The following is a 72089-nucleotide window of genomic DNA, read 5'->3' on the forward strand; positions in this document are numbered from 1 at the left end:
GATTTATTCGTTATATAACAACCGAAGCTAACAACCGACCTGGTGCGCTTGTGAGGTAGACATAAAGATTTCCAAAGTCCATGTCCGGCCATTGCGGTAGTAAGTCGGACACGTTTCCAGTGAGGGTTGGACTCCGCCAAGGCTGCCCTTTGTCACCCATTCTGTTCATAACTTTTATGGACAGAATTTCTAGGCGCAGTCAAGGCGTTGAGGGGATCTGGTTTGGTGGCTGCAGGATTAGGTCTCTGCTTTTTGCAGATGATGTGGTCCTGGTGGCTTCATCTGGCCAGGATCTTCAGCTCTCACTGGATCGGTTCGCAGCTGAGTGTGAAGCGACTGGGATGAGAATCAGCACCTCCAAGTCCGAGTCCATGGTTCTCGCCCGGAAAAGGGTGGAGTGCCATCTCCGGGTTGGGGAGGAGATCTTGCCCCAAGTGGAGGAGTTCAAGTACCTCGGAGTCTTGTTCACGAGTGAGGGAAGAGTGGATCGTGAGATCGACAGGCGGATCGGTGCGGCGTCTTCAGTAATGCGGACGCTGTATCGATCCGTTGTGGTGAAGAAGGAGCTGAGCCGGAAGGCAAAGCTCTCAATTTACCGGTTGATCTACGTTCCCATCCTCACCTATGGTCATGAGCTTTGGGTTATGACCGAAAGGACAAGATCACGGGTACAAGCGACCGAAATGAGTTTCCTCCGCCGGGTGGCGAGGCTCTCCCTTAGAGATAGGGTGAGAAGCTCTGCCATCCGGGAGGAGCTCAAAGTAAAGCCGCTGCTCCTCCACATCGAGAGGAGCCAGATGAGGTGGTTCGGGCATCTGGTCAGGATGCCACCCGAACGCCTCCCTAAGGAGGTGTTTAGGGCACGTCCGACCGGTAGGAGGCCGCGGGGAAGACCCAGGACACGTTGGGAAGACTATGTCTCCCGGCTGGCCTGGGAACGCCTCGGGGTCCCCCGGGAGGAGCTGGACGAAGTGGCTGGGGAGAGGGAAGTCTGGGCTTCCCTGCTTAGGCTGCTGCCCCCGCGACCCGACCTTGGATAAGCGGAAGAAGATGGATGGATGGATGGATGGAACTGAATTTGAATGAGCTCTCCACAGATATAATAAATATACAGATACTGGTAGCCACCGTGTCATCCTTATTATCATTTATCAACATACCTTGGGTGATTTAACCATTTCTATGTGATTTATTCGTTATATAACAACCGAAGCTAACAACCGACCTGGTGCGCTTGTGAGGTAGACATAAAGATTTCCAAATTCCATGTCCGGGGCCATTGTGTAGGATTATCAGTCCACGCATCTGCTGGAAGGCGGTAAGGGCAGTCGTTTAATCCAACTACAGAACATTTTAACTCGTATCTTAACCTAGCCTCACTGGAAAGACTATTTAGTAGTGATGGGTCCGGCAACACCGATGCATCGGCGCATGCGTCGAGCTCATAGAGCGAAACCCTGTGTCGGTGCGCGTACCGCTTTTGGAAAGTCACGTGACCGATCATGAGCTGTTTTGGTCACGTGACCGATACGCCAACTGTGTCGCCTCCTCTGTGCCCTGTGAGCGGCTCTTTTCTACAGCCGGTGAAATAATAACTAAGAAGAGAAATCGTCTAAAATGTAATACGTCGGAAAAACTTTTATTTATTTATTTTTTTTATAAAAATGTGTAAAAAAATAAAATTAAAAAAATTCCCAGTCCACAATCATCCACAACACGTTCTCTTAGATTTCCATGTTATGATACATGTTCACATTATTTATTGACTGTATCTAAAAAAGATACAAATATATTTTTATTTAAATGAAGATATGAAATAATCCTAAATGAAATACGATGACTTGGTTTATATTATTGTATATACTAGGGCAGGGGTCACCAACGCGGTGCCCGCGGTCACCAGGTAGCCCGTAAGGACCAGATGAGTCGCCCGCTCGCCTGTTCTAAAAATAGCTCAAATAGCAGCACTTACCAGTGAGCTGCCTCTATTTTTTAAATTGTATTTATTTACTAGCAAGCTGGTCTCGCTTTGCTCGACATTTTTAATTCTAAAAGAGACAAAACTCAAATAGAATTTGAAAATCCAAGAAAATATTTTAAAGACTTGGTCTTCACTTGGAATAAGCGGTAGAAAATGGATGGATGGATGGGTCTTCACTTGTTTAAATAAATTCATTTATTTTTTACTTTGCTTCTTATTACTTTTAGAAATACAATTTTAGAGAAAAAATACAACCTTAAAAATGATTTTAGGATTTTTAAACAAATACCTTTTTACCTTTTAAATTTCTTCCTCTTCTTTCCTGACAATTTAAATCAATGTTCAAGTAATTTTTAAATTTTTTATTGTAAAGAATAAATATTTTAGCTTCTGTTTTTTCGACGAAGAATATTTGTGAAATATTTCTTCAAACTTACTTATGATTAAAATAAATAAAAAAATGTTCTGGCAAATCTAGAAAATCTGTAGAATCAAATTTAAATCTTATTTCTTTTGAATTTCTTTTGAAATTTTTGTTCTGGAAAATCTAGAAGAAATACTGATTTGTCTTTGTTAGAAATATAGCTTGGTCCAATTTGTTATATATTGTAACAAAGTGCAGATTGGATTTTAACCAATTTAAAACATGTCATCAAAATTCTAAAATGTATCTTAATCAGGAAAAATGACTAATGATGTTCCATAAATTCTTTTTTTAATTTTTTCAAAAACATTCAAATTAGCTAGTTTTTCTCTTCTTTTTGTCGGGTGAATTTTGAATTTTAAAAAGTCGAAATTGAAGATAAACTATGTTTCAAAATGTTATTTTTAATTTTTTTCGTGTTTTCTCCTCTTTTAAACCGTTCAATGAAGTGTTTTTTTCATCATTTATTCTCTACAAAAAACCTTCCGTAAAAGGAAAAAAAATGTACGACGGAATGACAGACAAATACCCATTTTTTTATATATATATATATATATATATATATATATTTATTTAGCTATTCTTGTTTAAATCACACTTACGTGTAACTTACAAATGACAATATATTTATTTTTTTAATAGTGTATCGAACTGGTAGCCTTTCGCATTAATCAGTACCCAAGAAGTAGTTTTTGGTTTCAAAAAGGTTGGTGGCCCCTGTACTAGGGCATCAAATCAGTGTCAGTTGAGTCGGTCCATAGGTTGCCTGTAGGGATTTTTAATGTCCAGCAGATGTCAGTATTTAGTGACACAGTATCGACACAGTATCAATACAGTTTTGCAATGTGTCGAAACGCTTCATGACGCCTCATCAACCCATCACTACTATTTACATAATCATACGCCATTTAGAACCTCGTTAAATGCCTTTTCTGTCAATGCTGTGTTCGCTGTGAGCTGGTTTGTTTTCAACGAATTCAATATGGCGACCGGTTGCTAGGGGATTGGCAGGCGGAAGTGACGTAGGTCCGCCCTCGCCTATAGTTTACCCTCTTGTGACATTTTAATGATTATATTACTATAATAACAGCCGAGTGTATGTCGACAAATTATCTGGTATTAAAGGAAAGTAAATATGTTGTTTTATAGTGCGAAAATATCACACAACCGATCCAAATATGTTCGGAGGAACGAGTCACCAACCGGAAGTTGGACTTCGTTCCACCGGAAACGGTTGGAAACTGGGCTCCTCGCCAGAAAGATGCTAAAGTGTCCCCAGCCAGAACTGTGAGCAGGAAGGTGTTAGTTGGCCTACAAGGACACGTCGCCCAGTGGACGCCATGGAAGAAGACATCCTCACCACGCTGAAGATATTAATCATCGGAGAGAGCGGAGTGGGGAAGTCCAGGTAAGGAGTGGATGCTAACGCTAGCTAGCAAGTCATGTTGTGTCGTTCAAACATTTAGCCTAATAAAGTCCATTTTGTACTTGAAGGTAATGTTATGTTATACTTAGATGTGATATGACATGACTTTAAATTATTGTAATTCAGTGCGGAAATGACGCCGTTTATCATGCTAGCTAGCTAAGTGGCTAACTAGCTTAGAGAATCGATGATATCATCGAAGAACAATCGAATAATTCAACCTCTCGCGCGTGTGTTGGAACATTATTTCAATGTCGGATGAGTCGTACGTCGGATAATAGTAACAAAATATGTTTGTTGTTTTGATGGAGCCAAACAGCGACGTGTTTCTCCCGAGTAAACATTGGCGCAGAAGACTCTCGATTAGGGACACCTGTACGGCAGAAGACTTTTGATTAGGGACACGTGTACGGCAGAAGACACTTGATTAGGGACACCTGTACGGCAGAAGACTCTCGATTAGGGACACCTGTACGGCAGAAGACTCTTGATTAGGGACACCTGTACGGCAGAAGACACTCGAATAGGGACACCTGTACGGCAGAAGACTCTCGATTAGGGACACCTGTACGGCAGAAGACGCCCGATTAGGGACGCCTGTACGGCAGAAGACTCTCGATTAGGGACGCCTGTACGGCAGAAGACTCTCGATTAGGGACACCTGTACGGCAGAAGACTCGATTAGGGACACCTGTACGGCAGAAGACGCTCGAATAAGGACACCTGTATGGCAGAAGACGCTCGATTAGGGACACGTGTACGGCAGAAGACTCTTGATTAGGGACACCTGTACGGCAGAAGACACTCGAATAGGGACACCTGTATGGCAGAAGACTCTCGATTAGGGACACGTGTACGGCAGAAGACTCTTGATTAGGGACACCTGTACGGCAGAAGACACTCGAATAGGGACACCTGTACGGCAGAAGACTCTTGAATAGGGACACCTGTACGGAAGAAGACTCTTTAATAGGGACACCTGTACGGCAGAAGACTCTTGATTAGGGACACCTGTACGGCAGAAGACTCTTTATTAGGGACACGTGTACGGCAGAAGACTATTGATTAGGTACACCTGTACGGCAGAAGACTATTGATTAGGGACACCTGTACGGCAGAAGACTGTTAATTAGGGACATGTGTACGGCAGAAGACTCTTGATTAGGGACACCTGTATGGCAGAAGACACTTGATTAGGGACACACAAACTCAAGAAATAATTCCCTGGACACAGGATGGCTTTAAGGCATACTTGCCAACCCTCCCGGATTTTCCGGGAGACTCCCGAAATTCAGCGCCTCTCCCGAAAACCTCCCGGGACAAATTATCTCCCGAAAAATCTCCCGAAATTCAGGCGGACACGGGTCCATGCGGACCTGAGTCCGCTTTCCCACAATATAAACGGTGTGCCTGCCCAATGACGTTATAACTGTAGAATGATTGAGGGGGAGTTCTTGGTTTCTTATGTGGGTTTATTGTTAGGCAGTTTCATTAACGTCCTCTCAGCGCGGTAACAACACACAACAACAGCAGTCACGTTTTGGTCTACCGTAAAGCAGTTCGTCTGTCGTAAACAGCAATGTTGTGACACCCTTAAACAGGACAATACTGCCATCTAGTGCATTTGATGAAAGCACTTTTGTGCGTGCCACACAGCAATGCATCATCAGAGAGTGTGTTCAGCATGGTTAGAAAAATAGTGACAGAGAATAGAACAAGGATGGACAATTCAACCCTTAACTCAACAATGAGTAGATGAGTGTTATGTGTGTGTATATGTGGAAATAAATGAACACTGAAATTCAAGTATTTCTTTTTTATATATGTGTATGTATATATATATATATATATATATATATATATATATATATATATATATATATATATATATACAGGTAAAAGCCAGTAAATTAGAATATTTTGAAAAACTTGATTTATTTCAGTAATTGCATTCAAAAGGTGTAACTTGTACATTATATTTATTCATTGCACACAGACTGATGCATTCAAATGTTTATTTCATTTAATTTTGATGATTTGAAGTGGCAACAAATGAAAATCCAAAATTCCGTGTGTCACAAAATTAGAATATTACTTAAGGCTAATACAAAAAAGGGATTTTTAGAAATGTTGGCCAACTGAAAAGTATGAAAATGAAAAATATGAGCATGTACAATACTCAATACTTGGTTGGAGCTCCTTTTGCCTCAATTACTGCGTTAATGCGGCGTGGCATGGAGTCGATGAGTTTCTGGCACTGCTCAGGTGTTATGAGAGCCCAGGTTGCTCTGATAGTGGCCTTCAACTCTTCTGCGTTTTTGGGTCTGGCATTCTGCATCTTCCTTTTCACAATACCCCACAGATTTTCTATGGGGCTAAGGTCAGGGGAGTTGGCGGGCCAATTTAGAACAGAAATACCATGGTCCGTAAACCAGGCACGGGTAGATTTTGCGCTGTGTGCAGGCGCCAAGTCCTGTTGGAACTTGAAATCTCCATCTCCATAGAGCAGGTCAGCAGCAGGAAGCATGAAGTGCTCTAAAACTTGCTGGTAGACGGCTGCGTTGACCCTGGATCTCAGGAAACAGAGTGGACCGACACCAGCAGATGACATGGCACCCCAAACCATCACCCAACCATGCAAATTTTGCATTTCCTTTGGAAATCGAGGTCCCAGAGTCTGGAGGAAGACAGGAGAGGCACAGGATCCACGTTGCCTGAAGTCTAGTGTAAAGTTTCCACCATCAGTGATGGTTTGGGGTGCCATGTCATCTGCTGGTGTCGGTCCACTCTGTTTCCTGAGATCCAGGGTCAACGCAGCCGTCTACCAGCAAGTTTTAGAGCACTTCATGCTTCCTGCTGCTGACCTGCTCTATGGAGATGGAGATTTCAAGTTCCAACAGGACTTGGCGCCTGCACACAGCGCAAAATCTACCCGTGCCTGGTTTACGGACCATGGTATTTCTGTTCTAAATTGGCCCGCCAACTCCCCTGACCTTAGCCCCATAGAAAATCTGTGGGGTATTGTGAAAAGGAAGATGCAGAATGCCAGACCCAAAAACGCAGAAGAGTTGAAGGCCACTATCAGAGCAACCTGGGCTCTCATAACACCTGAGCAGTGCCAGAAACTCATCGACTCCATGCCACGCCGCATTAACGCAGTAATTGAGGCAAAAGGAGCTCCAACCAAGTATTGAGTATTGTACATGCTCATATTTTTCATTTTCATACTTTTCAGTTGGCCAACATTTCTAAAAATCCCTTTTTTGTATTAGCCTTAAGTAATATTCTAATTTTGTGACACACGGAATTTTGGATTTTCATTTGTTGCCACTTCAAATCATCAAAATTAAATGAAATAAACATTTGAATGCATCAGTCTGTGTGCAATGAATAAATATAATGTACAAGTTACACCTTTTGAATGCAATTACTGAAATAAATCAAGTTTTTCAAAATATTCAAATTTACTGGCTTTTACGTGTATATATACAATAAAATAAATATATATTTATAGCTAGAATTCACTGAAAGTCAAGTATTTCTTATATATATATATATATATATATATATATATATATATATATATATATATATATATATATATATATGAAATACTTGACTTGGTGAATTCTAGCTGTAAATATACTCCTCCCCTCTTAGCCACGCCCCAAACCACGCCCCACCTCCCGAAATCGGAGGTCTCAAGGTTGGCAAGTATGCTTTAAGGGCAAAAAGTAAAGGATTTAAATTGACGCCAAAAATAAGAAATTATTTCAATATTGATTAATATTGTTACACCCGCATCCTGCATTGGTATGACAAGGTAGCTTCTTGGTATCGTATCGATAGACACATTTGCAGTATCATCCAAAACTAATGTTAAGTATCCAAACCACAGAAGAGTAAGTGCTTATTACATTTCAACAGAAGTGTAGATAGTAACATCGTACAACAGAAAGTAACCAGCTATTAACAGTACATTAGCAAGTTGATGAATAATAGCTTTGAGAAAAGAATTCAACCACCACAAATGAGGGTAGTGAACGAGCAGATTCAAGTATAATGTTCAAATCCTGTCGATATTCATTTTAGTCTGTGAGTCAGTGCCAACGAAGAGCTTATTCAGGTGGTGACTGCATGCAAGATTCTTGATATCCAGTCTGAGCCATCAAGCAACATATTGCAGACTGTGTGCCTTCATGAGTCATAGCAAGGTACCGGATGATGACCAAGCAGCAGCTTCCAGGAATGGAATAGTGTAGCATAATAATAATAATATGTGGCATGAGTGCATATTGACTGGGTTTCACCTTAGAAAAACAAGGCTTTTCAACACCATCCAGTCTACTTCCATACATTTATGAGGGAGGGTCCTCTAAGTGTTTGAATATTTTATTGTATTTAACCAGGAACAAATCATATTGAGATTAGCAACCTCTTTTTCAAGGGAGTCCTGGCCAAGAGGCAGCATAAAATGACATTCACATTACACATTAAACTGACCATCAGGTAAAACAGTTACAGATAACTGCGGCTTCTTCAAATGCTCACAGTTTAGATTTAAAAAGCATTAAAGGATGAAAATTCAGTCTGTTAATAACATATTGTTGGATCTCAGTGCATGAGAGTTGGTACATCAATGTACACATGTAATCATGCAATAGTCCCAGAAGTAAAAATAGAATTGTACCAATGACATTGTCTCCTAGTGGACAGAGAAGACCATCCCACCCGAGAGTACAAGTCCCAGTGGTGTGTACAGTTTGATACACCTCAAAGAAGCATGGTAAATAACAGTGCACCATCTGAAGACAGCAATGAGCATACCTGCCAACTACTCCGGTTTTCCCGTAATTAGTACGGTTTTCATCAACCTATTCCGGGTTACGGTTGCAGTGATAAAAAAATACGGTTTTTCATTACCGTATTTTCCGCACCATAAGGCGCCCTGGGTTATAAGCCGCGCCTTCAATGAACGGCATATTTCAAAACTTTGTCCACCCATAAGCCGCCCCGTGTTGTAAGCCGCATCTAACTGCGCTAAAGGAATGTCAAAAAAACAGTCATGGAATCGTATATCAACATGGACGGAGCTGCTGAAAAAAGCCACACGGCCTCTTCGCGTAAACTTAAACTTACCTTAACCACTCGCTCATCTTTTCTTCATCCATCCCTTCGAGTTAGCTTTTATGATGACGCCGGCTGGAAAGGTCTCTTCTGGCAAGGTCTTCCTTTTGAATATCACCATGGGTGGAAGTTTCTGGCCATTAGCATGGCAAGCTAGAACCACAGTGAAGGATGACTTCTCATTCCCTGTGGTGCGAATATTCACCGTACGTGCTCCCGTTGTATCCACAGTGCGGTTCACAGGAATATCAGTTGCTGTGAAATAGTAATCCGTGTGCGGATGGAGAGATTGCGTCTTTTCATGAACCGGATCCCTGTCACTTGGTAGGAGCCATTTTGTGGTCTTTACAGATGTAAACACACAAAGGAAATGAAACGTACGGTATATCCGCGCGCTTTTTTTTCTTCTACGCGGGCGGGTGGTTGCTTACAGTAGAAGAAGAAGCGCTTCCTGTTCTATGGGGGCGGGTGCTTACCTTGGCGGTTGCTTGCGTAGAAGAAGAAGCGCTTCCTGTTCTACCGGGAAAAAAGATGGCGGCTGTTTACCGAAGTTGCGAGACCGAAACTTTATGAAAATGAATCTTAATATGTATCCACATATAAAGCGCACCGGGTTAGCTTTTGAGAAAATTTGTGGTTTTTAGGTGCGCCTTATAGTGCGGAAAATACGGTAATTAATTTATTTTTTTTTTTTTTTAAGTTTTATTCACGAAATCGCGTAACAACAATCACAATCGACACTGCTTCCCGTAACTTCCTATCGAGCCATTCCGAATGCCATGCGGGAGGCTATTTATAGCACCGCTGCCAAGCACGCTGTTTATACTTTCAATTAACAAATTGAAGTCTTGTGAAAAGTTGACAGGATAACTGGCATTAACTGTCAAAATAATTTCAAACTATTGAAGTTAGCTTACAGAATAAACATGTCAATCAACCCATATGATTTTTGCTGTAATATTTTTGTTTTGAAAAGTCACTGTGACTTTTTGCACCAAAAGAAAAGAAAACATCTCTTATGACGGAAGAAAAACCCCAATTTAAGTTTTAGTTTCTTCACCAGTTGATCAATAAAAGGTTTAGAGTCATCAATTAAAACATCAAGTTATTAATATTCATGCACCACTTCTATGACATTAAAACAAAAAATGAAGATTGTTATTCTGTATATAAACTTTAAAACCTTATACCTACATTATAACCTGCTCAGTGGCCTAGTGGTTAGAGTGTCCGCCCTGAGATGGGTAGGTCGTGAGTTCAAACCCCGGCCGAGTCATACCAAAGACTATAAAAATGGGAGCCATTAACTCCCTGCTTGGCACTCAGCATCAAGGCTTGGAATTGGGAGTTTAATCACCAAAAATGATTCCCGGGCGTGGCCACCGCTCACTGCTCCCCTCACCTCCCAAGGGGTGATCAAGGGTGATGGGTCAAATGCAGAGAATAATTTTGCCACACCTAGTGTGTGTGTGACAATCATGGGTACTTTAACATTATTCAGTGCCAAACAGCGCCCTCTGGTGTTCGTTTTTCCCCAAAAAGGATTTATGCATTGGCCACAATAAGTTTTATAACCTTGCTTTATTTTATCAACAATTAAACATACATTTTTATCGCTTGTGTTTTAGGCTGTGAAGGCATACATAGTGTTTTTGAACATCATTTAAATGAAAACAAGTCTGTGTATTTCTCTTCATTTATTCTCACATAGATTAGGGCTGCAATCAATTCAATCGATGTATTTGATTTAGGAAAATAGCTTTGATTTATATTCTGTTGCTTCAATTATTTATTTAATGTAACTATCCATCCACCCATCCATTTCTACCGCTTGTCCCTCTCGGCGACGTGGGGGAGTGTCACTAATGAACATTTATAAAATCCAGAACACATGATGCAATAGAGTGCAGATAGAGCGGTGCTGTGATCTGTGTGACGGCAGACAGTTACTCCATTACTGCTAAAATAATGGTTAGCTGTGACCCTAGCATAGATACAATATGTATTTTTCAACCTCAGTAAAGGTATTTTCCATGTACCGGTAGATCTTTTAGATTTGAATGTCATCACTCTAAGATAGTCTTAATCAATTTATATCATTAGTACTACTTTTGTCTTACGTTACTCCATTCTCCATCCATCCATCCATCTTCTTCCGCTTATCCGAGGTCGGGTCGCGGGGGCAGCAGCTTAAGCAGGGAAGCCTAGACTTCCCTCTCCCCAGCCACTTCGTCCAGCTCCTCCCGGGGGATCCCGAGGCGTTCCCAGGCCAGCCGGGAGAGATAGTCTTCCCAGCGTGTCCTGGGTGTTTTCCCGTGGCCTCCTACCGGTCGGACGTGCCCGAAACACCTTCCTAGGGAGGCGTTCGGGTGGCATCCTGACCAGATGCCCGAACCACCTCATCTGGCTCCTCTCCATGTGGAGGAGCAGCGGCTTTACTTTGAGCTCCCCCCGAATGACAGAGCTTCTCACCCTATCTCTAAGGGAGAGCCCCGCCACCCGGCGGAGGAAACTCATTTCGGCCGCTTGTACCCGTGATCTTGTCCTTTCGGTCATAACCCAAAGCTCATGACCATAGGTGAGGATGGGAACGTAGATCGACCGGTAAATTGAGAGCTTTGCCTTCCGGCTCAGCTCCTTCTTCACCACAACGGATCGATACAGCGTCCGCATTACTGAAGACGCCGCACCGATCCGCCTGTCGATCTCACGATCCACTCTTCCCTCACTCGTGAACAAGACTCCGAGGTACTTGAACTCCTCCACTTGGGGCAAGATCTCCTCCCCAACCCGGAGATGGCACTCCACCCTTTTCCGGGTGAGAACCATGGACTCGGACTTGGAGGTGCTGATTCTCATCCCAGTCGCTTCACACTCGGCTGCGAACCGATCCAGTGACAGCTGAAGATCCTGGCCAGATGAAGCCATCAGGACCACATCATCTGCAAATAGCAGAGACCTAATCCTGCAGCCACCAAACCAGATCCCCTCAACGCCTTGACTGCGCCTAGAAATTCTGTCCATAAAAGTTATGAACAGAATCGGTGACAAAGGGCAGCCTTGGCGGAGTCCAACCCTCACTGGAAACGTGTCCGACTTACTGCCGGCAATGCGGACCAAGCTCTGGCACTGAGCATACAGGGAGCGGACTGCCACAATCAGACAGTCCGATACCCCATACTCTCTGAGCACTCCCCACAGGACTTCCCGAGGGACACGGTCGAATGCCTTCTCCAAGTCCACAAAGCACATGTAGACTGGTTGGGCAAACTCCCATGCACCCTCAAGGACCCTGCCGAGAGTATAGAGCTGGTCCACAGTTCCACGACCAGGACGAAAACCACACTGTTCCTCCTGAATCCGAGGTTCGACTCTTGTCAACCAAGACAGCCCCACAACATCCAGAGCCTTAAGGAACTCCGGGCGGATCTCATCCACCCCCGGGGCCTTGCCACCGAGGAGCTTTTTAACTACCTCAGCAACCTCAGCCCCAGAAATAGGAGAGCCCACCACAGATTCCCCAGGCACTGCTTCCTCATAGGAAGACGTGCCATTCTCGCTATGGTAAAATCATTTTCTCCTTTTCAGCGTGGCCTTAACACTCCAGTATAGATATTTTTCATTGCATAAATAATCTATATTTATGTGGTGAAGTAAGACTAGCATTTTGTATATTTGTATTAAATGGCCACATTTATTTAAAAGTGCTGCAAAATCTTGATGATCCTTAAAAAGGTGCTTGAACCCTGCATTGTAATCAATGTGCAGGTTGTAAATGAATACTATATTTATGTTTTCTAATCTTTGTTCAGCCAATGCCAGCACTAAATGTTCCCATTGCGTAGATAGCAATCCCACTTCTGTTATTCATACCTTTTTTTGTTTTTCAATACATTGGCACTGTGTCCGCTGTTTGTACATACTAACCACCATGTCTTCATTCTGGCATTGCCACTAGTTGTCTTGCGGTGATGGCTGGAATTTAAACTTCAGTAAATGCCAACATATACCCAGACCCAGGTTTGTTTAGATTTCCCCAAAATAGTCATTATCTTGTTGGCCAAATGTAGCGTGCCAAGCCTGTGAGTGCATCATAGAGGCCAGGGGCAGCGTTTCCAAAGAGCAATTTTCTAGTATTACACTAAAGGCTTTTTGGATGGCATATATTGATGTTCTTTAACTGCCCTCTTGAGAAGCTTTTCAAATCATCAGTGATTTTTTTTTTTTTTACACTGTAATGGCTTCCTTTTACCTGGAGGAAGGAAAAAGAGTGAGGCAAAATGCATTTCTAGTTTGGCTGCCTCCAACAGTACTCACTACTTCACCATCTTTGTTGGAAAAAAGTTAGGTCAAAGTTCAAACAGGAAAATTCCCGAACAAAATGAAAATGGCAAAAGTTGCACCGATTTGTAAGACTGGAGACAAACACCAGTTTCAAAACTACAGTGGTGGTCAAAAGTGTACATACACTTGTAAAGAACATCAAAGGGAGTCCTTATGCAATGGGACATAAGGACCTATTGAATTTGTAAGGTTTTATTATTATTATACCGGCCGCCTCTTTGAGCACTAATTTGACCCATTTAACATGCTTCAAAACTCACCATATTTGACCCACACATCAGGACCTTCGAAAATTGTCTTTTAATGAAAAAACCGAACCCCAAAACTCAAAATTGCGCTCTAGCGCCAGCTAGGAAGAAAAAAAAAAACTAGACTGCCTGTAACTCCCACTAGGAAGGTCGGAAAGACATGAAACAAAATTCTCTATGTAGGTCTGACTTAGACCTAGATTTCATAATTGTACATCCTTGGGCAGAAATGAACAGAAAGTTGGCAATTCCCCCTTCAAGACAAAAACGTACTAAAAACAGTCACTTTTGCCTCTTTGAGCCGTAATTTGACCCCCTTAACATGCTTCAAAACTCACCGAACTGAACACACACATCAAGACTGGCAAAAATTGCGATTTAATAAAAAAACCTAACCCCAAATCTAGCGCAATTTTTGAATAAAACGCTGAAAAAACTGCTCCTCGTAAGAAAAAAATGACAAAACTGCCTGTAACTCCCACTGGGAAGGTCGGAGAGACATGAAACAAAAACCTCTATGTAGGTCTCACTTAGACCTACATTTCATAGATTGACAACCCCCCGCAAAAATCAACAGGAAGTTTGTATTCCCCCTTCAAAACAAATTTTTTGTAAAAACCGGTCACCTTCCTTCAAAAACTATCTCCTCTGAGCGCGTTTGTCGTTTCGGCTTCAAACTAACACAGGAGAGAGATTGAACCCTTGTGTATAAAAGTACCGAACAGCGTTTTTCTAACTGCTCCGGTTTTGATTTTATGACCCTTCAAAGAACCGCTGCGCTGATGCTGCTGCGCTGCTGTTTTTTTTAAGATGGCTGCTTAAAAGCAAGAAGCACCAGCGTGCCTACACAATGCAGACAAGGTAGGTACACTAGACAAAAGTATTGGGACACTTATGACTACCACCGGACTAAAGTATTGGGACACTTATGACTACCACTGGAAAAAAGTATTGGGACACCTACACTGGACAAATGTATTGGGACACTTAGGACTACAACTTGACAAAAGTATTGGGACACGTACTACTAAAACTGGACAAAAGTATTGGGACACTTAGGACTAGCACCTGCCAAATACGCGGGCCCGGCCAACGCTGCTTGCAGCTTTAATTGTATTTGACTTTATTAAATGTATTTATATTATCATTTAGTGCAGCCGGGCCGGAGCAGGAGGGGATAGAAAGAGAAAAAAAAAGAAGACAGAGGGGGAAATTGTGGGGACAAGAGGGGGATTAGACAGAGAGACAAAAACAACAACAGCAAACAACAACAACAACAACAATAGAGCAACATCAGCAAATACGACATGTACAAATATGATGGTAAAAGTAATAGCAAATAAGCAGTTAGCGAAAAATAAAAAATAATACAGAAATGACAATGAGCATTATTACACTACAGATGGATCAATACAAATACCAATAGAAATAGTGCTATTGATAATGAACAATACCAATTAAAGCTGCAAGCAGCGTTGGTCGGGCCCGCGTATTTGGCAGGTGCTAGTCCTAAGTGTCCCAATACTTATGTCCAGTTTTAGTAGTACGTGTCCCAATACTTTTGTCAAGTTGTAGTCCTAAGTGTCCCAATACATTTGTCCAGTGTAGGTGTCCCAATACTTATTTCCAGTGGTAGTCCTAAGTGTCCTAATACTTTTGTCCAGTTTTAGTCCTAAGTGTCCCAATACTTTTGTCAAGTTGTAGTCCTAAGTGTCCCAATACTTTTGTCCAGTGTAAGTGTCCCAATACTTTTGTACAGTGGTAGTCATAAGTGTCCCAATACTTTTGTCAAGTTGTAGTCCCAAGTGTCCCAATACTTTTGTCCAGTTTTCGTTGTAAGTGTCCCAATACTTTTGTTCAGTTTTCGTCGTAAGTGTCCCAATACTTTTGTCTACTTTTAGTCCGAATTGTCCCAATACTTTTGTCTAGTGTACCTACCTTGTCTGCATTGTGTGGGCACGCTGGTGCTTCCTGCTTTTAAGCAGCCTTCTTGAAAAAACAGCAGCATCAGCGCAGCGGCTCTTTGAACGGTCATAAAATCAAAACCGGAGCCGGTATTAAAACTCTTTCGATAACTTTTAATCAAAAGGGTTCAATCTCTCTCCTGTGTTAGTTTGAAGCCGAAACGACAAACGCGCTCAGAGGAGATAATGTTTGAAGAAAGGTGACCGGTTATTACAAAAATGTTGTGTTGAAGGGGGAATAGCAAACTTCCTGTAGATTTTTGCTGGGGGTTGTCAATTTATGAAATGTAGGTCTAAGTGAGACCTACATAGAGGTTTTTGTTTCATGTCTCTCCGACCTTCCCAGTGGGAGTTACAGGCAGTTTTGTCATTTTGTTCTTGCGAGGAGCAGTTTTTTCTGCGTTTTATTCAAAAATTGCGATAGAGCGCAATTTTGAGATTTGGGGTTAGGTTTTTTTATTAGATCGCAATTTTTGCCAGTCCTGATGTGTGCGTTCAGTTTGGTGAGTTTTGAAGCGTGTTAAGGGGGTCAAATTACAGCTCAAAGAGGCAAAAGTTACTGTTTTTAGTACTTTTTTGTCTTGAAGGGGGAATTGCCAACTTCCTGTTGATTTTAGCCCGAGAATGTACAATTATGAAATGTAGAACTAAGTCAGGCCTACATAGAGGTTTTTGTTTCATGTCTCTCCGACCTTCCTAGTGGGAGTTACAGGCAGTCTAGTTTGTTTTTTTCCTAGGGGGCGCTAGAGCACAATTTTGAGTTTTGTGGTTCGGTTTTTTCAAAAAAAAAGGCAATTTTCGCAGGTCCTGATGTGTGTGTCAAATATGGTGAGTTTTGAAGCATGTTAAGTGGGTCAAGTTACAGTTTAATGTGGCGGTGGAAGAATAAAGAATAATAAAACCTTAGAAAAACAATAGGTCCTTATGTCCCATTGCAAAAGGACTCCCTTCGGGAGTCCTTTTGCAATGGGCCATGCGGGCCCTAATAATTTACCTTTATTATCAATAATACAGTTGTTCAAATGCAACAATACATATACGTAATGATAACTTGAGATACGAAAGAATGCAGAAAAATGGAGGGGGAGAAAGAGAAGCAACCTACATTAACCTTGTAGATTGTTATAGTAACAATAGGTTAAGCTTCGTCAGTATGCCATGTGTTACACCCAGTTTACCCTAGGGCAACAACGTTAATATATGTTTGATGAAACGTGATTATGTGCATGAGTGTAAGTATGCATATGTACTTGTATATGTACAGAATGTGTATATGTATGTTTGTACAATGAATGTATATGTACAGAATGTGTATATGTGTTTGTACAGTGAATGTATATGTACAGAGTGTGTATGTTTGTATATTGAATGTGCGTGTGGATGTACGAACTTTAGGTATGTAAATATGTACTGTATTTGTGTATGTATGTGGGAGCGTAGGTATGTATGTATGTGAGCATATGTGAATTTGTATGTACAATATATTCGACTCCCAGAGTGCGTTCCAATCCTTTCTACAACTCTTATTTTTTTGTGATTGGAGCACATACTTGTTGGTCACAAAAAACATTCATGAAGTTTTCTTCTTTTTATGAATTTATTACGGGTTTACTGAACATGTGAGCAAATGTGCTGGGTCAAAAGTATACATACAGCAATGTTAATATTTGCTTACATGTCCCTTGGCAAGTTTACCTGCAATAAGGCGCTTTTGGTAGCCAACCACAAGCTTCTGCTGGAATTTTTGACCACTAAATTGGTGCAGTTCAGCTAAATTTGTTGCTTTTCTGACATTGACTTGTTTCTTCAGCATTGTCCACACGTTTAAGTCAGGACTTTGGGAAGGCCATTCTAAAACCTTCATTCTAGCCTGATTTAGCCATTCCTTTACCACTTTTGAGGTGTGTTTGGGGTCATTGTCCTGTTGGAACACCCAACTGCGCCCAAGACCCAACCTCCGGGCTGATGATTTTAATTTGGAGCTAATCCTCCTTTTTCATTGTCCCATTTAAAGCACCAGTTCCATTGGCAGCAAAACAGGCCCAGAGCATAATACTACCAACACCATGCTTGATGGTAGGAGTGGTGTTCCTGGGATTAAAGACCTCACCTTTTCTCCTCCAAACATATTGCTGGGTATTGTGGCCAAACAGCTCCATTTTTGTTTCATCTGACCACAGAACTTTCCTCCAGAAGGTCTTATCTTTGTCCATGTGATGTCATGAAACAAAAATTTAGCGGTTTGGCCACAATACCCAGCAATATGTTTGGAGGAGAAAAGGTAAGGCTTTTAATCCGTGATAATTTTGGTCACAATAACCGTGATAAGAAATGTTCATACCGTGACATCCCTCGAACAGTAACTGTTTAAATATAGGAAAAGAAAACACTGTACTTTAATCAAGTGATTCTTTGGTGTACCAAAAGATGGAGCCCACACCACAGTTTGAGAATGACTGGTTTATGAAGTACAAGGAAGAATAATTCTTATATAAACATTGTGGACCTTATTGAAAAATTAGATACTGGTAATCTTGTTCATTTCATCATGAGAATCAAAACTGACTTAACTATTTATTTATGAGAAATGTATTTATTGTTTATGTAATATTTATTTACTTACTCATTTACTTATTTATTTCATTCACTGTTAATTAGGGCCCGCATGGCCCATTGTATAAGGACTCCCAAAGGGAGTCCTTATGCAATGGGACATAAGGACCTATTGAATTTGTAAGGTTTTATTATTCTTTATTCTTTATTCTTCCGCCGCCACTTTAAACTGTAATTTGACCCACTTAACATGCTTCAAAACTCACCATATTTGACCCACACATCAGGACCTGCAAAAATTGCCTTTTAGTAAAAAACCAAACCCCAAAACTCAAAATTGCGCTCTAGCGCCCCCTAGGAAGAAAAAAAAAACCAGACTGCCTGTAACTCCCACTAGGAAGGTCGGAGAGACATGAAACAAAAACCTTTATGTAGGTGTGACTTAGACCTAGATTTCATAATAGTATATTCTCGGGCAAAAATCAACAGGAATTTGGCAATTCCCCCTTCAAGACAAAAAAGTACTAAAAACAGTCACTTTTGCCTCTTTGAGCTGTAATTTGACCCCCTTAACATGCTTCAAAACTCACCAAACTGAACACACACATCAGGACTGGCTAAAATTGTGATTTAATGAAAAAACCTAACCCCAAATCTCAAAATTATGCTCTACCGCAATTTTTTAATAAAACGCAGAAAAAACTGCTCCTCGGAAGAAAAAAATGACAAAACTGCCTGTAACTCCCACTGGGAAAGTCAGAGAGACATGAAACAAAAACCTCTATGTAGGTCTCACTTAGACCTACTTTTCATAGATTGACAACCCTCAGCAAAAATCAACAGGAAGTTTGCAATTTCCCCTTCAAAAACTAAATTTTTTTATAAACCGGTCACTTCTCTTCAAACATTATCTCCTCTGAGCGCGTTTGTCGTTTCGGCTTCAAACTAACACAGGAGAGAGATTGAACCCTTCCGAAATAATTTTTCTAACTGCTCCGGTTTTGATTTTATGAGCCTTCTAAGAACCGCTGCGCTGATGCTGCTGCGCTGCTGTTTTCTCAAGATGGCTGCTTAAAAGCAGGAAGCACCAGCGTGCCCACACAATGCAGACAAGGTAGGTACACTAGACAAAAGTATTGGGACAATTCGGACTAAAAGTAGACAAAAGTATTGGGACACTTATGACTACCACTGGACAAAAGTATTGGGACATTTAGGCCGAAAACTGGACAAAAGTATTGGGATACTTGGGACTAAAACTTGACAAAAGTATTGGGACACTTGGGACTAAAACTTCACAAAAGTATTGGGACACTTAGGACTAGCACCTGCCAAATACGCGGGCCCGACCAATGCTGCTTGCAGCTTTAATTTAATAATTGATTCACTGTTATAACTTATTTCATTGAACGCCTTTAAATCCAGATTGAGAGCACTTGAGATGACGTTTTTAAATCAACTGTTTTTCTAAATGTGTATGTCATGTCTTTTTATGTAACTGTATCTCTCCCTTGAAAAAGAGTTTATTTCCTGGTTAAATAAAATAAAATGTGTTACAGATTGAGTACAAACAAATGTGTTAGAAATTGCTTTAAAACAGAAAGGGGTAGAACTAAATAAAGTCTGCTTCTTCCTAATCCTTTTCGGACATAGGAAACATGTGATGTATCATATTGTAATTGTACGCATGTTCCATTAACTACAACCATAACCATAAAGTTGCTTTGACATTGGCAGTAAATACTGTAGATGTATTTCAGAATGAACTTTGTCTTTTGGCCCACAACCTGACAATGATGTCATCTTGCGATTAGGCAGCCTCTGCACATGGCAGACATTATAGATGTAGGATTAGATAAGTATGTCTGTATCAAGTTATTAGCTAGTCCACCTGTTGGTGATTTGAAAATGTTTTAAGCCTTCTGTTTTCTCCATCCTCCCCACAGCCTCCTCCTCAGATTCACAGATGACACATTCGATCCGGAGCAAGCCGCCACAATAGGTGAGTAATCACGGTGAGCTCATTTGGCAAATGGATAAAACAGAAATAGACCAAAATGTGACATGAACCAAATTAATGTAACACAAGGCAACATCTGACATTTCAACAATAGTATCAAATACATTTACTGTAGCTTTAGTTGACCAACATGTTGGGAAATTTAGTGGACCAAAACCAAATCAAACTAAAGTATGACTGAAAGTAACATGTATTTTAGGGGTAAAAAAAAACTATGAAAAGAACTAAATCAAAAACTGCTGTTGACAGAAGTATTTTATTTGATTATTGTATATCATCATCGGCGGTCACTCGAACGAGTATGACGATCCTCCTGTTAGGGGTGTATCCCTTTATGGAGGATGCCTGTGCGTGACTTTGTTTTACGTGGGGAGACTGGTGCACAGACAGTCACCACACAATCCTTGACAGAATCGGGTCAGGGTCCAGTGGCATGGAATCCAAGACGACTGGGGACCCTTTTCTGCTGCAGCCTTCTTCCACCATCGCAGCCTTTGTGGTAGACCTTAAATCTGCACTTTAACGTCATGCCCAAGACACATATGTATATATGTTATATATGTATATTACAACTTTATAGATGTATTTTACAACTCCTGATAGGAAGTCACCATCTGTTATAGTACATTAATGCACATTCATGAACATATCAAATGTTAATGTGACAAATTGTAGCAAAAGGCTCATTTCGATCTGTTTGACCTCAGGACCCAACTTTTACACTACAGAGGTGACCTGGGGACCACTCCAATATTAACACTGAATGAGTACTCTTACTCTTGATTTTGATCATATTTAATAAAATAAAACATCTAACCTACTTACAGTTAACTACCTTTGTTAATCACAAATATTATTAATTTAACAAATCAATCATAGGCTTAGGTCAGGCTGATTAGAAAAATACATTTACACACAATATGTATTATCCATCCATCCATTTTCTACCGCTCGTCCCCCTGGGGTCGCAGGGGGCGCTGGAGCCCACCTCAGCCACAATCGGGCGGAAGGCGGGGTACACCCTGGACAAGTCGCCACCTCATCACAGGGCTTATTGACTGGTATTTCACTCTCCTTACTGACTAATGTGTGAGGGACTACAAGTTCACTGTGTTGTTTCCAGGAAAACAAATAATCATTCCTCATTTATCGTGGGTAATGGTCGCGATAAACACATTTCTGCATGATTATTATTAATAAATGACATATGTTCATAGTTGAAGCATAAAAAACTGTCTACGACTTTTTTTTTAAACATTGTTAGAGCAGTATTTTTCAACCACTGGTGTGCCGCGAGCTACAGTCTGGTGTGCCGTGGGAGATTATGTCATTTCACCTAATTGGGTTAAAAATATTTTTGTCAATCCAACCATCCATCTTCTTCCGCTTATCCGAGGTCGAGTCGCGGGGGCAGCAGCCTAAGCAGGGAAGCCCAGACTTCCCTCTCCCCAGCCACTTCGTCCAGCTCCTCCCGGGGGATCCCGAGGCGTTCCCAGGCCAGCCGGGAGACATAGTCTTCCCAACGTGTCCTGGGTCTTCCCCGTGGCCCCCTACCGGTCGGACGTGCCCGAAACACCTCCCGAGGGAGGCGTTCGGGTGGTATCCTGACCAGATGCCCGAACCACCTCATCTGGCTCCTCTCCATGTGGAGGAGCAGTGGCTTTACTTTGAGCTCCCCCCGGATGACAGAGCTTCTCACCCTATCTCTAAGGGAGAGACCCACCACCCGGCGGAGGAAACTCATTTCGGCCGCTTGTACCCGTGATCTTGTCCTTTCGGTCATGACCCAAAGCTCATGACCATAGGTGAGGATGGGAACGTAGATCGACCGGTAAATCGAGAGCTTTGCCTTCTGGCTCAGCTCCTTCTTCACCACAACAGATCGATACAGCGTCTGCATTACTGAAGACGCCGCACCGATCTCGTGAACAAGACTCTGAGGTACTTGAACTCCTCCACTTGGGGCAAGATCTCCTCCCCAACCCGGAGATGGCACTCCACCCTTTTCCGGGCGAGAACCATGGACTCGGATTTGGAGGTGCTGATTCCCATCCCAGTCGCTTCACACTCTGCTGCGAACCGATCCAGTGAGAGCTGAAGATCTTGGCCAGATGAAGCCATCAGGACCACATCATCGGCAAAAAGCAGAGACCTATTCCTGCAGCCACCAAACCAGATCCCCTCAACGCCCTGACTGCGCCTAGAAATTCTGTCCATAAAGGTTATGAACAGAATGGGTGACAAAGGGCAGCCTTGGCGGAGTCCAACCCTCACTGGAAACGGGTCCAACTTACTGCCGGCAATGCGGACCAAGCCCTGGCACTGATTATACAGGGAGCGGACCGCCACAATAAGACAGTCCGTTACCCCATACTCTCTGAGCACTCCCCACAGGACTTCCCGGGGTACACGGTCGAATGCCTTCTCCAAGTCCACAAAGCACATATAGACTGGTTGGGCAAACTCCCATGAACCCTCAAGGACCTTGCCGAGAGTATAGAGCTGGTCCACGGTTCCACGACCAGGACGAAAACCACACTGTTCCTCCTGAATCCGAGGTTCGACTATCCGGCTTTTTTTGTCAAACCAGTAATTATAATCCGCAAATAATGTGCCGTTGTTGAGTGTCGGTGCTGTCTAGAGCGCGGCATAGTAACCGTGTAATACTCTTCCATATCAGTAGGTGGCAGCAGGTAGCTAATTGCTTTGTGGATGTCGGGAACATGGTTTGTCGTGATCACAATATGCAGACGACAGCGGGAGACAGCGTGCAGGTAAAAAGGTATTTAATGCTTAAACCAAAAATATACAAAAGGCATCGAAGCTTAGGGATGGCTATGCAAAACGAAGCTATAACTGAACTGGCTGCGAAGTAAACAAAAACCGAATGCTGGACGACAGCAAAGACTTACAGCGTGTGGAGCAGCAGACAGCGTCCACTAGTGATGGGTCCGGCAACACCGATGCATCGGCGCATGCGTCGAGCTCATAGAGCAAAACCCTGTGTCGGTGCGCGTACCGCTTTTAGAAAGTCACGTGACCGATCATGAGCTGTTTTGATCACGTGACCGATACGCGAACTGTGTCGCACTGACGCCTCCTCTGTGCCCTGTGAGCGTGTCTTTTCTCCAACCGGAGTAATAATAACTAAGAGAAATCGTCTAAAATGTAATACGTCGGAAAAACTTTTCTTTTTCTTTTTTTAATAAAAATTTATAAAAAAAAAAAATTCCCAGTCCACAATCATCCACAACACGTTCTCTTAGATTTCCATGTTATGATACATGTTCACATTATTGATGGACTGTATCTAAAAAAGATACAAATATATTTTTATTTAAATGAAGATATGCAATAATCCTAAATGAAATACAATGACTTGGTTTATATTATTGTATATACTAGAGCAGGGGTCACCAACGCGGTGCCCGCGGGCACCAGGTAGCCCGTAAGGACCAGATCAGTCGCCCGCTCGCCTGTTCTAAAAATAGCTCAAAGAGCAGCACTTACCAGTGAGCTGCCTCTATTTTTTAAATTGTATTTATTTACTAGCAAGCTGGTCTCGCTTTGCTCGACATTTTTAATTCTAAAAGAGACAAAACTCAAATAGAATTTGAAAATCCAAGAAAATATTTTAAAGACTTGGTCTTCACTTGGAATAAGCGGTAGAAAATGGATGGATGGATGGGTCTTCACTTGTTTAAATAAATTCATTTATTTTTTACTTTGCTTCTTATTACTTTTAGAAATACAATTTTAGAGAAAAAAATACAACCTTAAAAATTATTTTAGGATTTTTAAACAAATATACCTTTTAAGTTTCTTCCTCTTCTTTCCTGACAATTTAAATCAATGTTCAAGTAATTTTTTTTATTTTTTTATTGTAAAGAATAATAAATATTTTAGCTTCTGGTTTTTCAACAAAGAATATTTGTGAAATATTTCTTCAAACTTACTATGATTAAAATTCAAAAAAATTATTCTGGCAAATCTAGAAAATCTGTAGAATCAAATTTAAATCTTATTTCAAATTATTTTGAATTTCTTTTAAAAAAAATGTCTGGAAAATCTAGAAGAAATACTGATTTGTCTTTGTTAGAAATATAGCTTGGTCCAATTTGTTAAATATTCTAACAAAGTGCAGATTGGATTTTAACCAATTTAAAACATGTCATCAAAATTCTAAAATGTATCTTAATCAGGAAAAATTACTAATGATGTTCCATAAATTCTTTTTTTAATTTTTTCAAAAAGATTCAAATTAGCTAGTTTTTCTCTTCTTTTTGTCAGTTGAATTTTGAATTTTAAAGAGTCGAAATTGAAGATAAACTATGTTTCAAAATTTTATTTTAATTTTTTTCGTGTTTTCTTCTCTTTTAAACCGTTCAATTAAGTGTTTTTTTCATCATTTATTCTCTACAAAAAACCTTCCGTAAAAGGAAAAAAAAATGTATGACGGAATGACAGACAGAAATACCCATTTTTTTATATACCGTATTTTCCGCACTATAAGGCGCACCTAAAAACCACAAATTTTCTCAAAAGCTAACAGTGCGCCTTATAACCCGGTGCGCTTTATTACGATTCATTTTCATAAAGTTTCGATCTCGCAACTTCGGTAAACAGCCGCCATCTTTTTTCCCGGTAGAACAGGAAGCGCTTCTTCTTCTACGCAAGCAACCGCCAAGGTAAGCACCCGCCCCCATAGAACAGGAAGCGCTTCTTCTTCTACTGTAAGCTACCGCCCGCCCCCGGAAGAAGAAGAAAAAACGCGCGGATATCACCGTACGTTTCATTTCCTGTTTACATCTGTAAAGACCACAAAATGGCTCCTACTAAGCGACAAGGATCCGGTTCATAAAAAGACGCAATCTCTCCATCCGCACACGGATTACTACCGTATTTCACAGCAACTGATATTCCTGTGAACCGCACTGTGGAACGGGAGCACGTACGGTGAATATTCGCACCACAGGGAATGAGAAGTCATCCTTCACTGTGGTTCTAGCTTGCCATGCTAACTTCCACCCATGGTGATATTCAAAAGGAAGACCTTGCCAAAAGAGACCTTTCCAGCCGGCGTCATCATAAAAGCTAACTCGAAGGGATGGATGGATGAAGAAAAGATGAGCGAGTGGTTAAGGGAAGTTTACGCGAAGAGGCCGGGTGGCTTTTTTCACACAGCTCCGAAGGCGAACACACTTTCACTAAGACGGGCAGACAGCGCCGGACGACATACGCCAACATTTGCCAGTGGATCGTAAATGCCTGGGCAGATATTTCGGTCACAACTGTGGTCCGAGCTTTCCGGAAGGCAGGATTCACAGAACAACAGCGACACTGACTCCGATGACTTCGACGAGACGGAACCGGCCATTTTGGATCCCACGCTTGCGCAACTTTTCAATTCGGACACCGAAGACGAAGAATTCGAAGGATTTACGAATGAAGAATAACTTCAGAAGGTGAGCGCTATGTTTATTTTGTGTGTTGTGACATTAACGTTCGAGCAACATTATGTTGCTATTGCTCTACACCATTTTGAATTTTACTATGTTTGTGATTGCACATTTGCGTACATTTTGGGACAGAGTTGTTAGAACGCTGGTTTTCAATATATTATTAAAGTTTGACTGAACTATCTGACTTTTTGACATTCCCTTTAGCGCAGCGTAGGCGCGGCTTATAATCCGGGGCGGCTTATTGGTGGACAAAGTTATGAAATATGTAATTCATTGAAGGTGCGGCTAATAATCCGGTGCGCCTTATAGTGCGGGAAATACGGTATATAAATTTATTTATTTAGCTATTCTTGTTTAAATCACACTTATGTGTAACTTACAAATGACAATATATTTATTTATTTAAGTGTGTATCAAACTGGTAGCCCTTCGCATTAATCAGTACCCAAGAAGTAGTTTTTGGTTTCAAAAAGGTTGGTGGCCCCTGTACTAGGGCATACAATCAGTGTCAGTTGAGTCGGTCCATAGGTTGCCTGTAGGGATTTTTAATGTCCAGCAGATGTCAGTATTTAGTGACACAGTATCGACACAGTATCAATACAGTTTTGCAATGTGTCGAAACGCTTCATGACGCCTCATCAACCCATCACTAGCGTCCACATAGTACATCCGTACATGACATGACAATCAACAACAAATTAGGAGCGCAAGACAAGAACTAAAACACTACACACAGGAAAACAGCAAAACACAAGTCACGGCGTGATGTGACAGGTGGTGACAGTACACCTACTTTGAGACAAGCAGTATAGGGCCTATGTGTCAAAGTCAAAGCCCGCGGGTCAGATCCGGCCTGCGAATGAATCATCTATGACCCCCGGGATGGTATTTGATTCGTATTAGTATTAGAATCGGCCCGCAAGCCACAGCCGCCTGCTGCTGTTTTGCACGCACCAATACTCCATCAGTGTTGCTGCTAGGAATGTTTTAAATGGGGTTGCAGGGACCCAATCAAGTTGTAAAAATTGGGTCCTACAGTAAATTTTTGGGGCCCCACTTTTTTGTAAGCGTTTTGAAAACAAATGATAAATGTATGCATTATCTTGTTATATCTCACATCCTATATTGTGTTTTGGAAAAAGGTTGTCATAAACGTTGCTTAATTCATTAAAAAAAAATAATACAAAAGAAAACAAATGTTTATGTAAATGTATTGAGTTATAAACATTCATTCACTTTCTTCTAGGGCTGCAGCTAACGATTATTTTTCTATCGATTAATCTATAGATTATTTTTTTCGATTAATCGGTTAATCCATAGATTTTTTTCGATTAATCTATAGATTATTTTTCCTTTTACCGATTTTTTTTTTAATTTAAAATGAAGAGGAAAAAATAAATGTAGGCCAGTTTTTTCAAAAGGCATGGCTTTTATTTACAAAAAAAAAAGTATGGCCACTAGTCAGTCAACATTGACAACAACATGACAAAATATTCTGTAACAATGTAAACATTTAAAACTTTTAACATTTAACAAAATTAAAAGTAGCTTATTTGCTTTTTAATGTGCAAATATAAAAGTAAACATCCAGTGCAAATCTTAATATTCTGGAATAGTATAAGCATTTCAAAAGTAAAAGTATTGCTTATTTTGCTTTAAAATGTGCAAAAATAAAGATAAACATCCAATACAAAAAAGTGCAAAACGGAAATATTCTGTAACAAGTGTAAACATTTCAACAAAAGTAAAAGTATTGCTTATTTGCTAAAATGTGCAAAAATAAAGCTAAACATCCAATACAAAAAAGTGTACAGTGTAAACATTTCAACAAAAGTAAAAGTATTGCTTATTTTGCTTAATAACACAACAATGATAGTATGATTAAAGTGAAAGTTAATTGTTGGTTTGTACATAGTATATGTAACTGTTAATGTTGTAAAAGGTATTTGCACAACTAATTAACGTTAGCGTTTGTGACACGTCTTGTGCCGTGGGGTTCTTTCAGGACCGACAGACTGAACGCCAGACGGCTTTGCCAGGTTTACAATCTTTTAATTTTACACAAAGTCTTTTCTCTTCCAACTGCGCGGATCGCGCACCTGGGCACGTTTGCGGCGTCGCCGCTCGCTCGCCGCCGCCGCCGCCTCTCCACAGCGTTAAAGAGGAGCGCGTCTTTGTAAACACTGAACAGGCACGCCAAACGCGCCTCTCAGAGCGAAACGGTGCTTTAGTTTATGAATTTACAACGCAGATACAAATGACACATTCATGTTTTTGTGTAATAATGACAACGTATACGCACGCGGACGATTGACTTGTTGATGGTGATGGCAAGAACGCTGTCGGGGGTTTTCTTTTCAAATGTTCGTTCATAGCCGTTGTGCTGCTATGATAGGCCATTTCCGCTCGACACAGTGTGCATACAACAACATTATTAGGCCGTTTATTGAAATACTCCCACACTTTTGACGACTTTTGGCGTGCTTTTTTCCCCTCGCTCGCATCGTCTGCTTTGCGCTCCGCCATGACAGTAAAGTAATGTGACGTAAATATGCGACGCGCCGACGCACAAAAACGGCGTCGACGTATTTACGTAACCGATGACGTCGACGCGTCGTTTCAGCCTTACTTTCTTATTTCCTTCGTGGATCTAAACTTTGCCGCTGCCCGTATTTTTTTCTATATTTTCATTGTAATATTTTCAGAATGTGTTTGTTCTATTTTTGGCCAAAGTAAGACAAAGAAAACAATCTGAAGTTGTCTTTATTTTTTATTTTTTATGCCATGATTTTAATAGTCCGGCCCGCGTGTGCACAGATTTTCCTCCGTGCGGCCCCTGAGCTAAAATGAGTTTGACACCCCTGGTGTAAGGAAACCGTTTACAAAACTGGCAAATCAATCCCAGGGACGGAAACACTGGGAGCCGGTTCTAAATAAAAACTAGTTTTCGATTCCCATCCCTAATAATAAAACAAGACAAATACTGCACTGTAATTCTCCCTCTCTGGGCCAAGGGGTAATTGGAGCCTTTCCCAGTTGTGCTCCGGTGGAAGGCAGGTTACACCCTCATTGCAGACAACATTCACACTCGAGGGCCACTTTAGTGTTGCTAATCAACCTATCCCTAGGCACATGTCTTTAGAGCTGGAGTACCTGGAGAGAACCCAATAAATCTAATTTAACACCGAAAACATGTAAAATATGCTTAAAATTTTTTTTTATAAATATATATGTATATACAATGTAGTTGAAGTGCGATGTAGCGAGGCACGGCTGTATTCAAAACATTGCGCAAGGTCAAGGCATGGGTGGCTCCTGTTGAACTTGGCAAACTGAGATTCTCTGACAACCAGATGTCTGCACTGAAGTTAAGCCCCTCTTTGTTTACTTAAGATTCAAACAAAGTCACTTTTAATCTCTCACCGCTCTTTTACACTGAAAGTATTGGTACCATCTGGAGCAATAAGGTCAACTCAGTTTCTGTCATTTGTCACATTAACTTGTTGACACAAATCTCGATTGTGTTATGTTACACAGTCACTCTGCCCTTAACGACCTGTAATGCTAATGACGCATTATTATAGCAGCTGCTCACCAGTCAGTACCAAAAAAAAAGGAGATGGTTTGTATTAAGAAGAGCATTCATGAAGTAGCTGAGACGTGTCAAATAGCAGTTACGGTACATGTCTGCCGACTGGCAAAAAGAATGCAAGATTTCAGTCCAAACCAATCCACTTTATTTGTATAGCACATTTAAACAACAAAAATGTTTCCGAAGTGCTGCACAACTATATTAAAAACAATATTAAAAAATTATCCTTAGCTCCACCAATGACTGAAAAAAACAAAAATAATAACAATAAAAAATAAATATAAAACCAATATAAAAATAAATATGATTAAAAATGATTTTAAGGGGTAAAACTAATTTAAAAAAAAAAAAAGAAATGCAAGATTTCAGTCCAATCCACTTTATTTGTATAGCACATTTAAACAACAAAAAATGTTTCCAAAGTGCTGCACAACAATATTAAAAACAATATTAAAAAATTATCCTTAGCTCCACCAATGACTGAAAAAAACAAAAATAATAATAATAATAAAAAATAAATATAAAACCAATATAAAAATAAATATGATTAAAAATGATTTTAAGGGGTAAAACCAATTTTTTTAAAAAAAGAATGCAAGATTTCAGTCCAATCCAATCCACTTTATTTGTATAGCACATTTAAACAACATAAATGTTTCCGAAGTGCTGCACAACTATATTAAAAACAATATTAAAAAATGATCCTTAGCTCCACCAATGACTGAAAAAAACAAAAATAATAATAATAATAAAAAATGAATATAAAACCAATATAAAAATAAATATGATTAAAAATGATTTTAAGGGGTAAAACCAATTTAAAAAAAAAAAGAAATGCAAGATTTCAGTCCAATCCACTTTATTTGTATAGCACATTTAAACAACAAAAATGTTTCCAAAGTGCTGCACAACAATATTAAAAACAATATTCAAAAATTATCCTTAGCTCCACCAATGACTGAAAAAAACAAAAATAATAACAATAAAAAATAAATATAAAACCAATATAAAAATAAATATGATTAAAAATGATTTTAAGGGGTAAAACCAATTTAAAAAAAAAAAGAATGCAAGATTTCAGTCCAATCCAATCCACTTTATTTGTATAGCACATTTAAACAACATAAATGTTTCCGAAGTGCTGCACAACTATATTAAAAACAATATTAAAAAATGATCCTTAGCTCCACCAATGACTGAAAAAAACAAAAATAATAATAATAATAAAAAATGAATATAAAACCAATATAAAAATAAATATGATTAAAAATGATTTTACGGGGTAAAACCAATTTTAAAAAAAAAAGAGATGCAAGATTTCAGTCCAATCCAATCCACTTTATTTGTATAGCACATTTAAACAACAAAAATGTTTCCAAAGTGCTGCACAACAATATTAAAAACAATATTAAAAAATTATCCTTAGCTCCACCAATGACTGAAAAAAACTAAAATAATAATAATAATAAAAAATAAATATAAAACCAATATAAAAATAAATATGATTAAAAATGATTTTAAGGGGTAAAACCAATTAAAAAAAAAAAAGAATGCAAGATTTCAGTCCAATCCAATCCACTTCATTTGTATAGCACATTTAAACAACAAAAATGTTTCCAAAGTGCTGCACAACAATATTAAAAACAATATTAAAAAATGATCCTTAGCTCCACCAATGACTGAAAAAAACAAAAAATAATAATAATAATAAAAAATGAATATAAAACCAATATAAAAATAAATATGATTAAAAATGATTTTACGGGGTAAAACCAATTTAAAAAAAAAAAGAAATGCAAGATTTCAGTCCAATCCAATCCACTTTATTTGTATAGCACATTTAAACAACAAAAATGTTTCCAAAGTGCTGCACAACAATATTAAAAACAATATTAAAAAATGATCCTTAGCTCCACCAATGACTGAAAAAAACTAAAATAATAATAATAATAAAAAATAAATATAAAAAAAATATAAAAATAAATATGATTAAAAATGATTTTAAGGGGTAAAACCAATTTAAAAAAAAAAAGAATGCAAGATTTCAGTCCAATCCAATCCACTTTATTTGTATAGCACATTTAAACAACAAAAATGTTTCCAAAGTGCTGCACAACAATATTAAAAACAATATTAAAAAATGATCCTTAGCTCCACTAATGACTGAAAAAAAAAAAAAAATAATAATAATAAAAAATAAATATAAAACCAATATAAAAATAAATATGATTAAAAATGATTTTAAGGCGTAAAACCAATTTAAAAAAAAAAAGAATGCAAGATTTCAGTCCAATCCAATCCACTTTATTTGTATAGCACATTTAAACAACAAAAATGTTTCCAAAGTGCTGCACAACAATATTAAAAACAATATTAAAAAATGATCCTTAGCTCCACCAATGACTGAAAAAAACAAAAATAATAATAATAAAAAATAAATATAAAACCAATATAAAAATAAATATGATTAAAAATGATTTTAAGGCGTAAAACCAATTTAAAAAAAAAAAGAATGCAAGATTTCAGTCCAATCCAATCCACTTTATTTGTATAGCACATTTAAACAACAAAAATGTTTCCAAAGTGCTGCACAACAATATTAAAAACAATATTAAAAAATGATCCTTAGCTCCACCAATGACTGAAAAAAACAAATAATAATAATAAAAAATAAATATAAAACCAATATAAAAATAAATATGATTTTAAGGGGTAAAACCAATTTTAAAAAAAATAAAAAATAAAAATCTACATTTAAAAACACAGAAGACCACACAACTCACGTAAGTGTTAAAAGCCAGAGAATAAAAGTGGGTCTTAAGACGAGACTTGAAACACTGCAATGTGGGAGCAGTTGGAACATGGAGGGGCAGAGTGTCTCCCCTGGTTTTAAGTCTGGTCTTGGGCACCACGAGCTGGAGCTTGCTCTCGGACCTCAGAGCGCGCGCAGGAGTGTAAATTTGGATGAGGTCCGAGATAAAATGAGGTGCCAGTCCATGCAAAGCTTTAAAAGCAAACCGCAAGATTTTAAAATCAATTCTAAAATGAACAGAGAGCCAGTGCAAAGTCTCAAGAATTGGGGTTCAAAAGTTCAAAATTGGTGGTCAAAAGTTATTACAACATTCACTTCACATGGAATCATGCCTATCATCTAATAGAACAAGCTAGCAGTTACAGCAGGGGTGCTCACACTTTTTCTGCAGGCGAGCTACTTTTCAATTGATCAAGTCGTGGGGATCTACCTCATTCATATATATCATTTATATTTACTTATTTATGAAACATATGTTTTTGTTAACAAGTTAAAGGTGTTTAATGATAATACAAGCATGTTTAACACATATAAAGTTAAAAGTTAAAGTTAAAGTACCAATGATTGTCACACACACACTAGGTGTGGCGAAATTATTCTCTGCATTTGCCCCATCACCCTTGATCACCCCCTGGGAGGTGAGGGGAGCAGTGGGCAGCAGCGGTGGCCGCGCCCGGGAATCATTTTTGGTGATTTAACCCCCAATTCCAACCCTTGATACTGAGTGCCAAGCAGGGAGGTAATGGGTCCCATTTTTATAGTCTTTGGTATGACTCGGCCGGGGTTTGAACCCACAACCTACCGATCTCAGGGCGGACACTCTAACCACTAGGCCACTGAGTAGGTAACAGGCCACTGAGTAGGTAATATAGTTAATATTGTTAATAAATTAAAGGTGTTTAATGAAAATACAAGTTTGTTTAATACATATAGTTAATATTGTTAACAAGTTAAAGGTGATTAATGATAATACAAGCATGTTTAACACATATAGTTAATATTGTTAAGTTAAAGGTGTTTAAAGATAATGCAAACATGTTTAACACATATAGTTAATATTGTTAACAAGTTAAAGATGTTTAGTGATAATGCAAGCATGTTTAACACATATAGTTAATATTGTTAATAAATTAAAGGTGTCTAATCATAATACAAGAATGTTTAACACATAGTTAATATTGTTAACAAGTTAAAGGTGTTTAAAGATAATACAAGCATGTTTAACACATATAGTTAATATTGTTAAGTTAAAAGTGTTTAGAGATAATACAAGCATGTTTAACACATATAGTTAATATTGTTAATAAGTTAAAAGTGTTTAGAGATAATACAAGCATGTTTAACACATATAGTTAATATTGTTAATAAGTTAAAAGTGTTTAGAGATAATACAAGCATGTTTAACACATATAGTTAATATTGTTAATAAGTTAAAAGTGTTTAGAGATAATACAAGCATGTTTAACACATATAGTTAATATTGTTAATAAGTTAAAAGTGTTTAGAGATAATACAAGCATGTTTAACACATATAGTTAATATTGTTAATAAGTTAAAAGTGTTTAGAGATAATACAAGCATGTTTAACACATATAGTTAATATTGTTAATAAGTTAAAAGTGTTTAGAGATAATACAAGCATGTTTAACACATATAGATTCCTTTCTTTCATGAAGACAAGAATATAAGTTGGTGTATTACCTGATTCTGATGACTTGCATTGATTGGAATCAGACAGTGGTGCTGATAAGGTCCGCATTTTCGAATGGAGGAGAAAAAAAGTCCTCCTTTCTGTCCAATACCACATGAAAGTGGTTGGTTTTTGGCATTTTATTTATCCAGCTTCCGTACTCCTTTGTATACACTTTACAAGAAATACATTGTCGGCAAACTCCGTAGCTTGCTAGCTTGTGCACGCCAGCTTTCCGAGACTCTTATTTTGGTAGCGCAGGCAGGATGAAGAAGCGCTTTTATTGTGCAACTGTGCAGCCGGTCTTTGGAGTTTTGACGACAGGTACGGCGCCAGAGTCTGTTGAAATAAAGTGTTTCTCGCCTTCCAGTCGGTAATTTTACTGAGCTGGCAGCAGCCAGCGTCATCTCAGAAGACCCTCGGGTGCCGTGAATGTCAATCAAGTGACGAAAGTGACGTCATAGTGAAGATTTATGATCGCTCATTTTTAGGACTATTTTTTTAATGCCTGGCTGGTGATCGACTGACACACCCTCCGAGATCGACCGGTAGATCGCGATCGACGTAATGAGCACCCCTGAGTTACAGTATCAATATTTATAATGTTCACACAGTGCATCACACACACAATTCTAAATTGGGCTATAAAAATGTACTTAATGGCAAAAGTCAATTCAAAAGCCTGTAGTTGGGTACAGTACTGGGACCCCTGCACTTATTTGCATGTTGTCTGCTATTTAGCATGTCTTTCACATGACATCAGAGACTCCTTGCAAGTTGGACATTAAGTGTTTTTGTCTTAAAATGGTCAGCTTGTCAACGATGTAGCAGGTGAAGTGTCACAGAGGCTGCTTTTTCCTTGTCTAGGTGTTGACTTCAAAGTGAAGACCATCTCCGTAGACGGTAACAAGGCAAAGCTGGCAATATGGGTAAGTGTGCACAAAGTATTGTAGGAACAGTCAAGTCCACAAAAAATTGGGAGTTCATTTACTGAAGTTCCTGCTAGTGTCCAGAAGATGGCACTCATGCACCACCCTCTCCTACACTGAGCTCCTCTTTGCAGCTTTTGTCAAGTCTGCCTTGGTCTTTGCTCTGTTCCAACTCCTATTTTTCCTTTTTTAAGATGGTTTTGTGTTCCAGGACACGGCTGGACAGGAGCGCTTCAGGACCCTGACACCCAGTTACTACCGAGGTGCCCAAGGAGTCATCCTAGGTAGGATAGTCATCACATGCAGCATCATGGTCATCACAGGACCTTCATGTGTGAACTGTCATGTCAGCATATATCTCTCGTGTTTCTGTCCAGTGTACGACGTCACAAGACGAGAAACCTTCACTAAACTGGAGAACTGGCTCAACGAGCTGGAGACATACTGTACGAGGAATGACCTTGTGAAAATGCTTGTCGGAAACAAAATTGATAAGGTGAGTGGAGTTCTGGTTGTTTTTCTTCCATTATTATATTATACAAATTCAATTCGTGGTCCTCCGCCTGCCAGAGAAATCCCAGTTTGATTTGGACCATGTTCAAGTTGTGTGTATTAGGAAGAGTACTTTTATTGAGCTAAATTAGGGCCATACATTTTGTACTCAAAGTCAACTTTTAAACCGAAAAATCAAATTTTGTTGTTGAATATTGAAAAATACATTATTGTATGTATTACAAAAATAGCACACATTTTTTTCCAGGTTGATTATAGGTATGATATGCTCTACTTAAACTATTTGTTTTTCACTTGAATATATTGTGGTATTTGTGCTTTGGTTTTGTCATATTGAAATCTTAGTTTTTAATGTTATTAGGGACCACAATGTCCCTTTGGGACAGAGGACCCTATTGTATTTCGTGCGTTTTATTATTATTATTATTATTCCGCCGCCTCTTTGAGCTCTAATTTGACCCCCTTAACATGCTTCAAAACTCACCATATTTGACACACACATCATCATCATCATCATCATCGGCGGTCACTCGAACGAGTATGACGATCCTCCTGGTAGGGGTGTATCCCTTTATGGAGGATGCCTGTGCGTGACTTTGTTTAACGTGGGGAGACTGGTGCACAGACAGTCACCACACGATCCTTGACAGAATCGGGTCAGGGTCCGACAAGACGACTGGGGACCCTTTTCTGCTGCAGCCTTCTTCCGCCGTCGCAGCCGTTGTGGTAGTTCTTAAATCTATCGTCTTCCGCCTGCTCCGCCGTTGAGGTCTTCACCGTATCCCTGGCTAGGGGGCAGTCAGGTACTAGGCCTTTGCCAAGGGCCACCTGGGGTAACAGTAGTAAAGGGGTTAACCTCCTAGTGCCCCAAGACCCCATAGAGGAGTCTCCACTGCTGGATGCACTTTAACGCCATGCCCAGGACACCAGCATGACGTACAAGAGCCAGGACGGCTCTTGATATTGTTACTGTCAATGTCTGTGTAGACCCATTAGTTTGTTTCCATTCAGGAGCGCTAGCTTGCTGGTAGCAGTTAGCTATTGTATCCTCCTACGGTGTGTAGTGAAGCATGTTCAGCTATTCCTTGTCCTTCAGGGATGATACTTGTAAGAAACTTACTTTATTTGTCACCAAGGCGATGAGGATTAGTGATTTAAAAGTAGCTAAAACTTTACCGACTGCGGATGAACGTTAGCAAACGGCTCAGAACCTCTTACAAAGCGGCGCTTCAGTGTTTATAGCTTCAACTTTGTTAGTTTTTAAGCCAAAATGCATCCATTCTCCCTTTTCTATCTCCACACTGTTTCTGCTTGTAAGCACTCTGTGTGTGTGCGTTGCCTAACATGTGCCTCTGCTCGTTTTACCAGCAACGTAACGGCGGCCCGCTGCCATGTCCGGGAAAAAAAGTACCCGTATTTTTCAGAAGCATTATACTGTTTTTACTTCATTAATATCGCAGTACTTTATTACAAAACCCAAAACCAGTGAAGTTGGCACGTTGTGTAAATGGTAAATAAAAACAGAATATAATGATTTGCAAATCCTCCTCAATTAATTGAATAAACTGCAAAGACAACACATTTAACATTCGAACTGGAAATCTTTATTTTTTGCAAATATTAGCTCATTTGGAATTTGATGCCTGCAACACGTTTCAAAAAAGCTGGCCTAAGTGCCAAAAAAGACCGACAAAGTTGAGGAATGCCCATCAAACACCCACTTGGAACATCCCACAGGCGAACAGGCCAACCGGGAACAGGTGGGCGCCACGACTGGGCACAAAAGCAGCCTCCACGAAACGCTCAGCCACCCCCAAACAAGGATGGGGCGAGGGCCACCACCCCGCGAACAAATGCGTGAGCAAACTGTCCAACAGTCCAAGAACAACATCTCTCAACCAGCCACTGCAAGGAACCCAGGGCCCCCACCATCCACGGTCCGCAACACCACCAAAAGGCCCAGAGAATCCGGAGAAACCACCGCACGCAAGCATAATAAAAAAACAAACCCCAAAACTCAAAATTGCGCTCTAGAGCCCCCTAGGAAAAAACACAGACAAAACTGCTTGTAACTTCCGGTAAGAATGTCGTAGAGACATGAAACAAAAACCTCTATGTAGGTTTGACTTAGACCTAGATTTCATAAATTGGCATTCTTCAGCAAAAATCAACAGGAAGTTTGCAATTCCCCCTTCAAAACAAAATTTTAGTAAAAACAGTCACTTTTGCCTCTTTGACCTGTAATTTGACCCCCTTAACATGCTTCAAAACTTACGTTATGGGGGCGGCATGACGTAGTGGGTAGAGCAACCATGCCAGAAACCTGAGGGTTGCAGGTTCGCTCCCCGCCTCTTACCATCCAAAAAAAAAAATCGCTGCCGTTGTGTCCTTGGGCGGGGCACTTCACCCTTTGCCACCGGTGCCACTCACGCCGGTGAATTGAATGATGAATGATAGGTGGTGGTCGGAGGGGCCGTTGGCGCAAATTGCAGCCATGCTTCCGTCAGTCTACCCCAGGGCAGCTGTGGCTATGAAAGTAGCTTACCACCACCAGGTGTGAATGATTGATGGGTTCTACATGTAAAGCGACTTTGGGTTCCGGTACTTAGAAAAGCGCTATATAAATCCCAGTTATTATTATTACCAAACTGGACACACACATCAGGACTGGCAAACATTGCGGTCTAATAAAAAACCCAACCCCAAAACTCAAAATTGCGCTCTAGCGCCTCCTAGGATGAAAACACAGACACAACTGCTCCTAGGAGGAAAACTCAGACACAACTGCCTGTAACTTCCAGTAGGAATGTCTTAGAGACATGAAACAAAAACCTCTATGTAGGTCTCACTTAGACCTACATTTCATATATTGACAACCCCCAGCAAAAATGAACAGGAAGTTTGCAATTCCATCCATCCATCCATTTTCTACCGCTTATTCCCTTTGGGGGCGCGGGGGGTCGCTGGAGCCTATCTCAGCTACAATCGGGCGGAAGGCGGGGTACACCCTGGACAAGTCGCCACCTCATCGCAGAGTTTGCAATTCCCCCTTCAAAACAAAAGTTTTGTAAAAACCGGTCACCTTTTTTCAAACATTATCTCCTCTGAGCGCGCTTGTCATGTCGGCTTCAAACTAGCACAGGAGAGAGATTGAACCTTTCTGATTAAAAGTTGACCAAAGAGTTTTAATTACTGTTTCGGTTTGGATTTTATGTGCCGTCAAAGTCGGTCCCGTCCATCGCTGCTTGCAGCTTTAATTGTTTACTTGATATTGTTGTGCTTTCCTCTACCATTGCTGACTTTCTGCTTGTTGTTCCATGCAAACACTTGGTATGAAGCACACTGCACCTTCTGCCAGGAAATCACTTGTACGGCAAATCTGAAAAATGGCTGTTTTGATGGTTGCTAATATTTTTTTCCAATTAGTTTACAATAAAGTGTCTTCTGGTGTATCTAGTTAGTTTTACCATTTGGCTTTGGCAGTAAATTAATTCATATACTTACAATTCATTCTGGCTCTCAGGTTTTCCTTTGTCTCTGTCTTGTTTTGTCCGTATGGATATGAAATCAAGGTTTCCTCGACATGTAAACAATCACGGCACAACCATGGCAAGATTACTGCCGCCACACTTTCAAAATAACTCAGTAATCTTTACATGAAAAATGAAAACACTTTTTTTTAACATGAAAACAAATTTAAGTGGTATATTGTATGAATGGATATACTATAATTAGTTGTTATTTACATACTGTTGCCTCGAATAAGTTTGAAAAACAGATCCATCCATCCATCCATCCATCTTCTTCCGCTTATACGAGGTCGGGTCGCGGGGGCAGCAGCCTAAGCAGGGAAGCCCAGACTTCCCTCTCCCCAGCCACTTCGTCCAGCTCCTCCCGGGGAATCCCGAGGCGTTCCCAGGCCAGCCGGGAGACATAGTCTTCCCAACGTGTCCTGGGTCTTCCCCGTGGCCTCGTACCGGTCGGACGTGCCCTAAACACCTCCCTAGGGAGGCGCTCGGGTGGCATCCTGACCAGATGCCCGAACCACCTCATCTGGCTCCTCTCGATGTGGAGGAGCAGCGGCTTTACTTTGAGCTCCCCCCGGATGACAGAGCTTCTCACCCTATCTCTAAAGGAGAGCCCCGCCACCCGGCGGAGGAAACTCATTTCGGCCGCTTGTACCCGTGATCTTGTCCTTTCGGTCATAACCCAAAGCTCATGACCATAGGTGAGGATGGGAACGTAGATCGACCGGTAAATTGAGAGCTTTGCCTTTCGGCTCAGCTCCTTCTTCACCACAACGGATCGATACAGCGTCCGCATTACTGAAGACGCCGCACCGATCCGCCTGTCGATCTCACCATCCACTCTTCCCTCACTCGTGAACAAGACTCCGAGGTACTTGAACTCCTCCACTTGGGGCAAGATCTCCTCCCCAACCCGGAGATGGCACTCCACCCTTTTCCGGGAGAGAACCATGGACTCGGACTTGGAGGTGCTGATTCTCATTCCAGTCGCTTCACACTCCGCTGCGAACCGATCCAGTGAGAGCTGAAGATCCTGGCCAGATGAAGCCATCAGGACCACATCATCTCAGGAAACAGAGTGGACCGACACCAGCAGATGACATGGCACCCCAAACCATCACTGATGGTGGAAACTTTACACTAGACTTCAGGCAACGTGGATCCTGTGCCTCTCCTGTCTTCCTCCAGACTCTGGGACCTCGATTTCCAAAGGAAATGCAAAATTTGCATGGTTGGGTGATGGTTTGGGGTGCCATGTCATCTGCTGGTGTCGGTCCACTCTGTTTCCTGAGATCCAGGGTCAACGCAGCCGTCTACCAGCAAGTTTTAGAGCACTTCATGCTTCCTGCTGCTGACCTGCTCTATGGAGATGGAGATTTCAAGTTCCAACAGGACTTGGCGCCTGCACACAGCGCAAAATCTACCCGTGCCTGGTTTACGGACCATGGTATTTCTGTTCTAAATTGGCCCGCCAACTCCCCTGACCTTAGCCCCATAGAAAATCTGTGGGGTATTGTGAAAAGGAAGATGCAGAATGCCAGACCCAAAAACGCAGAAGAGTTGAAGGCCACTATCAGAGCAACCTGGGCTCTCATAACACCTGAGCAGTGCCAGAAACTCATCGACTCCATGCCACGCCGCATTAACGCAGTAATTGAGGCAAAAGGAGCTCCAACCAAGTATTGAGTATTGTACATGCTCATATTTTTCATTTTCATACTTTTCAGTTGGCCAACATTTCTAAAAATCCCTTTTTTGTATTAGCCTTAAGTAATATTCTAATTTTGTGACACACGGAATTTTGGATTTTCATTTGTTGCCACTTCAAATCATCAAAATTAAATGAAATAAACATTTGAATGCATCAGTCTGTGTGCAATGAATAAATATAATGTACAAGTTACACCTTTTGAATGCAATTACTGAAATAAATCAAGTTTTTCAAAATATTCTAATTTACTGGCTTTTACCTGTACATATAACATTTGTTTAGCCTTTTTTAAAGAAAATATATGCATCATTGCAATTCAAAAATGAACCTGTCATACGTGTCATACTGACCACGCCCCTAGCCACGCCCCCTACCCCCACCACATATATAGTGGCCCTCTAGTGGAAACCCTGGGAATGGTTTTAAATTATATTCATTATGGTGTTAAAAAAATGTATTGTTGAAACCTGATACACTTCAGGTTTTTTTTGCTCCAATAGTCGGTGCCTTTTTTAAAGTTTCATTTCTTTAGTATTTATTTCGAGGTAAAATGAAAATAATTAAATGTCAAGAGGCGTACACATTTTTCTGAGATTTTATACTTGGTTTGCTTGGTGGGATACATTGTGTCTGCAGTAATGCATTTCTGATTCATAATCTTTCCACTGCACACATACGACTCATTATTTGACCCTACTTTCTATTTAGACAGTAAAGCAAATCAGAATAGAATATGTCCAAAATAAGTCACAGCCAGTGGACAAATGAGACAAATAAATGCGCATGGTAGACACACCCACATATTTCTGACAGAGTGGCAGTGGACCGCCATTGTGTTCTGTTCTTTACACACAAAAACAACAACTTTCCCCCCTGTGCCCTGAGAGGCTCGCAGCAGTTGACGGCTCCGCCCGCCTACTTTTTTGTTTCAGGAAAACCACGATCTGGACCGGGCAGAAGGGCTGAAGTTTGCAAGAAAACATTCCATGCTGTTTATAGGTAAGCCAGGAGGATTCCCTCTCCTCCTAAGACCCACTGGGCATGTGTTACTGGACTTTTTTGCAAAATGTTTTATAGGGGAGAAAAGTCTTTTTAAAGGGGAAATGCACTTTTTTTTTTTTTTGGAATTGTGCCCATCGTTCACAATCATTATGAGAGACATGACGATGGATGTGTGTTTTGCATTCTAAATATTAGATAAATGCAGTCAAAAGTTTTCTTACAATGGAGCCTGTCAAGCCGTTAAAACATCCCAACACCTCCATTGATGTTTTATATACATGATGTACCCGTATTTTCCGCACCATAAGGCGCCCTTGGTTGTAAGCCGCGCCTTCAATGAACGGCATATTTCAAAACTTTGTCCACCTATAAGCCGCCCCGTGTTGTAAGCCGCATCTAACTGCGCTAAAGGAATGTCAAAAAAACAGTCAGATAGGTCAGTCAAACTTTAATAATATATTAAAAACCAGCGTGATGTGGGCGCGCATGGAGTCGTATATCAACATGGACGGAGCTGCGTGAAAAAAGCCACCCGGCCTCTTCGCGTAAACTTACCTTAACCACTCGCTCATCTTTTCTTCATCCATCCATCCCTTCGAGTTAGCTTTTATGATGACGCCGGCTGGAAAGGTCTCTTTTGGCAAGGTCTTCCTTTTGAATATCACCATGGGTGGAAGTTTCTGGCCATTAGCATGGCAAGCTAGAACCACAGTGAAGGATGACTTCTCATTCCCTGTGGTGCGAATATTCACCGTACGTGCTCCCGTTGTATTCACAGTGCGGTTCACAGGAATATCAAAAGTCAGTGGAACCTCGTCCATGTTGATAATGTTCTCTGGCCGGATCTTTTTTTCAGCTATCTTGTTTTTACAATATGCACGGAAAGTAGCCAGCTTTTCTTGAAAGTCTTTAGGCAGTTGCTGTGAAATAGTAGTCCGTGTGCGGATGGAGAGATTGCGTCTTTTCATGAACCGGAAACCTGTCGCTTAGTAGGAGCCATTTTGTGGTCTTTACAGATGTAAACACACAAAGGAAATGATACGTAATATCCGCGCGCTTCTTCTTCTTCTACGCGGGCGGGTGGTTGCTTACAGTAGAAGAAGAAGCGCTTCCTGTTCTATGGGGGCGGGTGCTTACCTTGGCGGTTGCTTGCGTAGAAGAAGAAGCGCTTCCTGTTCTACCGGGAAAAAAGATGGCGGCTGTTTATCGTAGTTGCGAGATCGAAACTTTATGAAAATGAATCGTAATATTAATCCATATATAAAGCGCACCGGGTTATAAGCCGCACTGTCAGCTTTTGAGTAAATTTGTGGTTTTTAGGTGCGGCTAATAGTGCGGAAAATACGGTACTGTACAATGTCTGCTGTCACTAGGATGCTGACTACTAGGATGTTCATATACGTTAAACGTGGGGGTTACGTTCCAAAAAGTACCTGCTTTAAGTGAAATCCGTGTAGGAGAAGTTGATTTATTTTTTTCGTTTTTTATGTGTTTTCGTTTATTTTATATTTATTTTGTTTACATTATGTTTTCATTTACAGGATGTTTTTTGTTTTTTTTTTCATTTACTTTCCATGTTTTTTCATTTACAGGTTGTTTTTAGGGCCCGCATGGCCCATTGTATAAGGACTCCCAAAGGGAGTCCTTATGCAATGGGACATAAGGACCTATTGAATTTGTAAGGTTTTATTATTATTCTTTATTATTATTATACCGACCGCCTCTTTGAGCTGTAATTTGACCCACATTATATATATATATATATATATATATATATATATAAGTTCTTAACCTGGGTTGGATGGAACCCTAGGGGTTTGGTGAGTCGGGCTCAGGGGTTCGGCGGAGGTCGAGACACACCCGACTCATCGTGTAAATAAAAACTTCTCCCTATCGGCGTATTACGGATACGACAACAGCAGAAGTCAGACTGATTTGCAGGTGTGTAATTTGTTGTGAGTTCATGCACTGTGTTGGTTTTGTTCTTTGAACAAGGTGATGTTCATGCACGCTTCATTTTGTGCACCAGTAAAAAAACATGGTAACACTTTAGTATGGGGAACATATTCACCATTAATTAGTTGCTTATTAACATGCAAATTAGTAACATATTGGCTCTTAACTAGTACTTATTAATGCCTTATTCGGCATGGCCTTATTATAACCCTAACCCTCTAACCCTAACCCTAACCAAATAACTCTAAATTAAGTCTTTGTTACTTAGAATATGTTCCCCATACTAAAGTGTTACCAAAAACATATAACTTTGTCTTGAATTTGACCAAAAAAAAAAAGGGTTCGGTGAATGCGCATATGAAACTGGTGGGGTTTGGTACCTCCAACAAGGTTAAGAACCACTGATATAGATATATATATATATATATATAATTTACAGCCCGGCCCCCAACCACATTTTTTTTTATTGTAATTTTGAAGAATTTATCTGAATGTGCATCAACTATTTCTGTTCAAAATTGTTAGAAATATTAAATGTTTAAATATTAACTGTCAGTTTACTGTACTGTGCCAACGGTACTACTATATGAGTACGTATTTTCTATTGTTTCATTGAAAATGAAATTTGGCTGGCATCTGTTTTAATTATGAGACACAATTGTGTCAAAATCATAATTTTTTATTTCATGCTTGAAATAAGAAAAGATTACTTTAAAAAAGTAGTTTTATACTTGTGAGTGTTGATGACACAGCTTTGCAACACTTGATATTCTAGTTTCAAGCATGTTTTACTCAATATAGGTCATCACATCTCAGCAACAAGCTGTAATATCTTACTGAGATCATTTAGGACTAAAACACTTCAAACAAGTAACATCAAATCTGCTTAAAGTTAAAGTACCAATGATTGTCACACACACACTAGGTGTGGCGAAATTATTCTCTGCATTTGACCCATCACCCTTGATCACCCCCTGGGAGGTGAGGGGAGCAGTGAGCAGCAGCGGTGGCCACGCCCGGGAATCATTTTTGGTGATTTAACCCCCAATTCCAACCCTTGATGCTGAGTGCCAAGCAGGGAGGTAATGGGTCGCATTTTCATAGTCTTTGGTATGACTCTGCCAGGGTTAGAACTCACAACCTACAGATCTCAGGGCAGACACTCTAACCCAGGGGTGCTCATTACGTCGATCGCGAGCTACCGGTCGATCTCGGAGGGTGTGTCAGTCGATCACCAGCCAGGCATTAAAAAAATAGTCCTAAAAATGAGCGATCATAAATCTTCACTATGACGTCACTTTCGTCACTTGATTGACATTCACGGCACCCGAGGGTCTTCTGAGATGACGCTGGCTGCTGCCAGCTCATTAAAATTACCGACTGGAAGGCGAGAAACACTTTATTTCAGCAGACTCTGGCGCCGTACCTGTCGTCAAAACTCCAAAGACCGACCGCACAGTTGCACAATAAAAGCTCTGCTTCATCCTGCTTGCGCTACCAAAATAAGAGTCTCAGGAAGCTGGCGTGCACAAGCTAGCAAGCTACGGAGTTTGCCAACAATGTATTTCTTGTAAAGTGTATAAAAAGGAGTACGGAAGCTGGATAAATAAGATGCCAAAAACCAACCACTTTCATGTGGTATTGGACAGAAAGGAGGACTTTTTTTCTCCTCCATTCGAAAATGCGGACGTTATCATCACCACTGTCTGATTGCAATCAATGCAAGTCATCAGAATCAGGTAATACACCAACTTATATTCTTGTCTTCATGAAAGAAAGGAATCTATATGGGTTAAACATGCTTGTATTATCTTTAAACACCTTTAACTTAACAATATTAACTATATGTGTTAAAACATGCTTGTATTATCTTTAAACACCTTTAATTTGTTAACAACATTAACTATATGTGTTAAACATGCTTGTATTATCTTTAAACACCTTTAACTTGTTAACAATATTAATTATATGTGTTAAACATGCTTGCGTTATCTTTAAACACCTTTAACGTATTAACAATATTAACTATATGTGTTAAACATGCTTGTATTATCTTTAAACACCTTTAACTTGTTAACAATATTATGTGTTAAACATGCTTGCGTTATCTTTAAACACCTTTAACGTATTAACAATATTAACTATATGTGTTAAACATGCTTGTATTATCTTTAAACACCTTTAATTTGTTAACAACATTAACTATATGTGTTAAACATGCTTGTATTATCTTTAAACACCTTTAATTTGTTAACATTAACTATATGTGTTAAACATGCTTGTATTATCTTTAAACACCTTTAACTTGTTAACAATATTAACTATACGTGTTAAACATGCTTTTATTATCTTTAAACACCTTTAATTTGTTAACAATATTAACTATGTGTTAAACATGCTTGTATTATCTTTAAACACCTTTAACTTGTTAACAATATTAATTATGTGTTAAACATGCTTGCGTTATCTTTAAACACCTTTAACGTATTAACAATATTAACTATATGTGTTAAACATGCTTGTATTATCATTAAACACCTTTAACTTGTTAACAATATTAACTATATGTATTAAACATACTTGTATTTTCATTAAACACCTTTAATGTATTAACAATATTAACTATATGTGTTAAACATGCTTGTATTATCATTAAACACCTTTAACTTGTTAACAAAAACATATGTTTCATAAATAAGTAAATATAAATGATATATATGAATGAGGTAGATCCCCACGACTTGATCAATTGAAAAGTAGCTCGCCTGCAGAAAAAGTGTGAGCACCCCTGCTCTAACCACTAGGCCACTGAGTAGGTTGTGAGAAGTGAGAAGAATGATCTTGTCAGACAGAAAATAAGCAAATATCAGCCATATTTTAGATATTTCATCTTACTTAGATTTCAGTTTTTGTATTGCATAGCATTGCTTCAAATAGTCCGTCTGCGTTAGCGCTTATAATACCAATATCACTAATACTCAAAGTCAGCAAATGTAAAAGAAGTATCGTTGGCAGCTTTGGAATGGTTATCAATTGGATTTTATGGGCGAACTAGAGGAGCTCCCATTGGCTCCGTTGTAAGCGGACTTTTATTTATAAGTTAGAATGCATTAAACAAAATATCCATCCATCATGTCTTTTATAATGATTGTGAGCGATAGGCAACCTTTTAAAGAGTTGACTCTCACCTTTTTTTGGTCACCTTCTTCTCACTTTACCCTCCATGTTGAACTCGGTCACAGAGGCCAGCGCGAAGACCCGGGACGGTGTCCAGTGTGCCTTTGAAGAGCTGGTGGAAAAGATCATCCAGAGTCCGGGATTGTGGCAGAGCGAGAGTCACGGCAGGGGGGTGCAGCTCACCGATGAAGACGCGGGAGGTGACACCTGCGGTGGATTCTGCTCACTGGTCTAGACAACAGACACACACACACAGAACATTTTGCAGCATACAGGTGTGAATACCCCACACACTGCTTCCATCCTCACTTGTCTTGTCCTGAGCCAAGTACCCAGACTGCGGGCTGGACCGTCCACACAGACCTTACTGTTTGCACGCGTTCCCATAAAACTGCGCTTCAGATGCAAAAAGCCGCTCGGCCTCGGTCCTGACGACACGGGAGTGCGCTCGTCTCGCCTCCCGCTCGCTTTGGCGTTGGACAATGGAAGGAACATCAGTTTACACATTTTTATCAAAAGGGAGACACGACTACAACAAAGTCAACCAAAGTGTGGAAGAAAAGATGAATCATGTTGACCGAGGGTGACTTTTTGTTGAATCTCGCTTGAGCTGGCTAATCTGTTTGGACAAAAGTATTGGGACAGCCCTTCCTCCTAGACCAGGGGTCGGCAACCTTTACCAATCAAAGAGCCATTTTGACCAGTTTCACAGATTATAGAAAACAATGGGAGCCACAAAAAAATTTGGAAATTTATAAATGAATTAACACTGCATACAATTTTTTTTTTTGCTTTGTGCTATGTATATTATGTATATTTGCCCAACCAGTCCACATGTGCTTTGTGGACTTGGAGAAGGCATTCGACCGTGTACCCCGGGAAGTCCTGTGGGGAGTGCTCAGAGAGTATGGGGTAACGGACTGTCTTATTGTGGCAGTTCGCTCCCCGTATAATCAGTGCCAGAGTTTGGTCCGCATTGCCGGCAGTAAGTCGGACACGTTTCCAGTGAGGGTTGGACTCCGCCAAGGCTGCCCTTTGTCACCCATTCTGTTCATAACCTTTATGGACAGAATTTCTAGACGCAGTCAGGGCGTTGAGGGGATCTGGTTTGGTGGCTGCAGGATTAGGTCTCTGCTATTTGCAGATGATGTGGTCCTGATGGCTTCCTCTGGCCAAGATCTTCAGCTCTCGCTGGATCGGTTCGCAGCCGAGTGTGAAGCGACTGGGATGGGAATCAGCACCTCCAAGTCCGAGTCCATGGTTCTCTCCCGGAAAAGGGTGAAGTGCCATCTCCGGGTTGGGGAGGAGATCTTGCCCCAAGTGGAGGAGTTCAAGTACCTCGGAGTCTTGTTCACGAGTGAGGGAAGAGTGGATCGTGAGATCGACAGGCGGATCGGTGCGGCGTCTTCAGTAATGCGGACGCTGTATCGATCCGTTGTGGTGAAGAAGGAGCTGAGCCGGAAGGCAAAGCTCTCGATTTACCGGTCGATCTACGTTCCCATCCTCACCTATGGTCATGAGCTTTGGGTCATGACCGAAAGGACAAGATCACGGGTACAAGCGGCCGAAATGAGTTTCCTCCGCCGAGTGGCGGGGCTCTCCCTTAGAGATAGGGTGAGAAGCTCTCATTCGGGGGGAGCTCAAAGTAAAGCCGCTGCTCCTCCACATCGAGAGGAGCCAGATGAGGTGGTTCGGGCATCTGGTCAGGATGCCACCCGAACGCCTCCCTAGGAAGGTGTTTCGGGCACGTCCGACCGGTAGGAGGCCACGGGGAAGACCCAGGACACGCTGGGAAGACTATCTCTCCCGGCTGGCCTGGGAACGCCTCGGGATCCCCCGGGAGGAGCTGGACGAAGTGGCTGGGGAGAGGGAAGTCTGGGCTTCCCTGCTTAAGCTGCTGCCCCCGCGACCCGACCTCGGATAAGCGGAAGAAGATGGATGGATGGATGCTATGTATACACCAGGGGTCTCAGACACGCTGCCCACACCTTAATATGGAATTTTTAAGCTGGTGCGGCACGCGGATTTTGAATGTATAGCGCTTGTCAGCGTCATGCGTGCCGTGATGGTACAGCATATAGCGCCCACTACAACCAGCGTGCCTGATCAGCCACCTGTTGAATGGGGCTTCCGCTTGTTCACGTAAGTGACAGCAAGGCATACTTGTTCAACAGCCACACAGGTTACACTGACGGTGGCGGTATAAAAAAAAAACTTTAACACTCTTACTAATAATGCGCCACACTGTGAACCCACACCAAACAAGAATGACAAACACATTTCGGGAGAACATCTGCACCGTAACACAACATAAACACTACAGGACAAATACCCAGAATCCCATGCAGCCCTAACTCTTCCGGGATACATTATACACCCCCCGCTACCAAACCCCGCCCACCTCAACCGACGCACAGAGGGGGGTTAATGTAGCCCGGAAGAGTCAGGGCTGCATGGGATTCTGGGTGTTTGTTCTGTTGTGTTTATGTTGTGTTAAGGTGCAGATGTTCTCCCGAAATGTGTTTGTCATTCTTGTTTGGTTTTGGTTCAAAGTGTGGCGCATTATTAGTAAGAGTGTTAAAGTTGTTTTATATGGTCACCGTCAGTGTAACTTGTGTAGCTGTTAATAATAATAATAACTGGGATTTATATAGCGCTTTTCTAAGTACCCAAAGTCGCTTTACATGTAGAACCCATCATTCATTCACACCTGGTGGTGGTAAGCTACTTTCATAGCCACAGCTGCCCTGGGGTAGACTGACGGTTGACCAAGTATGCCTTGCTGTCACGTACGTATGCAAGTAGAAGATGCATACTGTATAACAGATTGTAGAGGGCGCCAAATGCCGTACCATCATGGCACGCCCTTATTATAACTGTAAGGGTGAAAATCGGTGAATATTAATCCCGGGAGTTTTCTGCGAGAGGCACTGAAATCCGGAAGTCTCCCGGGAAAATCGGGGGGTTCGGCAAGTAAGCTGCTGAGCCGCATCAGAGCGATCAAAGAGCCGCATGCGGGTTGCCGACCCCTGTCCTAGACCACCTGGCTCCTCTTGGGTCATCTGTGTCGACTGTTTGGAATCAATCCGATACCAAGTAAATGTGAGGCCAGCTATGTTAATACACTACTTTTAAGATCACTTTTAATCGTGATTGTATCCAACAAACATTTTTCCAAATGATCCAGTATTGTGTTGCAAAGAAACTACACAAAAGCAAAAACTACCACTGGCTCGCTTTCAAATCCTTTGGCTTTTAAGCTTCCAAAGCACTCGTGTCTAATATATGTTTGTAAACAATATAAATAGCACTGCAGAATTGTTATTCATAGAAGAGAAATGAAAATACAGCTACTATATCTGGATCGATCTGCCCAGCCTTACTGGAGACATGGCCTGATGGACCTTGCATTGTGCATGGAGGTACAGCTGCACCTTGGCACAGGACAGAACACAGAACTCGTCCAAACAAAAACATGTAGCGGGATGTAAAGGCATTGCCTCATTTGTGTCCCAAAACCTTTGTCCATTCTTTATGTATAGGACATGCTGCTGTAGGGAAGTTCTTCAATGCCAAACCATCCTGAAGTCCCTCTCAACACTCCGCTAAACAGCTTGGGCTATGTTCTCACAATATCATGACTTGACTTAAGGACATTTGGCCACTTCTGTTGACTTCAAAGAACGTCAGTGTTTTGTTTTGAAAAGACCCAAAAGGATCGGGACCAGCGAAACACTTTTCCACCCAACATCAATGAAAAGAGGAAGGCTTTGAATCTCCGTGGAGTCATTCCTAGAGATGGTATCAGTGATATCGCTCGCAACGCTGCGGTCTGTCACACTAAAGGGAAAGTCTTTAATATTGCACAGGGTAACTTTCCCCCACGCTTGGAGAGTCAAAAAAGGCTCTGATTTGCTAATGGCTTTAACAGTTCAGAACCTGGGAAATGTCCAGTTATTCTGCGCCTCTGATCTGGTTGTTAAAACAACATGAATACTACAATGTCAAATCCCATTTGGGATCACTTGCATGAGGAACTGTCCGTGCCATTCCTTGCCTGGTCTGTCCACTTAAGTTTAGCTGAAAGTAAAACAGCATTCGGGTTTTAGCTTTTAACTTGAAATTGTTTTTTTGTCTGTTCAGAGATACAGTGGGGCAAAAAAGTATTTAGTCAGCCACCGATTGTGCAAGTTCTCCCACTTAAAATGATGACAGAGGTCTGTAATTTTCATCATAGGTACACTTCAACTGTGAGAGACAGAATGTGAAAAAAAAAATCCAGGAATTCCCATTGTAGGATTTTTAAAGAATTTATTTGTAAATTATGGTGGAAAATAAGTATTTGGTCAATAACAAAAATTCAACTCAATACTTTGTAATATAACCTTTGTTGGCAATAACAGAGGTCAAACGATTACTATAGGTCTTTACCAGGTTTGCACACACAGTAGCTGGTATTTTGGCCCATTCCTTCATGCAGATCTTCTCGAGAGCAGTGATGTTTTGGGGCTGTCGCCGAGCAACACGGACTTTCAACTCCCTCCACAGATTTTCTATGGGGTTGAGGTCTGGAGACTGGCTAGGCCACTCCACGACTTTCAAATGCTTCTTACGGAGCCACTCCTTCGTTGCCCGGGCGGTGTGTTTGGGATCATTGTCATGCTGGAAGACCCAGCCACGTTTCATCTTCAAAGCTCTCACTGATGGAAGGAGGTTTTGGCTCAAAATCTCTCGATACATGGCCCCATTCATTCTTTCCTTAACACGGATCAGTCGGCCTGTCCCCTTAGCAGAAAAACAGCCCCAAAGCATGATGTTTCCAGCCCCATGCTTCACAGTAGGTATGGTGTTCTTGGGATGCAACTCAGTATTCTTCTTCCTCCAAACACGACAAGTTGAGTTTATACCAGAAAGTTCTATTTTGGTTTCATCTGACCACATGACATTCTCCCAATCATCCATGTGCTCTCTGGCAAACTTCAGACGGGCTGGCTTAAGCAGGGGGACACGTCTGGCACTGCAGGATTTGATTCCCTGTCGGTGTAGTGTGTTACTGATGGTAACCTTTGTTACTTTGGTCCCAGCTCTCTGCTGGTCATTCACCAGGTCCCCCCGTGTGGTTCTGGGATTTTTGCTCACTGTTCTCATGATTATTTTGACCCCACGGGATGAGATCTTGTGTGGAGCCCCAGATCGAGGGAGCTTATCAGTGGTCTTGTATGTCTTCCATTTTCTGATAATTGCTCCCACAGTTGATTTTCTCACACCAAGCTGCTTGCCTATTGTAGATTCACTCTTCACAGTCTGGTGCAGGTCTACAATTATTTTCCTGGTGTCCTTCGACAGCTCTTCGGTCTTGGCCATAGTGGAGTTTGGAGTCTGACTGTTTGAGGCTGTGGACAGGTGTCTTTTATACAGATAACCAGTTCAAACAGGTGCCATTAAGACAGGTAACGAGTGGAAGACAGAAGAGCTTCTTAAAGAAGAAGTTACAGGTCTGTGAGAGCCAGAGATCTTCCTTGTTTGAAGTGACCAAATACTTATTTTCCACCATAATTTACAAATAAATTCTTTAAAATTCCTACAATGTGAATTCCTGGATTTTTTTTTTCACATTCTGTCTCTCACAGTTGAAGTGTACCTATGATGAAAATTACAGACCTCTGTCATCATTTTAAGTGGGAGAACTTGCACAATCGGTGGCTGACTAAATACTTTTTTGCCCCACTGTATGAGCCATTAATTTTGGTGTATTTTAGCAGTTAGATGGGATCCTCCTTGAGATGTAACACTCAAACTGCCCTATCTATTAAAATTGTCTTTTTTTCCCCCCCTTGCAGTCCTACAAACGTCAGGCTTGGTTGATGCAATAAAGTATGAAAAGGAAGACGTTATGTGGGTGATGTTTGCGAGCTCCTCTGGAGAGGACCAGTAACAGGTCTGTCATGGTTGCCGTGTTGGAAATGTCGCTGTTAGGTGAGGGCTTTTTTTCACATTCCTCTGCCTTCAGAATAAAGAGGTGTGTTTGAACAGTGTCCGAGGAAGCCTCCAAACCCCAGACGTGTGATCCAACTAAATCATCCCTCTTTGACAGACTTCTCGGGGAAACCCGACCGCAGCCGTAAGTCATGCTACCAACGCTTTGACTTGGATGTGCACAATTCCTGGGCGATTATGAAAGGCTTAGGGCTGGCGAGGATCGCTTCCCATGTAGCGTGTTCCTCCTCGTCTGGAAATATGTCTCAGTCAAACATCAACGGAGGCCTTCATGTGGTGCGATGAGCTGTAAGCGCTGCCATTTCCTCATGCCTACATCGGCAAAACAGCTAGTGATGTTTACTCTATTTCTAGATGTTTCTATTTGCACATTTTGTCATTTTCTGTGGCCTAAACTGGCGGCGGTACTTTACAATGTGAAGGACTGTTTCCTAGGGTGTGACGATTTGTCTTAACGATTCGATTCAGAATGGGAATAACATACAGTACAGGTCAAAAGTTTACATTGTAGATTGTCAAATCAAAACTATGAATGAACATGTGGAGTTATGTACCGTATTTTCCGCACTATTAGCCGCACCTAAAAACCACAAATTTACTCAAAAGCTGACAGTGCGGCTTATAACCCGGTGCGCTTTATATATGGATTAATATTAAGATTCATTTTCATAAAGTTTCGGCCTCGCAACTACGGTAAACAGCCGCCATCTTTTTTCCCCGTAGAAGAGGAAGTGCTTCTTCTTCTACGCAAGCAACCGCCAAGGTAAGCACCCGCCCCCATAGAACAGGAAGCGCTTCTTCTTCTACTGTAAGCAACCACCCGCCCGCGTAGAAGAAGAAGAAGCGCGCGGATATTACGTTTCATTTCCTTTGTGTGTTTACATCTGTAAAGACCACAAAATGGCTCCTACTAAGCGACAGGTTTCCGGTTCATGAAAAGACGCAATCTCTCCATCCGCACACGGACTACTATTTCACAGCAACTGCCTAAAGACTTTCAAGAAAAGCTGGCTACTTTCCGTGCATATTGTAAAAACAAGATAGCTGAAAAAAAGATCCGGCCAGAGAACATTATCAACATGGACGAGGTTCCACTGACTTTTGATATTCCTGTGAACCGCACTGTGGATACAACGGGAGCACGTACGGTGAATATTCGCACCACAGGGAATGAGAAGTCGTCCTTCACTGTGGTTCTAGCTTGCCATGCTAATGGCCAGAAACTTCCACCCATGGTGATATTCAAAAGGAAGACCTTGCCAAAAGAGACCTTTCCAGCCGGCGTCATCATAAAAGCTAACTCGAAGGGATGGATGGATGAAGAAAAGATGAGCGAGTGGTTAAGGTAAGTTTACGCGAAGAGGCCGGGTGGCTTTTTTCACGCAGCTCCGTCCATGTTGATATACGACTCCATGCGCGCCCACATCACGCTGGTTTTTAATATATTATTAAAGTTTGACTGACCTGACTGTTTTTTTGACATTCCTTTAGCGCAGTTAGATGCGGCTTACAACACGGGGCGGCTTATAGGTGGACAAAGTTTTGAAATATGCCGTTCATTGAAGGCGCGGCTTATAACCCAGGGCGCCTTATGGTGCGGAAAATACGGTACTTAACAAAAAAAGGTGAAATGACTAAAAACATGTTTTATATTCTAGTTTCTTCAAAATAGCCACCCTTTGCAGTGATTACTTTTTTTTAAGCTCATCAAGAGAATGCCAAGAGTGTGCAAAGAGTGGCTATTTTGAAAACCTTTTCCCACCAAAGGCCGCATACTGAATAATCAAAGCATGCGGGCTCATTTTAATACTTTTTTGTTGTTTTATAAAACAAAAAAAGGAAGCTTAAAACATATTTAAACACAAAATTTGTCAGTTTTGTTTTTATAGGCTAAGAAGCATATTATTATCAATTAGTGTCAAAAGTCTGCGGGGTACACCCTGGACAAGTCACCACCTCATCACAGATAGTCAACATTCACACACCGGAGACCATTTAGTGTTGCCAATCAACCTGTGCATGTCTTTGAAGGTGGGAGGGGCTTGTCCCCAGGTGCATGTCTTTGGAAGTGGGAGGGGCCTATTCCCAGGTGCATGTCTTTGGAGGTCGGAGGGGCCTATCCCCAGGTGCATGTCTTTGGAGGTGGGAGGGAGGGGCCTATCCCCAGGTGCATGTCTTTGGTGGTGGGAGGGGCCTATCCCCAAGTGCATGTCTTTGGAGGTGGGAGGGGCCTATCCCCAAGTGCATGTCTTTGGAGGTGGGAGGGGCCTATCCCCAGGTGCATGTCTTTGGAGAGGAGAGGAGCCTATCCCCAGGTGCATGTCTTTGGAGGTGGGAGGGGCCTATTCCCAGGTGCATGTCTTTGGAGGTGGGAGGGGCCTATCCCCAGGTGCATGTCTTTGGAGGTGGGAGGGGCCTGTCCCCAGGTGCATGTCTTTGGAGGTGGGAGGGGCCTATCCCCAGGTGCATGTCTTTGGAGGTGGGAGGGGCCTATTCCCAGGTGCATGTCTTTGGAGGTGGGAGGGGCCTATCCCTAGGTGCATGTCTTTGGAGGTGGGAGGGGCCTATCCCCAGGTGCATGTCTTTGGAGGTGGGAGGGGCCTATCCCCAGATGCATGTCTTTGGAGGTGGGAGGGGCCTATCCCCAGGTGCATGTCTTTGGAGGTGGGAGGGGCCTATTCCCAGGTGCGTGTCTTTGGAGGTGGGAGGGGCCTATCCCCAGGTGCATGTCTTTGGAGGTGGGAGGGGCCTATCCCCAGGTGCATGTCTTTGGAGGTGGGAGGGGCCTATCCCCAGGTGCATGTCTTTGGAGGTGGGAGGGGCCTATCCCCAGGTGCATGTCTTTGGAGGTGGGAGGGGCCTATCCCCAGGTGCATGTCTTTGGAGGTGGGAGGGAGGGGCCTATCCCCAGGTGTATGTATTTGGAGGTGGGAGGGGCCTATCCCCAGGTGCATGTCTTTGGAGGTGGGAGGGGCCTATCCCCAGGTGCATGTCTTTGGAGGTGGGAGGGGCCTATCCCCAGGTGCATGTCTTTGGAGGTGGAAGGGGCCTATCCCTAGGTGCATGTCTTTGGAGGTGGGAGGGGCCTATCCCCAGGTGCATGTCTTTGGAGGTGGGAGGGGCCTATCCCTAGGTGCATGTCTTTGGAGGTGGGAGGGGCCTATCCCCAGGTGCATGTCTTTGGAGGTGGCAGGGGCCTATCCCCAGGTGCATGTCTTTGGAGGTGGGAGGGGCCTACCCCCAGGTGCATGTCTTTGGAGGTGGGAGGGAGGGGCCTATCCCCAGGTGTATGTATTTGGAGGTGGGAGGGGCCTATCCCCAGGTGCATGTCTTTGGAGGTGGGAGGGGCCTATCCCCAGGTGCATGTCTTTGGAGGTGGGAGGGGCCTATTCCCAGGTGCATGTCTTTGGAGGTGGGAGGGAGGGGCCTATCCCCAGGTGCATGTCTTTGGAGGTGGGAGGGGTCAGGTGACAAGGCATGCTTCTTCTCAGGTAACCATCCCCGCTTCAGGTAAAGAGGCGTGTCCATTCATAGTGTGATTAATATGTGTATAAACATGACGTACATGTTCATTTAGTTGTTTGATTGTGTAGAAGAATCAAATAACAGACATGACACAAAACTAAAGTCATTTCAAATGTCAACTTTGTATTTAAGAAACAAAGAAATCAAGAATATAAATTGTGTTAGTCACAGTTTCATTTTTAGATTATACAGAGTGAATCAATTCTGAGGAAGTTATGGAATGTTGACAATCAGAATCTTTTCATCAATCTTGCTCCAACTTTCTGTGGTTGCTGTTGTCAAATCGGCTTTTGCAGGTTGGAGTCTTTCCATCCACCATTTTCTTGCATTCCTTCCACAAAGACATACTTGCCAACCTTGAGACCTCCGATTTCGGGAGGTGGGGGCGTGGTCGGGGGTGGGGCGGAGCGTGGTTGGGGGCGTGGTTAAGAGGGGAGGAGTATACTGACAGCTAGAATTCACCAAGTCAAGTATTTCATACATATATATATATATAGTGTGTCGCGCCTCGCCAAGGAGCAGCGAGAATACCAAGAAGGGCATATGCCAAATTTTCAAAGAGAACGGCCTACGGATCACGATTGAAGCCAACAAGCAAACCGTCAACTTCCTTGACGTCACTTTCAACCTGAGAAATAACAGCTACCAACCATTCACGAAACCCAACACAACACTCCAATACGTGCACCATGACAGCAACCACCCACCCACCACCACGAAAAGCATACCTACCGGAATTAATAAAAGGCTATCGATGCTGTCATCTAGCAAAGCTGAATTTGACCAAGCAACCCCCCCGTACCAAAAAGCCCTTGATGAAAGCGGATACAATTTCACCCTCACCTATGAACCCACGCCAGGAAACCAGCCAAAAAAGAACAGAAAACGAAACGACATCATCTGGTACAACCCCCCATACAGCAAAAACGTCTCAACTAACATTGGACACAAATTCCTCAATCTGATTGACAAACACTTTCCCAAAGACAACACCCTAAGAAAAGTATTCAACAAGAACAACATTAAATTGAGCTACAGCTGCATGAACAATATACGACAAATCATCTCAAACCACAACAAAACAATTGCAAATGAGCCGTCGGCCCCCGGACAGAGCGACTCCAAAACCAACAAAGGCTGTAACTGTCGAAAGAAACCTGATTGCCCTCTCAACGGGGGTTGCTTACAAACATCAGTTGTCTACCAATCTAAGGTAATACGCAAGGACATTAACACATCCGACACATATGTAGGATTAACCGAGGGAGAATTCAAAACCAGATGGAACAATCACAAGGCTTCTTTCAGGAACCAAAACCTGCGGAATACCACAGAACTCAGCAAACACATTTGGGACCTCAAAGACAATAATGTTGAATATTCAATAACATGGCTAATTCTTGCATCCAGCACACCTTACAATAGTGGTAATAAAAGATGCAACCTATGCTTGAAAGAGAAACTGTTTATTATTTACCGTCCAGACCTGTCATCCCTCAACAAGCGCAGCGAAATTGTAACAGCATGCCGCCACAGACGGAAACACCTCCTAGGTAACACATGAGCCAATCACCACGCCCCTACGCCAGCCTGTACCCACCCACTCTGTGCTCTATATAAACCATGGTATGTGAATGCTCCCATTAAAATCTCCTGATGATTGAGGGAACCCCCCCCTCATGAAACAGGCCTGTAGAGATGAAATAGTCTTGTGATTTTTTTCCCACACATACATATATTGCGCTCTACTACGGTATCGAGCAGTATTTTTTGGATAACCTTATTAAGACATATATATATATATATATATATATATATATATATATATATATATATATATATATATATATATATATATATATATATATATATATATATATATATGCAAACAAACTGTGTTTAGATAATTGATACTTCAAACTTGCATAAATAAATCTTAAGGAATATAACATAACTTGGCTTGTGAGAGTTTCAAAATGTAATGAATAAAATGCTAAAGTTGTTGATAAACAAGCAATTATTTTAATAATTAAATATGGTCATTATTTATTTATTATTTATTTCAAATATGTTTATTTTAATGTATAATTCTATGGCTGGATGTAATAAGGAGTCACGAAAAAATACAAATAAAAATACAATTAATTTTGATGTTTTTAGCAAAATATAGTAAAAATGTATTTAGTTTTTTTTTTTTTTTTAATTAATAAACATATTTATTTTTAGGTAAAATAAACATAATAATACAATTTATCTCTAGTCTGGATGATTTAGTTCTTGTCACCCTGTTGTCCTCCCGTTATGAAAAAAGGCTGTCCTCACTCAGGTCCGCATGGAGCTGGAGGGGGCGTGGCTTCCAGCTCCGGCTGAAAATCGGGAGATTTTCGGGAGAATATTTGTCCCGGGAGGTTTTCGGGAGAGGCGCTGAATTTCGGGAGTCTCCCGGAAAATTCGGGAGGGTTGGCAAGTAAGCACAAAGATGAAATTATATTGAGATCCGGACTATTTGCAGGCCATGACGTTATCTTTCTTCAAGGCAAGTTTTTACTCCTCAGCAAGATCCGTTATCATCCTGAAAAATAATATCATCCCCAAACATCCTTTAGATTGATGGACTTGTATAGAATGAAATGGAATCGTGTATTGAATATGTAATGACAGCCATCATTAGCTCACATCATCAATGACTGGAAATGTGCATGTTTTCTTCAGGCAGTCGTCTTCTAAAACCTCATTGGAACGGCACCAAACAAAAGTTCCAGCATCTTCAGCTTGCCCAATGCAGATTAATGATTCATCACTGAATATGACTTTCATCCAGTCATCCATAGTCCACCGGTGCTTTTCTTAGTCCGTTCTAACCTCGTTCCTTTCTGTGTAGGTGTTAATGACGGCTTTTGTTTAGCCCTTTAGCCTTAGCGGTTTCTTACAGTTCCGCCACAAACGGTGACTCCAGTTTCCCCCATTTGTTTTTCATTTTCTATTTTCAAGACATAGTCCTTAAAGGGGAACATTATCACAATTTCAGAAGGGTTAAAACCATTAAAAATCAGTTCCCAGTGGCTTATTATATTTTACGAAGTTTTTTTCAAAATTTTACCCATCACGCAATATCCCTAAAACAAGCTTCAAAGTGCCTGATTTTTAGCACAAGCTGAATTTATAAAGTCGTAAAGCTATTACCCAAAGCTGTTAAATCCCAGTTTGAAAACACGCCAAGGTTAGAAGGTCTCTCAGAAGAACAACAGCTCTCTGCCAAAGCTTAACTGTTAGCAAAAGTGAGAACAAGTGAGTGCATTATTTTGCTTGCCGGTCTCTCTTTCCTGGGCAATGTTTACTCTGCAGGTCAATTACCTTTTTTTTTTTTTTTTGCACATAAGTGACATGTATCTGATTTATTTTCCATGCCAGTGTAAACGGAACAATTCCCATTTTTTTCAAATCCGACCCAGGCCTTTTTTTGTATGTGGATATAAATGAGATATGTATCTGCAGTATGAACTTTGGGGTCGTAAACACCTCACTTCCATTCCCTTCTGGCACACATAAGTCACTTCTGTTCCTGTAGCGTGAAGGACTACATACAAAGTTTGGATTTAACAAAAAATTCTGAATTTCATAATCAAAAACAGATTGGCAGAGGCGTATTTAGTCTGGATGTGAATCTTACCATGAATTGATGAACGTGGACCCCGATTTAAACAAGTGTAAAAACTTATTGGGGTGTTACCATTTAGTGGTCAATTGTAGGGAATATGTACTGTACTGCAGTGACGTGCGATCACTAGAGGCAGGTGAGGCGGGGGCCTCACCTGCCATCATGGAAAGAAAAAAAATCTATTAAATTGTTATATGTATCCAGTGATTATACTATAACGTTATTTTCCATTTAACTTCACCAGTTTTAGATTATTTTTATTCAAAATCGCTGAATTTTCACATTTGCCGTTCAAATACTAAGAAGAGACGGACGGTGCAGTGAACAGCAGCCAGTTGAGGCACGTCACTCAGTGCCTCAACATGGATTGCGCAATGACTCGGCTAACTGCTGGCCTGCTGTGCAGTGAGACTGTATTGCTATATGAACTATATTATACATTTCCATAGTTTAGTTATCTGAGGTATATAATGTACAGTGTATTTTGTCAACAAATGTATGTGTGTAAAGTATTTCTTGTGCTGAGCGTGTCAAGGCTTGGTCCTGAGTGTTTGCTTTTCCGGGATGCAACGGAAAGTTGGCACGGGCGAGACGGGAATGAAGGCACAAAGTTGGTACTATTATTTCTAAACACTAGAACTACAACAAAAAGGATCAAACAAAAAGCGCGCACAGTGGCGGAGAATAAACTATGAAACCAAAAGACTATAGCAAAAAAGTACAAATGAAAAGCACGCACAGTGGCGGAGAACAAACTTTGAAAAACAAAAAGACTATAAACATGGAACAAAAACTTACTTGGCTTGGACAAAAATAGTTGCATGAAGAATGGACATGGAAAGAATGGACAGAGCATAAGTGTGGTGAGGTCGTCAGGACGAACAACAGAAAATGAATGAACTTAAATACTATGGACATGATTAGTGAAAGCAGGTGCGTGACTCAAAACGTGAAACAGGTGCGTGACGTGACAGGTGAAAACTAATGGTTGCTATGGTGACAAACAAGAGTGCACAATGAGTCCAAACGTGGAACAGGTGAAACTAATGGGTAATCATGCAAACAAGACAAGGGAGTGAAAAGCCAGAAACTAAACAAAACATGACTTAAAACAAAACATGATTACACAGACATGACAGAGCGATCATAAAACTGCTGCGAAGACTCACTGTGTGAGGCTCGCAGTAACCCCGCCTCCTGGTGCCGGTTAAGGCACCTTCGCCGCAGTCACTTAACAAGAAGCCAAAAAGTGCAAAAACAACATTGCTCGCGCCGGAGGAGCCGTGAACGACTGCAGGGACACAACATTAGGTACACCTGCAGACTGCAGCACGGATTTCATATTTCATTCATTCACAACTCCTCCAACACCAACACCACTGTTCCCGCACTTATAAGTAAAGGTAAGACCATAATAACGTTTTTTTTTATTAAATGTGCTTTTTTGTGTGCTACAGTTTGTATGTGTAAAGTTAAAGTTAAGTTAAAGCAGGGGCGTCACTAGCTTTTAAGGACAGGGGGGGCTTTGCCCCCAGGAGATGCACAGGATGCGAGCGAATGTTACGCACGAGCACAAAACTTCACAAACGGCTAACAAAGACTTAGAAATTATTCATTGTTATTATTATTATTTAAAAAAAAATGCACGGGACGAAATGAAATGCTCCCCGGGACGATGGCTTTTAACCATATATTTTCTTTTTCTTGTTATGTATTTATTCATTTTACATTTTATATTATTATTATTATTATTATTTTTATTTTTTTTTTTTTTTTTACATTTTATATTAAATGTCTTGGTTTTTCCTCCCTCTGAAAATCCTATTAAATGTTTAACAAGCCATCTTATAATAATAAAACAGCTATTAATGTAACAATACAATAAAACAAATATATTTAATGATATTTTTTTCATTATTTTTTACAATAGGCTTATGTATATTACTTTGTATAGATTCTACAAGAAACACAAAACTTAAAAAATAAATGATTTACAATTGCACACACAAGGTTTCGTGCAGCTTCACTCATTGTAAAGGAAGATAATGTGCTTCGTACACCTGCAGGACCGCAAGCAAGGTCGCGGAGAAAATGCGGGCTGGAATTTGAGTGATGTGGGCATTTTCTATATGAACAAGTGGAATGGATTGGATACCGACGCACTAAAGGGGCTCTCTACCTTACGCTAAGAAGTGAGGGGAAACTGAGTGAATAATAACAGGTTATATCATTATTTATTTAAACTCATATTTGGGCCACTTTATAATGAATATGTCGGCATTTATTTGTAAACAAAAAAACACCAAATTATTTAGGGGGGCTTAAGAATATTTTAGGGGGGCTTGAGCCCCCCTAAAATAGGCCTAACAACGCCAATGAGTTAAAGTAGCAATCAGGGCCGGCCCGTGGCATAGGCCGTATAGGCAAATGCTAAGGGCGCCGTCCATCAGGGGGCGCCACGCCAGTGCCACAAATGTTGGAGAAGAAAAAAAAAAAGTTGGTACTATTATTTCTAAATACAAAAAATAATCCCACGTTAATTAAAATACAAAGTAAAGCCTATTTAATAGAAATATTATTTGTTACAACATTACGCCCCCCCCCTCCCCCCGCACGGTGCGCCCCCTCCCTTCCCGTATCATGACTCTTTTTGGACGTCACCACATCAAAAAATCAACACAAGATGTCAAAACGGCCAAAACTGTCAGGTGCCCAGGGAAGAAAAAAGAGAAAAGAAGAGGAGGAGAAACGAGAAAAGACAGAGGTAGCAGGTAGGTAACGTTAGCCTACATGAAATTATTTGTCTGTTGCAGAATGTGATAGTAACCTGGCTTTTTAGCATTAAGCTAATGTTACATGATTCGGCAATTGCTAATCAATAAATAGCTAGTTCTGTTTTAACGTCGGGTTAATATTGTGGAGGGGGCTACATTGTTATGGAAAATAATAATGTAACGTTAGGTAATTACAGTACTCCCACCTTACATTCCTCAGGGACATTTGTATTAGATCTTTTAAGCAGGTGTTTTTGTTTACATTATTGCCTTCTGGTTAGATAATGTTTGCCCTGCAGGTAATAGTCACTTTTCCACCCCTTTATATATTAGGTATAGTTGTAAGCCTAGTTGTTAAAGTGCACATCATTAATGTAAATTAAGCAATATGTATGTAAAAAATATTGTATTTCATATATTCATTTTTTATTTTTTGCATTCATTTATTTATTCATATTTTTTTTTATCTTGTTAACTATTCTGATTGTTAATTTGCTTTATTTAAGTAAAAAAAAAGGTCAAAGACAAAGCTATTCGGTTTCTTGTGAGTATATACACTTCACTGCCGATGTGGGGGGGGGGGGGCGCCACCTAAAATCTTGCCTAGGGCGCCAGATTGGTTAGGGCCGGGCCTGGTAGCAATGATTGTCACACACACACTAGGTGTGGTGAAATTTGTCCTCTGCATTTGACCCATCCCCTTGTTCACCCCCTGGGATGTGAGGGGAGCAGTGGGCAGCAGCGGCGCCGCGCCCGGGAATAATTGTTGGTGATTTAACCCCCAATTCCAAGCCTTGATGCTGAGTGCCAAGCAGGGAAGAATGCTGGTATGAGCTTTTTAAACATAATCCGTTAACTGCTGCCAATCAAATGGTGAATAAGATACTCTTTAGGGTTCATATGTTTGTAAATCTGACTGTGATGAAGTCAGTGCCTCACCAGTCATCAACCTCACCGCACGTCACTGCTGTACTGTGCAATCTACTAATAAAAGTCTCAATCAATCAATCAAAAACCACAACTAATGATTCCGTTCCGATTCTTGGTGTGACAATTCAACCTTGAATCTATTCTCCCAATATATTACTTGGTTTACGTTTTTGTTTACGTGGTAGAATTAACAACCAAAAATATGCTTCGCACTTTTGCAATTCGGCTGTCTGTCATTTTCGGGTCGTCCCTCCAAGGCATACTTGCCAACCCTCCCGAATTTTCCGGGAGACTCCCGAAATTCAGCGCCTCTCCCGAAAACCTCCCGGGACAAATTTTCTCCCGAAAATCTCCCGAAATGGACCTGAGTCCGCTAACCCACAACATAAACAGCATACCTGCCCAATAACGTTATAACTGTAGAATGATGGAGGGCGAGTTCTTGGTTTCTTATGTGGGTTTATTGTTAGGCAGTTTCATTAACGTCCTCCCAGCGCGGTAACAACACACAACAACAGCAGTCACATTTTTGTATACCGTAAAGCAGTTCATCTGCCGTAAACAGCAATGTTGTGACACTCTTAAACAGGACAATACTGCCATCTAGTGCATTTGATGAAAGCACTTGTGTGCGTGCCACACATCAATGCATCATCAGAGAGGGTGTTCAGCATGGTTAGAAAAATAGTGACAGAGAATAGAACAAAGATGGACAATTCAAGCCTTAACTCAACAATGAGTAGATGAGTGTTATGTGTGTGTATATGTGTAAATAAATGAACACTGAAATTCAAGTATTTATTTTATGTATATAATATATATATTATACATATAATAAAATAAATATATATATATATATATAATAAAATACATATATATATATATATAGCTAGAATTCACTGAACGGACGACAGCAAAGACTTACTGTGGAGCGAAGATAGTGTCCACAATGTACATCTGAACATGACATGACAATCAACAATGTCCCCACAAAGAAGGATAAAAACAACTGACATATTCTTGATTGCTAAAACAAAGTAGATGCGGGAAATATCACTCAAAAGGAAGACATGAAACATACTTGCCAACCCTCCCGGATTTTGCGGGAGACTCCCGAAATTCAGCGCCTCTCCCGAAAACCTCCCGGGACAAATTGTCTCCCGAAAATCTCCCGAAATTCAGGCGGAGCTGGAGGCCACGCCCCCTCCAGCTCCATGCGGACCTGAGTGACGTGTTGACAGCCTGTTCTCGCGTCCGCTTTCCCACCATATAAACAGCTAATGATGGAGGGCGAGTTCTTGGTTTCTTATGTGTGTTTATTGTTAGGCAGTTTCATTAACGTCCTCCCAGCGCGGTAACAACACACAACAACAGCAGTCAAGTTTTCGTCTACCGTAAAGCAGTTGGTCTGCCGTAAACAGCAATGTTGTGACACTTTTAAACAGGACAATACTGCCATCTACATGCATATGTGACCCACCCATAATGTGTCACATTTTTGTGTTCATTTATTTATTTTATTTTGTGGTTTGAATTCGTTTTTGGAGCTGTCATTATAGATTTATCAGTATTCACATTGGTCAGTAGGGGGCAGTAGGGCGTTTCTTCCCAATTGAATGCTATCACCTGCAGACCGTAAGTGTCTTGCGACCAGTCTGTGAACAATTGAAACGTCCTGTGTGCTTTTTCCTCCTGTATAACAGGTTAGTTTTGGTGAATCAACTCACTGAATAATATCCATGTGATCTTTATACGTTTAAGTACACATTCTGATGGTGGAGCCTAACTCTAAAGTGTTTGTGAGTTGTAGTTTGTATTTGTGAATGAATCCAGTGCACAGCTGCAGTAATCAATACAAAAAGGCGACGTGAGTGCGCAATGTTTATGTAGGAACTTCTGATCCTAATTCAGACTCCCAAATTAGAGCTCCCGTTTTCTTATTGATTTTATAATGTATATTGGTATAATGTGTGTGTTCTGAAATAGTGACAGAGAATAGAACAAGGACGGACAATTCAACCCTTAACTCAACAATGAGTAGATGAGTGTTATGTGTGTGTAAATGTGTAAATAAATTAACACTGAAATTCAAGTATTTCTTTTATTTATTTATTTATTTATATATATATATATATATATATATATATATATATATATGTATATGTATATATATATATAGCTAGAATTCACTGAAAGTCAAGTATTTCTTATATATATATAGTTATAGTTATATATATATAACTTAACCATTATATATATGGTTAAGATTATATATATAATCTAGGGGAGGAGTATATTTACAGCTACAATTCACCAAGTCAAGTATTTCATAGATTATATATATAATCTATGAAATACTTGACTTGGTGAATTGTAGCTGTAAATATACTCCTCCCCTTTTAGCCACGCCCCCCTCCCCCCACCTCCCGAAATCGGAGGTCTCAAGGTTGGCAAGTATGCTCCAAGGACTCCAATCAGGGTCCACAAAACTCAACTGATGAAGAGAAATGTTTTTGCAGTGCCAGCTAAAAACCACAGGCTGTCAACTCTTAAAGCCCCGGAAAGTGCGTTTTACCTACTAAACGCGTGAATCCAGAGCAGTGTTTTTCAACCTTTTTTTGAGCCAAGGCACCTTTTTTGCGTTGACAAAATGCGGAGGCACACCACCAGTAGAAATCATTAAAAAACGAAACTCAGTTGACAGTAAAAAGTCGTCGTCGCAATTGTTGGATATGACTTTAAAGCATGCGTCACTATAGCTCTTGTCTCAAAGTAGGTGTACTGTCACCACCTGTCACATCACACCCTGACTTATTTGGACTTTATTGCTGTTTTCCTGTGTGTAGTGTTTTAGTTCTTGTCTTACGCTCCTATTTTGGTGGCTTTTTCTCTTTTTTTGGTATTTTCCTGTAGCAGTTTCATGCATACTTGCCAACCTTGAGACCTCCGATTTCGGGAGGTGGGGGCGTGGTCGGGGGTGGGGCGGGGGGCGTGGTTGGGGGCGTGGTTAAGTTATATATATATATATATATATATATATATATATATATATAAGAAATACTTGACTTTCAGTGAATTCTAGCTATATATATATATATATATATATATATATATATATATATATATATATTTTATTACATATATATATATATATATATATATATATATATATATATATGTATATATATATATATATATATATATATATATATATAAATAAATAAAATAAATACTTGAATTTCAGTGTTAATTTATTTACACATTTACACACACATAACACTCATCTACTCATTGTTGAGTTAAGGGTTGAATTGTCCATCCTTGTTCTATTCTCTGTCACTATTTCAGAACACACACATTATACCAATAAACATTATAAAATCAATAAGAAAACGGGAGCTCTAATTTGGGAGTCTGAATTAGGATCAGAAGTTCCTATATAAACATTGCGCACTCACGTCGCCTTTTTGTATTGATTACTGCAGCTGTGCACTGGATTCATTCACAAATACAAACTACAACTCACAAACACTTTAGAGTTAGGCTCCACCATCAGAATGTGCACTTAAACTTATAAAGATCACATGGATATTATTCAGTGAGTTGATTCACCAAAACTAACCTGTTATACAGGAGGAAAAAGCACACGGGACGTTTCAATTGATCACAGACTGGTCGCTCTCATCAGAATGACAAGACACTTCCGGTCTGCAGGTGATAGCGTTCAATTGGGAAGAAACGCCCTACTGCCCCCTACTGACCAATGTGAATACTGATAAATGTGTAATGACAGCTCCAAAAACGAATTCAAACCACAAAATAAAATAAATAAATCAACACAAAAATGTGACACATTATGGGTGGGTCACATATGCATGTACAGTAGATGGCAGTATTGTCCTGTTTAAGAGTGTCACAACATTGCTGTTTACGGCAGACGAACTGCTTTACGGTAGAATAAAACTTGACTGCTGTTGTTGTGTGTTGTTACCGCGCTGGGAGGACGTTAATGAAACTGCCTAACAATAAACCCACATAAGAAACCAAGAACTCGCCCTCCATCATTAGCTGTTTATATGGTGGGAAAGCGGACGCGAGAACAGGCTGTCAACACGTGGAGGGGGCGTGGCCTCCAGCTCCGCCTGAATTTCGGGAGATTTTCGGGAGAAAATTTGTCCCGGGAGGTTTTCGGGAGAGGCGCTGAATTTCGAGAGTCTCCCGGAAAATCCGGGAGGGTTGGCAAGTATGTTTCATGTCTTCCTTTTGAGTGATATTTCCCGCATCTACTTTGTTTGAGCAATCATGAATATTTCAGTTGTTTTTATCCTTCTTTGTGGGGACATTGTCGATTGTCATGTCATGTTGGGATGTACATTCTTTGCTCCACAGTAAGTCTTTGCTGTCGTCCAGCATTCTGTTTTTGTTTACTTTAAAGCCAGTTCAGTTTTAGTTTGGTTCTGCATAGCCTTCCCTAAGCTTCAATGCCTTTCCTTAGGGGCACTCACCTTTTGTTTATTTTTGCTTTAAGCATTCTACACCTTTTTACCTGCACACTGCCTCCCGCTGTTCCCGACATCTACAAAGCAATTAGCTACCTGCTGCCACCTACTGATATGGAAGAGTATTACACGGTTACTCTGCCGACACTCAACAACAACACATCATTTGCAAACTATAATTACTGCTTTGCAAAAAAATATTTTTAACCCAAATACCGTATTTTCCGCATCATAAGGCGCCCTGGGTTATAAGCCGCGCCTTCAGTGAACGGCATATTTCAAAACTTTGTCCACCTACAAGCCGCCCCGTGTTGTAAGCCGCATCTAACTGCGCTAAAGGAATGTCAAAAAAACAGTCAGATAGGTCAGTCAAACTTTAATAATATATTAAAAACCAGCGTGATGTGGGCGTGCATGGAGTCGTATATCAACATGGACGAAGCTGCGTGAAAAAAGCCACCCGGCCTCTTCGCGTAAACTTAAACTTACCTTAACCACTCGCTCATCTTTTCTTCATCCATCCCTTCGAGTTAGCCTTTTATGATGACGCCGGCTGGAAAGGTCTCTTTTGGCAAGGTCTTCCTTTTGAATATCACCATGGGTGGAAGTTTCTGGCCATTAGCATGGCAAGCTAGAACCACAGTGAAGGATGACTTCTCATTCCCTGTGGCGCGAATATTCACCGTACGTGCTCCCGTTGTATCCACAGTGCGGTTCACAGGAATATCAAAAGTCAGTGGAACCTCGTCCATGTTGGTAATGTTCTCTGGCCGGATCTTTTTTTCAGCTATCTTGTTTTTACAATATGCACGGAAAGTAGCCAGCTTTTCTTGAAAGTCTTTAGGCAGTTGCTGTGAAATAATAGTCTGTGTGCGGATGGAGAGATTGCGTCTTTTCATGAACCGGATCCCTGTCGTTTAGTAGGAGCCATTTTGTGGTCTTTACAGATGTAAACACACAAAGGAAATGAAACGTACGGTAATATCCGCGCGCTTTTTTCTTCTTCTACGCGGGCGGGTGGTTGCTTACAGTAGAAGAAGAAGCGCTTCCTGTTCTATGGGGGCGGGTGCTTACCTTGGCGGTTGCTTGCGTAGAAGAAGAAGCGCTTCCTGTTCTACCGGGGAAAAAAGATGGCGGCTGTTTACCGTAGTTGCGAGACCGAAACTTTATGAAAATGAATCTTAATATTTATCCATATATAAAGCGCACCGGGTTATAAGGCGCACTGTCAGCTTTTGAGAACATTTGTGGTTTTTAGGTGCGCCTTATAGTGCGGAAAATACGGTAGGTGAAATTAGATCATCTCCCACGGCACACCAGACTGTATCTCACGGCACTAGCACAGTGGTTGGAAAAACACCGACCTAGAGGAGTGAAGAAGTCCAATCCTGATGGAATGTCTGTCCCTCCATCAACCAGAGTGACAAAAACAAATCCGTCCAGGCGTGAATACAGCCTCTTCTCTTTGGTTTGACCATCTCAGAGCTGCCATGTGTTCAGAAGTGACTCCACATCGGCCATCGTTTGGTAGGGTATCCCATTTCCTTGTCTTGACTGGTTTGAGTGTTGGCTTTTAAAAGCATGGATGATGGGTTGGAAAGATCATCCTTTTGCCATGATATGTTTACCATAAGGTTGGATCTTTTAGATATTCTGGAAACAAGAACGTGATGGCCTCGTGCCGCAGATGACCTGTCATGGTTCGGGCGGGGGGCGGGTGGCGGGGGGGGGGGCAGGCAGACTCCTTCCATCGAAATGTCTGCTGATTGTATCACCGTTTATATTCTGGGATGAGTGCCCCCTTTTTCCTTCCTGTGTAAACCTGCCTCTCGTCTCTCTCTCTCTCAGTTACCCTTTGGAGGAGCAGACCACTGTGAGCTAATGACTGGCGGATGGCTGCGTCGCTACAGGTGGAAACACTTGAATTATGCAGAAGCATTGATTGATTGATTGAAACTTTTATTAGTAGATTGCTCCGTACAATTGACCACTAAATGGTAACACCCCAATAAGTTTTTCCACTTGTTTAAGTCGGGGTCCACGTTAATCAATTCATGGTATGTGTTCACATTGTTGCGACTGTTTACTTTTGTTTGCAGCTTGCTCGGAATGGAGGTTAAAAAATTGTTTTCAGTGTTTAATGATACAAATATACATCACTCTGCTAACTACAATGGCGGAAAATGCACCTTTTCTGTCAATGAACCAGGTGTGCAGCATCTTGCTACTCTCAGCTATTTAGACAATACTGGTGTCAGGACTTGGTCTTGGGTGTTAGCTTTAGGGAGAACCAGGTGTCCGGATTTAGGCCGGACAGTCCGGATTTTTAATGCCCTGTCCGGCGTCCGGCGCAGCTTCAAGCCGGACACGTATTTGTCCTCCTTTTTGAGGCACTATAGGCTTGAAGAGCAGAGTTTTTTCATCTTTGCTGGGCTGCAGCGCGATAGCCAATCAAAGACCGTAAAAAAATGCCCCCAACGCAGTGACGTATCAAATGATTGGCTAAGAGCTGTGTCGGATACAAATCTGCTTATCATTGGTTAAAAAAGTAAACAAGGGTCCATGTGCTGTTGCGGCATTGACAGAAAGTTAGCATCATGCCAAAACGCAAGACCTCGTTTAATTCTGAATGGATAAAAGAGCACGAATTTATAAGCCGCCCGGTGTTGTAAGCCGCATCTAACTGCGCTAAAGGAATGTCAAAAAAACAGTCAGATAGGTCAGTCAAACTTTAATAATATATTAAAACCAGCGTGATGTGGGCGCGCATGGAGTCGTATATCAACATGGACGAAGCTGCGTGAAAAAAGCCACCCGGCCTCTTCGCGTAAACTTAAACTTACCTTAACCACTCGCTCATCTTTTCTTCATCCATCCCTTCGAGTTAGCTTTTATGATGACGCCGGCTGGAAAGGTCTCTTTTGGCAAGGTCTTCCTTTTGAATATCACCATGGGTGGAAGTTTCTGGCCATTAGCATGGCAAGCTAGAACCACAGTGAAGGATGACTTCTCATTCCCTGTGGTGCGAATATTCACCGTACGTGCTCCCGTTGTATCCACAGTGCGGTTCACAGGAATATCAGTTGCTGTGAAATAGTAATCCGTGTGCGGATGGAGAGATTGCGTCTTTTCATGAACCGGATCCCTGTCGTTTAGTAGGACCCATTTTGTGGTCTTTACAGATGTAAACACACAAAGGAAATGAAACTCTGCTAACTACAATGGCGGAAAATGCAAGTTTTCTGTCAATGAACCAGGTGTGCAGCATCTTGCTACTCTCAGCTATTTAGACAATACTGGTGTCAGGACTTGGTCTTGGGTGTTAGCTTTAGGGTGACCAGGTGTCCGGATTTAGGCCGGACAGTCCGGATTTTTAATGCCCTGTCCGGCGTCCGGCGCAGCTTCAAGCCGGACACGTATTTGTCCTCCTTTTTGAGGCACTATAGGCTTGAAGAGCAGAGTTTTTTCATCTTTGCTGGGCTGCAGCGCGATAGCCAATCAAAGACCGTAAAAAAATGCCCCCAACGCAGTAACGTATCAAATGATTGGCTAAGAGCGGTGTCGGATACAAATCTGCTTATCATTGGTTAAAAAAGTAAACAAGGGTCCATGTGGCATAACATTGACAGAAAGTTAGCATCATGCCAAAACGCAAGACCTCGTTTAATTCTGAATGGATAAAAGAGCACGAATTTATAACGAAAAGCAGCCGAGACTCATTCCATGGCTTCTGCACTAGAGATGCGCGGATAGGCAATTTATTTCATCCGCAACCGCGGCAGAAAGTCGTCAACCATCCGCCATCCACCCGATGTAACGTTTGATCAGAACTGCATCCGCCCGCCATCCGCCCGTTGTTATATATCTAATATTAATAAAAAATTAAAAAAAAGGGTGAAAACTACGCGAATTGCACCTTGTGCAGACAAGATTTTTCGATCGGACACGGAGGAATTAGCGATGTAAAAGACCACGTTGGGACAAAAAAACACAAGTCTAATGCCGTTGCTAGCGATACAAGTGGAAAACTTTCAACGTTTTTCGTCGCCCAAACAGATTCTTTGGATGTGATAAATGCCGAAGTTTTATTTACGGAGGCAATAATTGAGCATGGACTTCCAATCGCACTGGCTGATCACATGGGACAGTTAATAATGTAATGCAACCTTTAAAAATCATTACGCGGTGATCGCGATCCCAAAAATAAACTTTTCTTGCATGATAATGTCCAGAAAAATTCGCTTTATA

At 41.1% G+C, this 72089-nt stretch overlaps 1 protein-coding gene across 1 annotated transcript; it reads left to right on the plus strand.

Annotated features, from left to right (window-relative positions):
- The first annotated feature begins 3601 nt into the window (after positions 1–3601).
- rab18a (RAB18A, member RAS oncogene family) lies at positions 3602–47553 on the plus strand. The gene is made up of 7 exons (XM_061964809.2): positions 3602–3813; positions 20014–20069; positions 34511–34572; positions 34784–34856; positions 34950–35068; positions 41256–41322; positions 46524–47553. Exons 1-7 carry the CDS (start codon positions 3746–3748, stop codon positions 46691–46693), a joined length of 615 nt encoding a protein of 204 aa, XP_061820793.1. The 5' UTR covers positions 3602–3745; the 3' UTR covers positions 46694–47553.
- The last annotated feature ends 24536 nt before the right edge of the window (positions 47554–72089 follow it).

Source organism: Nerophis lumbriciformis, linkage group LG07 (assembly GCF_033978685.3).
Source record: "Nerophis lumbriciformis linkage group LG07, RoL_Nlum_v2.1, whole genome shotgun sequence".
NCBI lineage: Eukaryota > Metazoa > Chordata > Actinopteri > Syngnathiformes > Syngnathidae > Nerophis > Nerophis lumbriciformis.

What these genes read in the sequence shown, in the direction of transcription:
- rab18a (XM_061964809.2), top strand. Translation starts at nt 3,746, where the DNA reads ATGGAAGAAGACATCCTCACCACGCTGAAGATATTAATCATCGGAGAG. An exon ending in AGCGGAGTGGGGAAGTCCAG is followed by an intron (nt 3,814 to 20,013) that starts GTAAGGAGTGGA and finishes TCCTCCCCACAG; the next exon opens with CCTCCTCCTCAGATTCACAG. An exon ending in AGGCAAAGCTGGCAATATGG is followed by an intron (nt 34,573 to 34,783) that starts GTAAGTGTGCAC and finishes TTTGTGTTCCAG; the next exon opens with GACACGGCTGGACAGGAGCG.